The 72,089-nt window shown below is 45.3% G+C and overlaps 1 protein-coding gene across 1 annotated transcript; it reads left to right on the top strand.

The window, feature by feature from the left end:
- The first annotated feature begins 2,505 nt into the window (after positions 1 to 2,505).
- On the top strand, positions 2,506 to 57,862 carry LOC147463070 (uncharacterized). Its single transcript, XM_086528005.1, has 4 exons — positions 2,506 to 2,746; positions 35,485 to 36,424; positions 36,508 to 36,674; positions 57,516 to 57,862. Exons 1-4 carry the CDS (start codon positions 2,571 to 2,573, stop codon positions 57,730 to 57,732), a joined length of 1,500 nt encoding a protein of 499 aa, XP_086384131.1. The 5' UTR covers positions 2,506 to 2,570; the 3' UTR covers positions 57,733 to 57,862.
- Positions 57,863 to 72,089: the final 14,227 nt, after the last annotated feature.

A 72,089-nucleotide genomic window follows, 5' to 3' on the forward strand; every position in this document is an offset into this window, starting at 1 on the left:
AAGAAGAGGTGATACACCCCGAAGCTATCCTTCGGTATGAAAACAAGGTACTACGACATGGTAAGATTATCCGATGGTATCTTATTAAGTTGAAAAATTATCCTAGATGGATGTAAGAAATAAAACTTAAGGATAGTATGAACCTTGTCAATGCTTACTATGCCACATTAGAGTAAACAAATGTACAAATTTCTTTTAAATGACCAATGTTTTTGTCTTATAAGACTAATTCTCTTTTTATTGTGCACAAATTTAAATATTATGCATGCTTAGAATCATGTTTGTGATGACGATGTCTCTCAAACACCAAGTAGAATTTGTCACTCTACTTGGGAGAATGAGATGCACTAAAGAGCAAACATGCTTGCGGCAACTATGTCCCACAAGCACCAAATGGATTAGTCATCCATCTTGGAAAGATGTCATAGGGTAAAAAGGGATCCTCTACCCGCTAAGCAAGATTGACTAATGACTAAGGCTTTATCTCTTCTACCTCATAGTCAAGAACAACTATAATTTCAAGAGAGAGGTAATGTCATAAAAACTAATATCTAACCAACCCAAATGATTTTCTCATATTAAACTGATCATTAATGTGGGAGAATAAACGAGAAGAAGGGTTAGACATGTGCTTTCAGATCTATCTCAACACTGGGCCAAGGTAAAGGGGTCCAAATGAGAGATGGTCTGTCAAATAGCAAGGCTAGCTAATGGAGCTTAAAGACCTTAGGGTTAGCTTCATTAAAGACCTCCAAAGGTTAGTGTTAAAAAGTCCTTTGACCTTAGGTAAGCTAGGGCTGAGCTTGAGGTGGTGGGAACCCGACCCAAGCTTGAGGTGATTGTCATGCTTGATGACTAAAATTGCTTGAGGAAAGTTGAGGTGCTTGTCGTGCTTGACGACTAAGATGCTTGAGGTGCTTGTCGTGCTTGCCGACTAGGGAGCCTAAGGTGCTTGTGGAAACACTACCCAGGCTTCAGGTGCTTTGTCATGCTTGCTGAGTAAGGTGCTTGGAAATAAGGTGTGCAAAAGTCAACAATGATTCCTACAAGGAGGGGGCGAGCCCTACAAGAGGGGGGATGAGAGAGAACACACACACCCTCACACAAGGCAAGCTTAGTACAAAGAAAGCAAAAGAGACACTTGTCAAGTTCCTCCTCATGTTGCCCTCATGGTGTGCCTAAAGCCTCTTGGTTGGCCACCCAAGGGGTCCAATGATAAATTAGTTAATTTAATTAATTATTTTAGCATTTATCAAGTCCTCTCTCTCAAAAGGAAAAGGGGGACACTTGTCCTAAGACTAGCATGCTTGCTTGGTATAACTCTTACTTGTGATTGGCTAGGCCTGAGGGGTCCAATGGGGGTCAACCAAAGCAAGTAGGAGGCATGCTTGAGGGGTATACTCTCCCACACACATTCTCATTGTGTGAAGTGCAAAGTGCAAAGTGCATGAACTCCATCTCCTTCTCCAAGCTAGTAGAGAAGTCGAGAGCCTACACCAACACTCTTGGCTATGGAATGCAAATCCAACCAAGAGCCATGCTTCAATGCTTAAGCTTGCCATCTTCTCCATCTTCATTACTATGTTATTATGTATGCTAGCAAGAGGAATGATGATGAGTGAGGAAGTAATTCTTTCTCCTATGAAATGTTTCTTCTTCCTCTTCCCTACCCTCATTCCCTACTAGCTCTCTCCACCTTCGAAGGTGTTTGAGGTCTTCGGACTGAGGCTTGGGATAGTTAATGCTTTCCACAAAGTTTATGTTATGCTCGTGATACATGAAGCTTTCCATCTTCATTGCATTACCTAGGTCACAAGGAACACAAAGATTGTATTGTAACAAGTCTTTCTTGATGGTAAAAACTAAAATACAAATGCCTATTGGAGGGGGGACTGGCTCCACATAAACCTGGTCCTCAACTGTTGTCACGTTCTCTAAATTCTCTCTCTTGCAAAAGTATTGTTCATGCCAAGTTAACTAAATGTTGTGTTTATGTTGCTACCATCAATTAAGTTCACCCGTTATGCTCACAAAGTAATTTCCTAAAAAGTACTTCTCTAATTTCCGCTACTCTCAAAGTTAATAGGCCATTTCCATTACAAGAAGCATGGCAGACCTGTTAGGAATGCAAATCCGCCCTTCTTAGACAAACCACAAATGGTACATAAACTTGTTGATGGTGAGAGAATTGTTGCAGGAGAGATGCCTTGGAGCCTCACCCTCTTGCAATTGATCATTCTTACCACAAAAGCATACATTCAATGCCTCTTGCCAAGTTCTCTTCTTCAATAAGCGCCATGGCGCTCTCCCTCCCAAGCTCAAACGAAATGCTCGATGTCGCTGATGATCACCTCAGCATCTCAGACACATTGCGCCTCCTAATAATCTTCCCCAAAACGTCTTACTATTTTCACTAAAGGTAAACTGCTTGCATTTTCACGTTCTAAATGTAAGCGTATGTTTTGTTCACGCTTTGCCACTGCCTGGTGTTCAAATATGCAATTAGCAGTACCAAAAAAGCCATAAGGCTATCAAAGACGAGAGGTCACACGTGACACGACGTAAGTGCCATGGTTGCATGCGAGGAGAGCGTTGAGGGCTACAAGGTCCGCGCAACGAACCTTCTTTCTCGACTGCACTCACTTCCTGCACACAAGCTCAGCCCCTCCGCTCTGTCCCGTCTTTCTAAACTTGTCAACTCCGAGCTTCGCTTTCTAAACAGCCACCCTCTGCCAACTCTTAACAGGTAAACACAACCCCCCCCCCCCCCCCCCCCCCCCCCCAGTTTCTCTCTCTCTCTCACACACACACACACATGCGCACACAACGTTTTTTTTGTGTAAAAATTTTCAAGTAGAAACCTCGTAGTGAGGAGAGCCCACAGTAAAGAAGGTCAAAAGAAGGAGCATTGCAATGCTCCTAAAGCTAGAAACAATCAAAGAAAATCCTATAGGCTTCAAGAGAGATGTCTCCCACATCATAAGCATACTGTAGGGCTTGTCCAAGTGAAAACTTGAAGGAAGGGAAAGGGTCACTTTCTAATGCATGTAATTACATTGATACCATATGGTCCACATAACCCAAAATTTGACCCAACTGAAAGACCTCAACTGTGACGATTGGAGAACTCCAAAAATTCAAAACTCTTTGTGAAAGATTCCATATGGAAAGCGAAGGCGTAGAGCAAAGGATACTTGCATGATGAAAGTCCGAGAGTAGCCGCATCCTAAAGCAAATGCGTAACAAATTCGTGAGTCCCATGACACCAGACACAACGAGAGGAGACAATATGTCGTACATGTAACAAAGTACCAACTGGTAGAGCACCCACCATGCATCGCCATAAGAAAATGCGTTTCTTGAGGGGTAAGTGATTCTTTCAAATGCGAGATAGTGTTCTTCGCCATCACTACTGAGAGTTGGAGAGGGAACACAATTGATTTCCATGAGCCACAATTCATGCATCAGACTGTAGCAAAGCATAAACTGACCTACCCATCCTAGTATGGACGAGATGCCAATTGGAAAGCAGAGAGTCTGCAAGTAATGGAGGCATTGGTGAAACATCCGCAAGTAACTACTGAATTTGCTGCCACAAATGTCGATAATGAGGTTCCAACTCATAACGAAAAGCGGCAACTAAAAAAGAAAGAACCTGTTCCGAGTCATCCACCACTTGATCAACCTGGCAAATCCCTTTTTGCAAAAGAAAGTATGCTTGTCGAGGAGATCGCTGAACCAAGGGAAGAGAGAATGCTTTACTCAAATGGATGCTCTCCAGACGAAGTTAGTTTTCTTGAGGGATTCACGACCATGCCAGGATAAGTGCGAGGTAACAGTCTACCTGTTACCATATACATGTGGTAGTGATGTGTGTGAACACACTAGGACCGCCGGGATATTTTTTTCCTCTTTATTTTTCCCTCTTTAGGAGGTTTTTTCCCCTGAGCATTGTATATACGCCCATCACTCTAGGGCTATTTATCTTTCCATTGTACACTAAGTAACATACTCTCTATTGTGTGCCTTGAGCTTCCTTCGTCTTCTCCAAGCTGTGTACGTTTCTCTGCAACCCTAATTCCAACAATTGGTATCAGAGCAGGTTGCGTCTTCCCGGGCTTAGTCGCCAGCTGCTTCAGCACACACCTGCTCACTTTCTGCGATTTCAGTGAGCTTTGGCAAGCGTTTGCAGGTCGACAAAAATTTCGTGTAAGCTCGTAGAGCTTAGTCTGCTCAGATTCTTGTTCGGGCTCATTTCGGCCTCCGTTCCCTCTACAGACAGGTCTGCACAGGCAATTTCGTCATTTTGTGTAGAAATTTTGTCAATGCCGTTTTCTGCATAACAGGTGCCTTATAGTCTTCTACGGTTTGTGCTATATAGCACTTGTTGTTCCCGTTCCGTTTCTCCTATTTTCGGGCAGTTTTCACATTAGGTGCAGTATTTACTATGCATGGCTGACAACAACAACATAGATGTGTTTAAGATGTTTGCTGCTGAGGACAGGCTGGATGGGATAATTACCCTATGTGGGCTTATATGATGCAACATGTTCTTGTGTCAAAGGGTGTCTGGAATATTGTGCAGAGCATTGATGTACGTCCTGGTTCTGAGGATGTAGGCGATGTTGAGGATGTTGCAGGTCTTGCTGCAAGGATTGTTGCTATTAGAGTTGTTTTGCCTACGACAGAACAAGCTCATTGGGATGTAAAGGATGCGCAGGCTCATGCATTGATTGCGTTGTCTGTGAAGCGCACCATTGTTCCTCACATTCGTTCAACAAAATTTGCAAAACAGGCTTAGGATATTCTAGCAGGTCTTTATGCAAGCCGCAATGAGACTAAAATTGCTTTGCTGCGTAAAGATCTGGAGTCGAAGATTATGCATGAGGAAGATGATATGGACACTTTCCTTGCTAGTGTCAAGGATATCAATGAGCAGCTTATTTTTGCAGGTGAAGTCATTTCAGACAGTTCCCTTGTGCAGACTGTTCTTGATGCCTTACCAGATTCTTACCAGACTTTTGCTAGTACTTGGAGACTTATGACCCAAGGAAATTCAGAAGTTGTCAAGTTTGATGCATTATGCACATTGCTGTTGCAAGAGTAACTTTCCAGAAAAAACAGGACTAGACAGCGTGCAATTGAACATGCTTTTATTGCCTCTCAAAGAAAGGGTGGTAACAGCAATGCAGCCACTTCTTATGGTTGTGCTGCGAGTGGTAAAACTTATGTTCCTAATGCTTCTGCTGGCAACACTTTGTCTGGCAATTCTGGTGATAAGGACAAAAAGAAGATGCGTTGTCATTATTGTAAAGCTAATGATCACTTGATCAAGTCATGTCCTAAGTTGAAGGCCAAAGAGGCTAAGAAGAAAGAGGGTGGTTCCATTGCAAATGCTGGTTCCACTACAAATGCAGACATTGTTGAGTCTTCTGTGAAAGGAGACTGTGTTGCTGATGTTGATGCAGAATGGGCTTTTAGCGTAGAGTGCACTTACAATCCTGCTGTCCATGATGCACGCTTGTCGATTGCTGCGGATTCACATGTGTGGTATTTCGATAGTGGTGCTACGAAGCACATTACCTTACATCGTGAATTGTTTACCTCTCTCGAGTCTGTCCCTCATGGGAATTCAGTCACTTGTGCCAACAATGCCTCGTATCCGGTTCAGGGAGTTGGAAAGATTGTGCTTACTGCTGCAAATGGCAGTTCCTTCACACTTGTTGATGCACTCTATGTACCTGGGATCAAGAAGAATCTCTTGTTTGCATCCGCACTTGCTAGACTTGGACTTGTAGTCAAATTTGTGGATGACAGATGTACAGTTCTCATGATCTCAGTTTTGGTGATGAAATTGTTGCATCTGGGCTTTTGTGCCGTGGGCTGTCTAAGCTCACTTTGTTTGACAAGTGTGGACAAAATTTTGCAAATGCTGTTGCAGATTCAAGGGCTATTTCAGATGCAAAACTTTGGCATGCACGTCTTGGTCATTGAATTTTTCCAGTTTGCTGCGTTTGCAGAAATCTGATATGGTTGCTTCTTTGCCGCCTCTTGAAGCACCTGTCAAACATGTTTGTGAAGGCTGTATTTTGGGTAAGATGCAGCGTTCTAAGTTTCCAAAGGATGGTTCAGTTCGGGCCACATGCAGGTTGCAGCTTGTGCATAGTGATGTTTGTGGGCTCATGCAAACTCCGTCCTTGGGCAATTACCTGTACTTCGTGACTTTCATTGATGATTACTCCAGGCATGCATGGGTATTTCCGCTTAAAGCAAAGTCCGAAGTTTTTATGTGCTTCAAACAATTTCTGGCTATGACTAAAAATGTCTCGAAATGTACTATGGGCACCCTCCGTTCCGATCGAGGGGGGGAGTATATGTCTCATGATTTCAATGCATTTCTGGCTAGTCGTGGGATAAAACACCAATGTACAGTGCCTTATACACCTCAGCAAAATGGTGTTACTGAGAGCAAAAACAGGTCACTGACGGAAATGGCACGATGTATGGTCAAAAGTCAAGCTTTGCCGCATTCTTTTTGGCTTGAGGCCATTATGTGTGCCACTTATGTACTTAACAGGTGTCCTAGGAAAGCTTTGCAGTCTATTACTCCATATGAAGCATGGCATGATAGAAAGCCTTCTATTGAGCACATGCGTGTTTTTGGCTGTTTGGCATATGCTTTGGTGCCACGAGTGCAACGCAGAAAATTGGATGATAAGGCTGTCAAATGTATTTTTGTTGGTTATAGTGCTGAAAGCAAAGGTTACAGGTTGTATCATCCGCAAACAAAACGTATTTTGGTTTCACTGGATGTAGTGTTTGTGGAAGATTCTGTTCAGCCCTTGCTGTCATGTACTACAGACAGTAATGTAAGCTCACAGGACATTTATGACACTTTGTTGCCTCTTTTCAGTGGTGGAAATACAAATGTAAGTTCCAATGAGGCAAATGTACAGCCTATGGGGGTTTCTGAAAATGTTATAGATCAGCCTATTACTGATGCAGATGTACATGATGTACTTGATTAGTAAAGAGCTTAAAATGAGCAGGCTAGAGGTATGCCAAAATGGCTGGTGGTAGGTACACACTTTGCGTGACAGTAAATTGGATGCACCTTTGTCTAGTCGTACTCGTTCAGGCTCTCGCCATGCATCTTATGCATCAGATTGTTATGCTTTGGTTGTGTCTAGCTTACATGATGTTGAGGAGCCTCTGTCTTTTGATGAAGCACAGAATTCAGAAAATTGGATGGCTGCCATGCAATCAGAATATGATGCACTTATAGAAAATGACACATGGACTTTATGTGATTTGTCTCTTGGCAAAAGGCCATTGGTACGAAGTGGGTTTACAAGTTGAAACGCAAGCCGGATGGTGAGATCGATTGCCATAAGGCTCGACTTGTTGCAAAGGGTTATGCACAGCAAAAAGGCATAGATTATGAAGAGACTTTTGCTCCCACTTGTCGTATGACTACTGTGCGTTTTCTATGTGCATTGTCAGCTCATTTTGGTTGGGATGTAATGCAGACATTGTTACCGCTTTCTTGAATGGTGACATATTTGAGGAAGTTTATGTAATGCAGCCTCGCGGTTTTGTCATAAAAGAACAAGAGGACAAAGTGTGCAGATGTAAGAAGGCTTTGTATGGGTTGAAGCAATCTCCTCGTGCTTGGTATGAGAAAGCTGACACTCATTTGGTCAAACGAGGCTTTCGTAATAGTCCAACAGAAAGCACATTGTATGTAAAGCGTGAGGGTGATGTACTTCTCATTGTGGTTCTTTATGTCGATGATTTGCCGATCACTGGACCAAATGAGAGACATATTGCTGAATTTAAGGCTGATTTGAATGCTACTTTCAAGATGAAAGATTTGGGGCTGTTGCATCATTACTTGGGTATACAGTTTAAGCAGTGTGATGGTGGTATTGCCTTGTGTCAGAAAAGTTACATAGAGACATTGCTATGTAAGTTTGGACTTGAGGATTGCACACCTATTGCTACTCTCATGGAAACAGGTTTGAAGTTGAGTCTACATGATGCTGGCGATCCTGTTGATGTCGCTCTTTACCAAACTGCTGTTGGCTGCCTCATTTATGTATGCAACACGAGGCCAGATATTCAGTTTGCAGTCTCACAGGTCAGTAGATTTAAATAGCCCAGGGTCTAAGCATTGGCAGGCTGTCAAGAGGATTTTCTGATACCTTAGTGGCACTTTACATCTTGGCTTGAAGGGGGGATCATTGCTGCCAGATTTACATGCTTTTTCGGACTCAGATTGGGTTGGTTGTTTTGACACACGAGTGTCCACAAGTGGTTTTTGTTTCATGCTTGGCAGTTCATGTATATCATGGTTGAGCAAGAAGCAACCTACTATGGCCACTTCGAGTTGTGAGGCTGAGTAGAGGGCAGTCTTCACATCTACGGTTGAGTGTGTATGGCTCAGGTGCCTTATGGTTGATTTGGGTGTTGGACAGGACACTGCCAACACTATCTACACTGACATTCAGAGCGCATTGGTAGTTGCGAGGAACCCAGTTTTTCATGCTCGCACAAAGCACATCGAGGTGCATTACCACTATGTCAGGGAGAGGCTCTCAGCAAGAGAGATCAGCTTGGCTTATGTGCCAACACAAGACAACCTTGCAGATCTTTTCACAAAGGCATTGTCTCGTGAGAAGCTTGAAGCTTTCCGCAACGCTTTGGGCTTACTCCCCTTTGTGGACTGATCATGTCCTCAGGGCATGGCACTTCCCTTTACTCATGTGCCAGCTCTCGTTCACCCGCATCCCTCCAGGGGGGATTTATTACCATATACATGTGGTAGTGATGTGTGTGAACACACTAGGACTGCCGGGGCATTTTTTCCCTCTCTAGGAGTTTTTTTCCCCCGAGCATTGTATATACGCCCATCACTCTAGGGCTATCTATCTTTCCATTGCACACTAAGTAACATCTCTCTATTGTGTGCCTTGAGCTTCCTTCGTCTTCTCCAAGCTGTGTGCGTTTCTCTGCAACCCTAATTCCAACACTTCCAATCCGCAACAAGAGACAAAGTGAAGGGACATCTGGGAATATGGCCATCTAGCTGCCCAAAAATAACATACCAATATGAAGGATGCCAACGACCAAAAGATTGTGTGACAATACCATCATATAAATGTGAAACCATGAGCGTCCAAGGCTGCCATTGATCCACTAGAGCAATAGCTTTCCGGGCCAAAACATGCCGACGTAAGTCCAAAATGTTAATACCTCCCAATCGCTTTGGCGTACATAACTTATCCATAGAGAAAAACCACAAGCCCTTCTTGTGAGAGGATGTATGCTAGAAATGTTCCAACATACATGACATAAGAGATCCAAGGCGCCCCGTTGAGGCCAGCATAAAAGTGGTAAATAGAGCTGCACATAAGCCATCATGATGCATTGGACAATTCTGAGTCGCACACGCAATGGCCACGTTGATAATTTCCAATAGCTGAGCTTTAAGTCTAATCTTTGGAGCATCTAGTTAAGTTTCTGCGCATTCCAACCGATCGGATGTTCTAGGTCGCGTACTATGGCTTGAAGAAAACAACCTCCCATGGCCATAGAAGCTTGTGCCAATGGAATTCATTTAGAGGCAGCAACTTGGTTTTACAAAAATTAACATGCAGACCAATTGCCAAGCTGAGTGTATTTCGCATATTCCATCTATGATGACATTCGCCAAATTGTTAGTAATGTGCCGGTGAGGTATGAAACCATACTGGGATTGATGAAGTCCTTCATGGAGTTAACCTTAATACAATTGACTATCATTTTGGCTATCAATTTGTAAACCACCGGCATAAGGGTGATAGGCCGCTAGTGGGAAAACTGATCACAAAAGACATGCTTTGGCAATAGCTTGAGCAACCCTTCCTTCCAAGAAAGAGGGACATCCTACTTTTCCCAAGCCATATTTATCATCACCAATAATGGTTCCTTAAGGTAGTCCCAAAAGGACAGGAAGAATTCAACAATAAGCCCGTCCCAACCATGAGATTTCCATCTACCTAGGTCTCTTAAACGTGCATGCAACTCTGCCTCAGTGAACGCAACTTCCAAATCTTGTGCTTGCTGTACAGAGATGATGGGAGTAACATGTGATAGAAAAAGATTGCGGGCTTCTTGGGTAAGAGGGCGATGCTTGAAAGATCTTTCCATAGTGAGCACCTAAAGCCTCTGCCAACTACTACCGGGAAGATGTCCATTCCCTAGAGGGAAGCTCGACTCTTTTGATGTCTTGAGATTGACGAGAATGATGCAAATGCTTGAAAAACTGCTTGGAAGCACATCCTTTGTCAGCAAAAGCGTGTTGCCTTGCACGCGTCTACCAGTTAGCCAATTTCTGCTCATCATTATGCCGTATAGTAGTACGAGCTGAAATTAATGCATTAAGTTCAACCTCCGAAAGCGAGGAGGAATTAGCAATATGCATCAATCATTGACAAGTATCCCTTGCATGCTGAACATTGCCTCGCAACTCAGACATATAAAACACAATCACCAACAACACACTGGACACACGTAACAAAGCGGAACCACGCAACATCCATATCTATGTGCAGATGGGAAATCAAAGGTGGAATTATATCCACAATCATGTTAGGAAAACCTTCATGCTTCAGATATGCATTGTTGACATGTAAAAGCCATTTCTTGGGCAAAGAAGCAACATCTGTAGTCGGGCCAAAGTGTAAGGTCAAACATAATCCGAAAGGCATAAAGTGTAGTCAATTCTCATATCACACACAAAGGCATCATACCGATGTTGCTTGTGAAAAAGATACCAGCGGTCAAGATGAGTGTGGTAAGAGGATCAAACATTGTGTTGGAAAGTAAATTGTAACAGACTTGGACACTCCAAGTCAAGAATCAATCACGACAACACCAAATAACCACTTCAAAACAATTCACAAATCACAATAGACTTGCACTGGCCCGACGGAGTTCCGTGCCTAGAGATATTGGCCCCAAAGACTGGCGCCCTTTTCGGTATTTCTTTATGTATTAATCAATGTCAAAGTACAAGAGAGCGGTTAGGGTTTCACTCTAAAACTCTGCGTCTAGATGCTCTGCAGAGTGTGTGCCCAAACCACTTATTTAAAGTTTACAAGGGATGCCAAAAGCAGAGCCCCAAAAGCTTCAGATCAAAAGCCTAAAAATAAAAGCAAAAGGTCTTCTCTCTCAATCTCTCTCTTGAGTTGTAAAATAAAGCAATGAGTTCTCTCTTTATCTCTCCTTGCACATTGCGTCAAGAAAAGCAAACTTTGCGCAGCCCTTAATCTGCGTTGCAAAATCTGGAAAGCATGTGTACGGTGCCACGTCAGCATGCTAGCGCTTTTCACGGGTTTTCAGCCTGTTGCCCTTTTAGGGTTAGGGTTTTCTGCTGTTTTAGGGTTTCTGGCAGATTTTAGGGTTTGCAAGTTTTAGGGTTACGGTTTCCAGAATAAGGGTTTTCAGCAGCAGTCCGGGTTAGGGTTTTTGGGTAGACACGCATCACTTTGTGACATACCCCCCTCTTGAAAGCATTGTAATCGCCCTCGATTACGCCTGCAAAACAGAGAGAGGCCATAAACCGTCTTAGCAGACACTGACTGTTAGTACCTACGTACTAGGAACACACATCTAGCACACGTACCAATCGACAGTCACATCACACGACATTGCAGGACATCACTAGACATCAGAGGACATCACATGACATTCAACATTCATTCGGATCTTAGACCATGATTTATCAGCAATGTAGCTAGCAATCGCATCTAGATCCAATCGGGATCTCATCGATGTCCGATTGACTAACCCCTATTGCAACCATGTCTATTCGAGATCAATCAGACCAAAATGTTGCAAATCAGTATCATAATCAGGAATTCCATTTCATAAAGTCATCCAACAGAATAATGTCAGCTCTCAGTATCCGTGAAGCTCAAAGAGACATCAGTGACTTTAGTATCAAAATCAAGGCATCTGTTGACAAAGGAGCGGAGTGACTCCCCTCTTGTGCATCCCACTGCACTAGATCTTCGGCCAAGCTGAATTCTGGGTTCCATTTGGAGTAGACTATGCTAAACCAAAAGCATAGAGGTAAAGTTTCACAATCCGAGGAGTATCTGCTAGGTCCTCCTCCTCCATCCACTTCGCATCAAATGCAGGATAGTTCTTGAACTTAACCAAGAACCGCCTTCGGACTTTACCTTTCTTCGTATCCTTATGTGCCAAAATCTGTTCAGGAACAAGGATCTCCTTGTTTTCTTTCACTTTGGGTTGCTCATCAGGCTCCCCATCATCAGGCACATCACCTTTAAAAGGTTTCAAGAGACTCACATGAAATGCATTGTGAATCCTCCAAGTATCAGGCAGTTTCAGTCAGAAGGAGACATCATTTATCTTTTCAGTGATCTGGAAAGGTTTGTAGTATCGCATACTAATCTTTGGAAAAAGCCTCTCCTTTCCCTTTTTCTTTCTCAAGCGTGCCTTCACAAAACGTAAGAGCACCCAATCATCCTCCTTCAATTTCAAGTCGCGACGATGGCGATTCGCTGCCTTTTTCTATCGTTCTTGAGACTTCTGCAAAGTCTCGCGAACCTTGGCAAAAGCCGTATCTAAGTCTCGCGTATATTCATCCACTTCAAAAATCTTATCTTTCGTGCTTAGGAAGGGTGGAACCTTCGTAGCACTACAATCTCAAATGGCGCCTTCCCCGTCGAAGAGTGTATCGTGTTATTGTAGGCAAATTCCACCCAAGGTAAGTACTTTTCCCATTGAGTCTTCTGATCCGAGATACAAGACTTCAATAAATCTAAAACCACTGAATTGGCAATCTCAGATTGCCCGTCAGCCTGCAGGTGGAACGATGACGAGAACTGCAACCGCGTGCCAATGCTCTCCCAAATTGCCTTCCAAAACAAACTCGTAAATCTGGGGTCCCTGTCGGAGACAATCGTCTCAGGCATGCCATGTAATCGGAAAATCATCGTGACCCGTCTGTGTTCTCGGGAGATCAAAAATGAAATCCATTGCAATACTTTCCCAGGGGCGGGTGGGTATGGGTAAAGGATGTAACAATCCTTGTGCTTTATGCCTGTCAAACTTGACCTTCTGGCATACTAAGCAACTGCACACAAACTCTTCCACATCCTTTTTTGAGTCTCGGCCAAACGAAGTATCTCTCTACCCCTTTCATGGTGATAGCAATGCCGCAAGGACCCGTAAAAGGTGGACAGTGGCATTCAGTCATAACCTTTTCCCTCAACGGCTGTGTAACGCACAACATGGTTTTTCTCATCAAGTAGCCTTCCCGAATGGAGTAACCTGCTACTGTCTCCCCATCCCATATTCGTGTGAAAACGTCTGCAAAATCTGTATCTGTGGCATACTGGTCGACCATATCCTCGAAGCTCCTATGATGTATCGCGGAAATAGCCAGAACCAACGGCTTCCGAGACAAAGCATCTGCCACCACATTCTTCTGTCCTTGAACATGGACAATCTGGAAGTGAAACTGTGACAAGATGTTCACCCACCGCATCTGCTTTTCTGAAAGCTGCTTCTGTGACAAGAAGTAGCGCAAACTCTGATGGTCTGTAAAGACAGCAAAATCCGCTCCGAGTAGGTAATGCCGCCACTGAGTAAGAGCATGGATAACCGCCAAAAGCTCTTTCTCTTAAATCCGTGCTGTCATTTCCGGCCTTGAGAACAATCAGCTCTCGTAAGCAATGACATGGCTTTCTTGCATTAAGACCGCACCCAGACTACGACCACAAGCATCACAATATACTTCAAATGACTTCTGCAAGTCCGGCAAAGTCAAAATTGGTCTCGTAGTCAATCTCTCTTTCAATGTCTGAAAGGCAGTCACCTTTGTGGATCTCCACGAGAAAGGGACTCCTTTTTGTGTCAAGATATGCAAAAGGGAAGCAACCTCTGCAAACTTTCGAATGAACCGCCTGTAGTACGAACACAATCCCAAGAAGCTTCTAACTTCATGGACATTCTTCAAATTGGGCCAATCACGTATAGTCTCTATCTTGGCCGGATCCATTTGCACTCTTGTTGTGATCTTGTAATGCCTGAAAGACCTGAAGCAGATGATCTCTGTGTTCTGCCTCATTCTTGGAGAAAACAATGATATTGTCAAAGAAAGTGCCAACAAATAGCCTGTACTCTCGAAAAATCCTGTCTATCATTCGGTTAAATGTCGCAGGAGCATTGGTTAAGCCAAAAGGCATCACAAAAAACTCAAATAACCCAAAAGTCGTCCGGAAAGTTGTCTTGTAGACGTCTCCCCGCGTGATTCTGATCTGATGATATCCACTCTTCAGATCAATCTTGCTAAAGCACGAGGATCCCTGTAATCTGTCGAGTAGATCATCGATCCTATGAATCGGAATCTGTCCTTGATGGTGATTTTGTTGAGAGCTCTAAAATCGATGCACATTCTCCAAGATCCATCTTTCTTCAAAAACCAACAACACTAGAGAGCAATACGGTGAAATACTAGGCTGGACAAGACCCTTTTCCAAGAGGTCTTTCACTTGGTTCATAATCTCTTCATTCTGTGCTCGGCTCACACGGTAAGGTGGCCGGTTCGCTGGTGTGCTTCCAGGTATCAGATCAATGGTATGATCTTCAGGCCCTCTAAAAAGCAATCGGCATGAGTGTGGAGAATCTTGGCATTCTTTTGTTCAGGTCAAAACGTATTCGACGTTTATCCATAGTTCAGTTCTCTCCCAAAAGAATGAGTAAAGAAACTGAAGTTCATCAAGTACAATCTCTGAGTCCTTCATTCGTCAAAGTCGCTTTCTCGGCCGGGTAGTCAACCACGGCGTAGTTCTTGTGGTACCAAGGGATTCCGAGTAGAACGTCACTCGCGTGCCCTGAACACCCTTGTCATTGCAAACGAAGTTTGCCAATGCTCGGTGTAATGGTAACATCCCGTATCCGGGTGCCAGTCGACTACCTCCGCCTGTGGCGTCAGTCTGTGGGGCGTAATTTCAAATTGAGCCGCCAATTTCAAGTGAAAAGAAGTTGGCCTTGGCTCCTTCAAAAGAGCTTCTTGATCCTTCACTTTGCCCTAAAAGCGGCAAAGTTTGTACTTTCATTCATTTGATTCGGTGCTGGTCCCGTGCCATGTGGTACCAGTTCTGCTTTTTATCTGCCTTTTCTGCCATGTCTCTCAGCTGCTTTTGAACTTTCTGGCCTTTCTTCATCTTGTCCATTCTGTGCCTTTTTAGGGCACTTCGCGGGATATGTCCATGCTCCTCGCATCCAAAGCACTTCCCCTCCCTGATGAAGCAAGCTCTCTCTCCTCAGGAGTAAGCTTGGGTCGTGCATCATTCTTTTTTGGGTTACTCTTTCTCTTTCTACTTTCATTCGCTGAAGTCTATTCGGCTCGTGGTGTCATGACCTCATCGGTGGGGTAGGTCAGATTGCCAGAGTGAATGGCAAAGCCCCGTTTTGCATGACTGATCAACTCTTGAATAGAAGCTGATGTCTGTTCCAAGCAGTGATCTCGGATCTCTGTAGGTAGACCCATGGTAAACCGCTCAATCTGTTCTTTGAACGAGATCTTCTTGAATGAAGAGGCGGGTAGAAAAGAGCTCCAGATTCTCTTGCAATAAGCATCCACTGTATCTCTCTTGGTCATTCGAAGATGGTTCCAAGCGGCTCGTATATCACGTAAAAGTTTCCGTCATTGGAGTCTGAACTGTCTGTAGACGAGTCCTCTGTAGAACTGTCAGTCACTGGGCGAGATTTAGGCTTCTTTGCCTTTTTCTTGCCCTTTCCGAAGCGTTGTTTCTTGCTTCGCTTTTTGCGTTTTCTATCTTCTTCGCTCGAATTTGAAGAGCTAGAAGAACTGTCAGAAGAAGAAGAAGAAGAAGAAGAAGAACTGGGTACTCCTTCAAATTGAACACGCTTCTTCTGTTTCTTTGCCTTGTCAAATGTCGACTGACGACCCAAATAACCCGGGAAGTCAGTGCCTTTCTTCTGCTTTTTGCCGTGCTTTTTAGCTTTCTTCTGCGCGTCAAAAAGCTGAGCAATCTGTGCATCAACCACCTCTTCTAATTCCTTCTCTGAATATTTCTTTTGATCAGAAGGTTTCTTGAGAGCGGGTTTCGGGGGTGGTGTTGTGGTTTTCTACCACTGCGTATGCACTTCCTGAAAAGAAGTCTCGCTCATATATTTTGCCAATTTCGGATCCTTCGCAAAACTGAGTATCATCTTTGTTGCATCGCCGATCAATTGACGACGCTTCATCTCTCTTTGCTCCGACTGAGTAGGCAGAGGCGGGCCATACTCTCTGCCAAAATCTTCGTTGTGATCCCTGTCCGCATCTCCGGATGCAGAGGGAGTCGATTGATCCTTGCGTGAAGCCATAGGTGCCGCGGAAAAAAAAATTTGGGATCGGATTTCCCGTAGAAGAGAAATCGGCCGTGCTCTGATACCACTGTAACAGACTTGGACACTCCAAGTCAAGAATCAATCACGACAACACCAAATAACCACTTCAAAACAATTCATAGCTCACAATAGGCTTGCACTGGCGTGGCGGAGGTCCGTGCCTAGAGATATTGGCCCCAAAGACTAGCGCCCCTTTCGGTATTTCTGTATGTATTAATCAATGTCAAAGTACAAGAGAGCAGTTAGGGTTTCACTCTCAGACTCTGCGTCCAGATGCTCTGCAGAGTGTGTCCAAACCACTTATTTAAAGTTTACAAGGGATGCCAAAAGCAGAGCCCCAAAAGCTTCAGATGAAAAGTCTAAAAATAAAAGCAAAAGCTCTTCTCTCTCAAGCTCTCTCTTGAGTTGTAAAATAAAGCAATGAGTTCTCTCTTTCTCTCTCCTTGCACATTGCGTCAAGAAAAGCAAACTTTGCCGCAGCCCTTAATCTGCGTTGCAAAATCCGGAAAGCATGTGTACGGTGCCACGTCAGCATGCCAGCGCTTTTCACGGGTTTTCAGCCTGCTGCCCTTTTAGGGTTAGGGTTAGGGTTAGGGTTTTCTGCTGTTTTTAGGGTTTTTGGCAGATTTTAGGGTTTGCAGGTTTTAGGGTTAGGGTTTCCAGAATTAGGGTTTTCAGCTGCAGTCCGGGTTAGGGTTTCCCGCATGCTCTCGGGCAGACACTTCTTCACTTTGTGACATAAATCGTGCATCTCCATCATGTGAAGGTGGCCACAAGTCCAATGCATAACAGGAACGCATCAGATGATCCCACGCCTGACCTTCCATACCCAACATGTGTGACTACTAGCTAGTAGTATTGTCTGCAGTGGTTGGCGCACTATTAAAATCTCCACATTGAAATGCATCATAACGCCAATAGTACAAGGAGATATCACTACATAATCTTGCACGATCATCAGAAGCTGTGAAAGCATATACCCTGCCAAATTCAAAGACCTTCCTATTAATAGTACATTGAATGTAACAAACTTGGACACTGTCGCGACACAACAGAGATTCACTTCAAAACACTTCACAAATTTAAGATTCGACACGGCCTGGCGTAGTTCCGTGCCAAGAGAGATAGGCCCCAAAGACTGGCGCCCCTTTTAGTATTTTTTTTATATTAATATTTGAGCAAAGTACAACTGCTCGCGGGTGCTCGCTCTCAGACTCTGCGTCCAGATGTTCTATAGAGTGAGCCCCTTGGGTCCAATATAAAGGTTACAAGGGATGCTAAAAGTAGAGCCCCAAATGCATTAAACTCAAAAGCAATCAGGCCCCAAAAGCACTTGGTTAAAAATCTGCCACAAAAAACAGCAGTGTAATCTGTGGAAATCCGTACAGCCAGGCCACGTCAGCACCATCGTAAAAGGCTGAGTTCCATACATTTTGCCACGTTGGCAGGCCAGCGTGAATGGTGGGATTCCGTATAGCTGCCACGTCAGCCAGTTAGCGTGAAATGCGGGCGTCCGTACAGCTAGCCACATCATCACTTTGTGGGTGTGTGTCTGGGTTGCTCTGCCACGTCATCAATTTGTGACATACCCCCCTCTTGAAAGAATTGTAATTGCCCTCGATTACGCCTGGAAAAAAAACAGAGGCCATAAACTGTCTTAGTAGACACTAACTGTTAGTACCGACGCACTAGACTCAACACATCTAGCACTTGTACAAAGACGACAGTCACGTCACAGGTCATCACATGACAAATCACAAAAAAATTCATTCCAAATCTCAGACCGTGACTGCCAGCAACGTATTTAGTAATCGCATCTAGATCCATTCAGGACCTCACTGATGCCCAATTAGCCAATCCTTATTGCGATCATGTCTATAGAGATTTATGAGACTGAAATACTGTAGTCATTTTGTCTTTTAGTTCCTGCACTCAAACAAGTCAAGTGAGAGAGTACAAATCAATCATCTTCAATTTCGGGAATTCCGTTTCATAAAGTCATACAACAGAATACTGGTTAGCCAATTAGTATCCCTGAAACCCAAAGGGGACATCAGTGACCTTATTCAAAATCGAGGTAATCTATTGACAAAGGAGCAGAGTGACTCCCCTCTTGTGCAAACCCGCTGCACTAGATTCACCCTTGCTGAGTTTGGGGTTCTACCGGAGTAGACTATGCTAAACTGAATGCTTCAAGGTAAAGTTCCAAAATCTGAGGAGTATCTACTAGGTCCTCCTCCTCCTCCATCCACTTCGAATCCAATGCCGGATAGTTCTTGAATTTAACCAAGAACCGCCGAATCACTTTACCTTTCATCTTTCTTTCCTTGTGTTCCAAAATCTATTCAGGAACGAGTATCTCCTCGCTTTCTTCCACTTCGGGTTGCTCATCAGGCTCCCTATCAACTGGCACATCACCTTTAAAAGGTTTCAAGAGACTCACATGGAATGCATTGTGAATCTTTCAAGTATCGGGCAGCTTGAGTCGAAAGGACATCATTTATCTTTTCTTTAATGTGGAAAGGGCCATAATATTTCATGCTAAGCTTTGGAAAAAGCCGCTCCTTTCCCTTTCGTTTTCTTAGGCGTGCCTTCTCAAAACGTAAGAGCACCCAATCGTCTTCCTTTAATTTCACATCTCGTCGATGTTGATCTGTTGCCTTCTTATGTCGTTCTTGAGATTTTTTTAAAGCCTCCCGGACCTTGGCAAAAGCAGTGTCCAAGTCCCGCGTGTACTGGTCGGCTTCAAAAGTCTTGTCTTTAGTCCTGAGAAAGGGTGAAACCTTCGGAGCACCTTCCATTATCTCAAATGGCGCCTTCCCGTCGAAGAGTGAACCGTGTTGTTGTAAGCAAATTCCACCAAAGGCAAAAAAATTTCCCATTGAGTCTTTTGAACAGAGATGTAAGACTTCAATAAATCCAGAACAACTGAATTTGCAATCTCAGATTGTCTATCTGTCCTGCGGGTGGAACGATGACGAGAATTGTAACTGTGTGCCAATGTTCTCCCAAATAGCCCTTCAAAACAAACTCGTGAATCGAGGATCTCTGTCGGAGACTATTGTCTCAGGCATGCCATGTAATCGAAAAATTTGTGCAATGGACAGTCTCGCTAAATGGTCTGGCTTGACTTTGTTCTTCACTGGAATGAAGTGAGCTTGCTTGCTAAATCTGTCAATGACAGTCCAAATGCCATCATGTCCACTCTGTGTCTTTGGAAGATCAAAGATGAAATCCATTGCAATACTTTCCCAGGGATGAGTGGGAATGGGTAAAGGCTGTAGTAATCCCTGTGCCTTATGCCTGTGAAACTTGACCTTGTGGCATACTAAACAACTGCGAACAAAGTCGTCCACATCCTTCTCGAGTCTTGGCCAAAAGAAATAACTCTCCACACCTTTCAAGTTGGTGTCGATGCCACGGTGACCCGTAAAAGGTGGACAATGACACTCAGTCAAAACCTTTTCCCTCAACGGCTGTGTAACACACAACATCGTTTTCTTCATCAAGTAGCCATTCCGTATGGAATATCCTGGAGTGAAAACATCGGAAAAATCTAGATCGGTGGCATATTGATCAACCATATCGTCGAAGCTTCTATGATGCATTTGCCACCAAGTTTTTCTGTCCTTGAATGGACAATCTCGAAGTGAAATTGTGACAAGATGTTAGCTCACCGTACCTGCTTTTCCAAAAGCTGCTTCTGTGACAACTCTGATGATCAGTAAAGACCTTGAAATCAGCTCCGAGTAGGTAATGTCGCCACTGAGTAAGAGCATGGATCACTGCCAATAGCTCTTTCTCATAAATGTGTGCTGTCAATTCTTGTCTTGAAAACAATCTGCTTTCATAGGCAATCACATGGCCTTCTTGCATTAAGACTGCTCCCGGACTACGACCACAAGCATCACAATAAACTTCAAATGGATTTTGCAAGTCTGGCAAAGCCAACATTGGTCCCGTAGTCATTTTTTCCTTAAGTGTTTGAAAGGCAGTCACTGTCGGTCCTCACGAGAAAGGGACTCCTTTTCGAGTCAAAATGTGTAAAGGGAAAGCTACCTCTACAAACTTCCAAATGAATCGCCTGTAGTAAGAACACAAGCCCAAGAAGCTTCTAACTTCATGAACATTCTTCACGTCTTGCCAATGGCGGATAGTCTCAATCTTGGCCGGGTCCATTTGTACTCCTGTTGCTGAGACGATGTGTCCTAGAAAGTGTATCTCCGGCAAGAAAAATTTACTCTTTTTGGCATTGATAACTAATCTGTGATCACACAATGCCTGAAAGACCTGTAGCAGATGGTGTTGATGTTCTGCTTCATCCTTGGAGAAAACTATAATATCATCAAAGAAAGTGCCCACAAATGATCAATGCTCTCGAAAAATCCTATTTATCATTCGGTTGAAAGTCACTGGAGCATTGGTAAGTCCAAAAGGCATCACCAAAAATTCATATAAACCAAGTCCGAAAGGTTGTCTTGTAGACATCTCCCGGAGCGATTCTGATATGATGATGTCCGCTTTTCAAATAAATCTTGTTGAAACAGGAGGATCGCTGAAGTCAGTCAAGAATATCATCGATCCTTTGAATCGGGAATCTGTCCTTGATAGTAATTTTATTGAGAGCTCTATAGTGGATGCACATTCTCCAAGATCCGTCTTTCTTTAATACCAACAAAACCGGAGAGTAGCAGGGTGAAGTACTCGGCAGGATAAGACCCTTTTCAAGGTGGTCTTTCACTTGGTTCATGATTTCTTCATTCTGGGCTCGGTTAACACGATAAGGTGTCCGGTTCGGTGGTGTGCTTCCAGAAATCAGATCAATAGTATGATCCTCAGGACGAGATGAGGGTAACTCACCTGGCAAGCCTTCAGAGAAACAATCAGCATGTGTGTGGAGAAAATCTTGGCGTTCTTTGTCTAGTTCAGACATGTTCGTTCGATGTTCATCATTCAACTCTTTCAAATAGTTCAAGTAAACAAAAAGACCGGATTTCATTAATTTTGAAATGGCCGAAGCCAATACAATAGGGACGGACTCGCCCTTCAATTTTACATTTAGTACAATTTTTCTGCCCTTTTCATTTGTCAAAGTTGCTTTCTTGGCTTGATAGTCGACCACGGCGTTGTTCTTATGGTACCAAGGGACTCCTAGGAGGACGTCACACCCTTCCAAAGGCTTGATGTAAAGTCCTCGTGCCATAAATACCCCCGACAATGCAAACGAAGTTTGCCAATGACAGGCGTAATGGCTACATCCCGTCCGGGCGCCACTAGAACTGCCTCTGCCAGTGGCCCCATCCTGTTGGGCGTAATCTCGAGCCGTGCCACCGATTCAGGTGAAATGATGTTGGCCTTGGCTTCTCCATCGAAAAAGATAAGGGCTTCCTGATCTTTCACTTTGCCCCAAGCTCGGCATAGTTCTGTACTTTCATCTATCTGGCTTGAGTCGGTTCCCATGCAATCCGGTACCAGTCCTGCTTTCATCTTGCCTTTTCTGCCACGTTCCTTTGCTGCTCTAGAACTCTCTCGCTTGTCTTCAGTCTGTTCTTGTTGTGCCTTTTTGGGGGCACTTTGCGGAGATGTGCCCTTGTTCCCCGCAACCAAAACACTTCCCCTCTTTGAGATAGTTAGTCCTTTCTCTAAGAATTAGTAGGGGTCGTGTATCTTTCTTTTCATGGGGACTCTTTTTTCTTTCTGTTTTCATTGTTCAAAGTCTGTCTGGTCCTTTGAACGAGTCAAAATTTCATCAGTGGGGTAAGTCAAATTCCCCGAATGTATCGAGAACCCCCGTTTCGCATGACCCATTGATTCTTGAATAGAGTCCGACTTTTGTTCAAGGCAGTAATCTTGGATCTCTGTAGGGAGTCCGCAACAAAACTGTTCAATCTGTTCCTTAAAGGTGACCTTCTTAAACGAAGAGGTCGGTAGAAAAGAGTCCCAAAACCTCTCGCAATATGCGTCCAAAGAATCTCCCTTGGTCATCTGAAGATGGTTCCAAGCGGTTCTTACATCCCGTTCGTACTTCCGGGTCAACAAAGAAGAAATAAAGAGCCGTTTGAATTTCAACCACTTGACTGGGGCTTCTTTCCTCAGAAGAAGAGTGGACCACCATGTTCGAGCATTTTCTTTTAGAAAAGATGCAGCTCTCCTGATCTTGGAGTGCTGTAACAAACTGCTGACGTGTCGACCTACTGAAGAACGGAGCTACCGGCCGAGGGGCCTAAACCCTAAGAAGAACAAGCAACAGAAGAAGTGTCGCAGAGTGATGACGTGGCTGTCCGAGTGCAGTAAACCCTAACCCTAAATTTTGCCAGAAACCCTAATTGCTGAAACCCTAATTTTGGAAACCCTAACTGTTGAAACCCTAATTCCAAAAACCCTAATCCCTAATTTCAGAAACCCTAACTGCTGAAACCCTAATTTTGAAAACCTTAACCCTAAAACTTGCAAACCCTAATTCTGGAAACCCTAACCCTAAAATTGCAACAGCGTGGCTGATTTCCGAAAATTGCACTGGCATGATGACGTGGCAGGCTGTACAGATTTCCGTGATTTACGCTGGCAGCTTTTGGCATTGCTTTTTGGACCAGAAGCTTTTGAGTTTGAAAGCTTTTCATGTAAACTGCCTTTTGGGCCAGAAGCTTTTTTTTTGAAAGCTTTTCATGTAAACTGCTTTTTAGGCCAAGGGCCTTTAAATATGAGGCTAGGGCTCATTCTTTGGCATGCTTCCTGGAGAAGGTGTAGAGTCTGGAGTACCGGCTTGTACTTTGATGATACAATATAAAGAAATACCGAAAGGGGCGCCAAGGTTTGAGGCCAATACTCTCTGGGGTGGAATTCCGCCACTCCGTGTCGCGTGTCGTCTCTCTTTCAATTCATTTGTTATTGAAGTGCTAAAAGTCTCTTCAGTCTGTTCTTTTCTATTGGCACGTGGTGCCCCTCCCGCCTTGTGACAGTGGTATCAGAGCATCAGGCGTGTGCTTTTCTGAAAGCATACCGGTCCTACAAAAGAGCAGACAAAGCTTTTGGAATTTTATTTGAGGGATCTTCGCCCTCCAACCCAGACTTATTAGCCACTCCCACCCTTACTTCATTGCGCATCGGGCGCGCTCCCGTCTTCACCGCAGTGTCTTACAAGGCATAAGCCAATTAAGATCACTTGCAAGAGAAGAATCCAGATTTGTTTCAAGTCACTGTTTTTTTTCTCAGAAGCAGTGCCATGCAGATGTTGATGTCTACAGCTACCAAGCAGCATACTCCAAGTACTTGGCAAGCTTTCAAGAAAATTTTTGCCCGAAGTTATATGGTTTCTGACATCTTCCTTCGGAGTGCAACTTCTGGCAGAGTGGGGTATCCTGAAATGCTTGCCATTGGAAACCCTAGCATATTATAACTTGAAGTTTCTCGACATCTCCCAGTAGATGTATCTTCACGATCAAATGACCTTGGAGGTTTGGTGTGATTGCTATCTCTTGGGACTACCATCGCCGCTAAAGAAACAATGTTTGTCCAAGAGCTGATGGACCATGTTGTGCTCGGCTACGACCTCATGGAAGGAACCTAACCCTAATTTTTGGTGCAGGTTTCAAGATGGAAAGTCAGTCAACTTTTCGAGCTCGACTGATGTTGAGATTGCTTTTTAAGTTTGAGTTCTGTTTGATCTTGTTTGGTGATCCTGTTTGGAATTTGTTTGAAATGGATGGTATCTGTTTTGAACGTGTTTTGGTGCCGATTTGAACTGTTTGACTCTGGTTTGATACTGGTTTCAGTGATTGGTGATTTTACTCCCGAGTGGAAATACTGTTTTGGTATTGTTTGAACCTCGGAACGACGCAGGCCGATGCCTGGGGAGTGTTTCGTTGTATGCTTGTAAAATAATTGTTGTTGTGACTCCCGGCCCGGACTTGGATGGTTATGCGGGAGGAGTATTAAGAAGTCTGAGCAATGGTTACTCTCAGCATCTCCAAACGATGCAGGCTGCGGTGTAGGGGGCGTTTGGTTGTAAAAGGCCTCTATATCTCCCGGCCCGGACCTTTTTAGGTTATGTGGGAGGAGTGATGAGGGAGTCGTTGAATATCTCCCGGCCCGGACCTTGTTAGGTTATGTGGGAGGAGTGTTCATGGGCGGCTTTATGTTTCTATGTCTTGTAACATGCATATGTAAGCATTTGTGTTGCATTGTGATGTGCCAACTACTGAATATTCCTAATTGGATGAGATTGCTTGGGTATGTAATTTTAGTGCATCAAGACACCCGTGGAAGATCAGTACGGTCTGGGTGTGATGGCTAATTTTACTACGCCGGAATATCAAGAGTTCCGATCTGGACGAAAGGAGAAGCTAACTTCTTGATCAAAACAGCCGAAAGGAGAAGCTAACTCCTTGATCAAAAGAGCAGAAAGGAGAAGCTAACTCCTTAATAAAAAGAGCAAATTGATTGTCCCTCGGAATGACCCTCGGAAATTTTTGAACTAACTTGAGTTGTTTTGCAGATATGCTGTAATCGCGGACGATTACTCTCTTTCAAGAAGGGGAGATGTAACAAACTGCTGACGTGTCGACCTACTGAAGAACGGAGCTACCGGCCGAGGGGCCTAAACCGTAAGAAGAACAAGCAACAGAAGAAGTGTCGCAGAGTGATGACATGGTTGTCCGAGTGCAGAAAACCCTAACCCTAATTTCTGCCAGAAACCCAAATTGCTGAAACCCTAATTTTGGAAACCCTAACTGTTGAAACCCTAATTCCAAAAACCCTAATCCCTAATTTCAGAAACCCTAACTGCTGAAACCCTAATTTTGAAAACCTTAACCCTAAAACTTGCAAACCCTAATTTTGGAAACCCTAACCCTAAAATTGCAACAGCGTGGCTGATTTCCGAAAATTGCACTGGCATGATGACGTGGCAGGCTGTATGGATTTCCGTGATTTACTCTGGCAGCTTTTGGCATTGCTTTTTGGACCAGAAGCTTTTGAGTTTGAAAGCTTTTCATGTAAACTGCTTTTTGGGCCAGAAGCTTTTTTTTTGAAAGCTTTTCATGTAAACTGCTTTTTAGGCCAAGGGCCTTTAAATATGAGGCTAGGGCTCATTCTTTGGCATGCTTCCTGAAGAAGGTGGAGTCTGGAGTACCGGCTTGTACTTTGATGATACAATATAAAGAAATACCGAAAGGGGCGCCAAGGTTTGAGGCCAATACTCTCTGGGTGGAATTCCGCCACTCCGTGTCGCGTGTAACTAAGTCAGACTTTTGTAATAATTAATTTATTTACGAGAACAGAATCATCTAATTAGTTGTGTGTACACCAGAATAGACCTAGCTGTTCTAAGGCCTTAGGTGAGCCTAAATGTAGGCCACAACACCTCAGAGGGACCTTAGCAGAAATTACCCTGAAGCCCTAGTGATTGGGAAATTGGGTCTTCAGAAAGGGGTAAGTAGTAGCCTCAGATTTTAGGCTCAGGAAAAATACGCGCGTCAGTACAAGCACATGAATGAGATGGGGTCCTTAGAACAGTGACCCTAAGGCTAATAAAGCTAATAAAGCCTTAGGGTAAGTTTCGTTAAATTAAATTTAACGGTCCGTGCTCGGGCAGGCGGCCGGACAAGTGTGAACAGGTAAAGGCGGTGCAGTGCCAGTGCGACATTGCGCCGGCAGACCTTTGGTGTTCTCATAAAAGAATCATTGGTAGCATTTGTTAGTTAGTTGCACATTTTTAACTAATGAGCTAGAAGTTTTTAAAGTCAAAAGTTGAATGGTTTTTAAGTTTTTAAAGTAAGTGTGCCAAGTGGCACACTTACCAATGCAAACTAACTCTCTCACTCTCACTCTCACCCTCTCTCTCTTCCTAGCGTCCCCTCTCCCTGATGGCTATTTAGGAGCCCCCCCTCCCCCATTTTCAGGGCTGGCAATGCACCTACCCCCCGCAAATGTGAGCGTGCTCTACGCGGTGGAGCCCTCCATTGAAGCTTGAGAACAGCCCCTTGCGACATATGTGGTAGCCTTGTGCTCCCATTGTCAAGAACAAGGGATCTCACAGTCATAGACACCTTCTGGTGAAGTTTCATCGCGAGAAGCTGCCGTAGACGCTCTCTTAGGAGAGTGCGGCTGCTGTAATTCTCTGTTTTCAGCCCCTAATCACCTCGATTAGGGCTGTTTTCAGCAGATCAGCCATAGAAATTCTCTTCTCTCTCCTTATCCTAAGTCTACATCAAGTTTGGCGCGATTCCATCGCGAAGAAGACCTCTGTTTCGGCGTAGGGGTGTGCACAGGCAAGAATTTCAGGTTATGTGCAGAAAATTACAGCAAGCATGTGCGTGTGCATTTTGCTTGTTTCTCTTTTGTGTTCGATGCATGAATGAATGAGCATGAAGGCAACACATAACGGAAGATGGACTCTCCTCTGTGAGAGCTTCCGATGAGCTGTTTGGGAAGATAGACTCTCTTTTTGAGAGCTTCCAACCAGTCTCGCAGAAGAGGGGAAATCCCCTAAGTAGAAAGAAAGTGGAAACACTTTCTCAGTCAGTAGTCAGAACAGAACAGAAGAAAGAATAGAGGACGGACGTATGCCCCGTTCCTGTGCTTGTAAAGATTCTCCCTTAGTAATAAAGATATTCTCTTTATGGGGGGGGACCAACCCATCTTCTGGTCCCCAATGGAGTGTCAAGTTTTCTCTCTCCCTCTAATTCTCTTGAGTATTTGAAGTGCAATTAAACGTTAGTTTACGCTTTCGTATTTTTTTTGTGACAGTGGTATCAGAGCAAGGTCCTCTCTCTCTTCGTGAAGGGATTGACGACTCTTGGCAGACTGCAGAAATGGGAGGACGCGAGATAGAGCTCTCTCTCCTTCAACAGCAGGTGGAAGAGTTACAGAAAGCTCTCTCCCATCCAGAAGTCCAAAAGATTCTCCATACTCTTGAAAAAGGGAAGGAGAAAATGCCGATGGGGTCGGGAGAAATCCTGCAGAACCCAAAGGCGCCACAACCAAGGAAAGATCCTTTGATTGGAACCTCCCGCATACACGAGAGGCAAAAGAAACCTCCAGAACGTCATGTGCGGTTTAATCCAAAAGTTCAAGAGCAGGATCCCCCCGATTCCCCTCAGTTCTCTTTCATGAAGGATCTGGATGACATAGTTGCTCCGGAAGATATGTTTCTCGACGATCCGTCGCAGCAAGAAGTGCATTCAAGGGAAAGGACTCCTGTCCACAAGGAGTCTAAGCATAGAAAGAAGGAGCACCATAAGAAGAAACACCATAGGCAGAAAACATTCAAGTCGGGAGATAAAGATGTGAAATTCGACACCTAGAATGGACGGCGTGATAATGACAAAGCTTTGGCTTTCATCCGCCAATTTGAAGTTGCATTTGCAGAAGGGAATTTCAAGGAAAGATCCAAGCTTCGCCATGTCAGTTTGTACCTGAAAGGCACCACCAGCAATTGGTGGTTAATCCTTATCCTGGAAGATCGCAAACCCCAAGATTGGACTGTCTTCAAGAAGGAGTTCTACGCACAGTTCCTTCCTCCAGACTATGAGGAAGAGGTAAAGAAAGAATGGGATCGACTTTCACAGTCAGAGAACGAAACTGTTCCACGTTATGTGGATAGGTTTTGGGACGTTCTCTTGAAAGTCACTCCTTTCAAGAAGATTGACGATTCGGAGAAGATGTGCAAGTTTGAAGCAGGTTTGCATGAAGCCTTGCAAAAGGCTATGAAGCTTTACCCTCGAGGTAACTTGCAGATACTTATGGAATCAGCCCGCATAGCTGATGGAATACATGACAAGGGTACTCCCAGGAAGATGGAGCAAAGCACTTACCAGTTGGTCATATGAAGGGTGACTGTCCAACCAAACCTCCACAACCACCCTCTTCCAATGCAGTCCCAGATGTACAGGGAAATACAACCAAGGATGGAAAAGAAAGAGCTCTTCTCAAAGCATGGGGTAGTATCAACAACCAGCGGGCTCTTATTTTGTTTGACCCTGGTAGTACAGACAACTTCATCTCTACCAAGCTAGCTGACGACCTGAACTTGCAGCCCAATCGTTTTGGAGTCTCTATTCAAGCGCAATCTGCTTTCAAAGGGCAGAACTCAAACTCTACTCCAATCATAGGGAAGTTGAATCTAAAGGTCGACGACTACAAGGATCAAGAGTCTTTCTTACTAGCTTCACTTGAAGGATGCGATGTTATCTTGGGAATGCCTTGGCACTACAAGATGCATCCCATTCCTGACTATGTTCAGAAAACCTTATCTTTTGCTCATAAAGGAAAGGAGTATCTTGTACTTGCAGATGCAGGTGATTGGCGTATTCCTATTGCCAATCACATTGCCATCAAGAAAGAAATGAAAAAGTGTGTTTCAGCGTACTTGATTTTTGCAAGAGAGAGAGATGTGTCTGTTTCACAACTTTCTTCCTCTTTAGAGCAAAAAAGACTTAAGTTAATAGAAAGATATAAAGATTGTTTTGCAGATGAACTTCCAAATGAACTCCCACCTTCGCGACCTGAGGATCATACAATTGATTTGATCCCAGGAAGTTCTCCTCCAAATCAGCCCCCTTATCGAGTTAGTCTAATGCAGCAAGAGGAAATTCTCAAGCAGGTTAACGAACTTTTGGAGAAGGGCTTAATAAGGCCTAGTACTTCTCCATATTGTTCACCTGTCTTGCTAGTACAGAAAAAGGATGGCACATTCCGCATGTGCATAGACTATAGATCTCTAAACAAGATCACAATCAAGAATCGATTTCCAATCCCTCGGATTGACGACATTCTTGATAAGTTACAAGAAGCCAGTGTCTTTAGTCGTATAGACTTGAAGAGCGGTTATCATCAAATCCGCATAGCTCCTCAGGATGTGCATAAGACTTCATTTAGAACAACCTTAGGGTTGTATGAATTTCTAGTGATGCCTTTTGGGCTCACTAATGCACCAACTACATTCAACAGAATGATGGATAGAATCTTCCACTCATACAGAAGCTTTACAGGCGTTTTCTTTGATGACGTCTTAATCTTCTCAGAGACGGAAGATGAACACTATAAGCATCTCGCCTTAGTGTTTGAAGAATTACGCAAACACAAATTATTTGTGAATGCTAAGAAGAGTGAGTTCTTTCTAAAAGAAATCCACTATTTGGGCTATATAGTATCTCACAACCAGGTGAGAATGGACCCTGATAAGATTCAAGCAGTTGTAGAATGGCCTACGCCAACTACAGTACATGATGTACAAAGTTTCCTTGGCCTTTGTTCTTATTATCGGCGTTTCATTCGAGCTTTTGCCGCGATAGCAGGTCCCCTCCATGACCTGACAAAGAAGCGGATTCCATTCCATTGGGGGTCTGGACAAAAACAAGCTTTCGAAAAGCTTAAGTATCTACTCAGTCACGGACCTGTTCTCATTGTCCCTGATCTTCGCAAACCTTTCAAGGTATACTGCGTGCATCTAGAGATTGTGTAGGAGCAGTTTTGAACCAAGAGGGTCACGCGATAGCCTATGAAAGTCGGCGCCTTAAAGATGCAGAGTTGCATGCCTCCATATACGAAAAAGAGCTAATGGCAGTAATTCATGCTCTTTCCATTTGGAAACACTATCTATTAGGAGCTGATTTTATTATCAAGACAGATCATCAAAGTCTTCGCTACTTTCTCACACAGAGAAAGTTATCAGAAAAGCAGATGAGATGGGCCAACTTTCTTTCAATGTTTCATTTTTATATTTTACACACTTCTGGAACAAAGAATGCAGTTGCAGATGCTCTCTCCAGGCGTCCAAAGATCAATGCACTAACAACAATTTATCATGAGGAACTAGAATCTCTCAGCGAGATGTATCCTCAAGATCCAGACTTCGCCACAATTTGGGCAGATCTTCAAGCTGGTCACTCAAAGCCACCTTATTCTATCAGGGATAATACACTCTATCGTCAACAAGCAATATGCATAGCTCAGCCCTTACGACAAAAGGTGATGGATGAAGCACATAATTCTCCTTATGCCGGGCATCGGGGAATTGCTTCCACCACTAGTGCCCTCGAAAGGTATTTCTTTGGCCAACACTCCGTGCGGACATTGAAAAACATGTACGTGAGTGTTTAGTCTGCCAAAAGGTAAAATATGACAGACATAAAGTTTATGGCAAGCTTCAGCCGCTCCCTGTGCCTAACACGCCATGGGAAAGTATTGCCATGGATTTTATTACGGATCTTCCTCGATCCAAGAATGGAAATGATGCAATCTGGACTATAGTAGACAGATTCATTAAGCAAGCCCATTTTCTTCCAGTAAAGAAGACGATCAAAGCTGATCACATGGCTAGAATATTTCTAGCTCAGATTTTTAAACACCATGGATTGCCAAAGACTATTGTGAGCGACAGAGATCCCCGCATGACTAGTCTATTTTGGCAGGCATTGTTCGAAAACTTGGGAACTAAGCTTGATTTTTCATCAGCTTATCATCCTCAAACAGATGGTCAAAGCGAAATCGCTAATGCCACTGTTTTAGATCTCCTCAAGTGCTATGTTTCGGAACGACAATCCGAATGGGAACAGTACTTACCAATAGTTGAGTTTGCGTATAATAATACCATACATTCCTCAACTGGTAAAGCCCCTTTCGAAATTATTTATGGGAAGCCACTCTTACTTCCTATTATGGTGACCAAAGAAAACATCTTCGCCGCAGATGAATTTGTGCGCAATATTGATATTGCCCATCAACAAGTAAAGCAAGCGAATCTCAATCTTGAAAAAGGACAATATGTCTTGCTTCGGTTTAAGAAAGCTAGATTGAAAAAGCGGGTCGACAAAGGGAAAGTTGTCAAACTTTCCCATAGATTTTACGGCCCTTTCAAAATTACAGATAAAGTCAATGATGTGACTTTCAGATTGGATTTGCCTTCTAACTGGCGCATCCACAATGCTTTTCATGTCAGTCTCCTCCGACCATATGTTGGACCTCCTCTAGTGGCGCCCGTACAAGAAGATCCTCCAGAAGTCGAAGAGACTGAGGAAATCCTTCAACCTGAACAGATAATACACCACTCGGAGAGACAACTCAAGTCGGGGAGTCTACATCGAAAGTATTTAGTCAAGTTCAAGAATTACACTCCTTTAGATGCAAAGTGGATGACCGAGTCCGATCTTAAGGACTACCCTGACATCTTGCACAGTTATGTTGACGCTCTACAGTTGAGGTCAACTGTTTAGAACCAAGAGGGATGTAACTAAGTCAGACTTTGTAAATAATTAATTTATTTACGAGAACAGAATCATCTAATTAGTTGTGTGTACACCAGAATAGGCCTAGCAGTTCTAAGGCCTCAGGTGAGCCTAAATGCGGGCCACAACACCTCAGAGGGACCTTAGCAGAAATTACCCTGAAGCCCTAGTGATTGGGAAATCGGGTCTTCAGAAAGGGGTAAGCAGTAGCCTCAGATTTTAGGCTCAGGAAAAATGCGCGCGTCAATACAAGCACATGAATGAGATGGGGTCCTTAGAACAGTGACCCTAAGGCTAATAAAGCTAATAAAGCCTTAGGGTAAGTTTCGTTAAATTAAATTTAACGGTCCGTGCCCGGGCAGGCGGCCGGACAAGTGTGAACAGGTAAAGGCGGTGCAGTGCCAGTGCGGCATTGCACCGGCAGACCTTTGGTGTTCTCATAAAAGAATCATTGGTAGCATTTGTTAGTTAGTTGCACATTTTTAATTAATGAGCTAGAAGTTTTTAAAGTCAAAAGTTGAATGGTTTTTAAGTTTTTAAAGTAAGTGTGCCAAGTGGCACACTTACCAATGCAAACTAACTCTCTCTCACTCTCACTCTCACCCTCTCTCTCTTCCTAGCGTCCCCTCTCCCTGATGGCTATTTAGGAGCCCCCCCTCCCCCATTTTCAGGGCTGGCAGTGCACCTACCCCCCCCCCCCCCCAAATGTGAGCGTGCTCTACGCGGTGGAGCTCTCCATTGAAGCTTGAGAACAGCCCCTTGCGACATATGTGGTAGCCTTGTGCTCCCATTGCCAAGAACAAGGGATCTCACAGTCATAGACACCTTCTGGTGAAGTTTCATCTCGAGAAGCTGCCGTGGACGCTCTCTTAGCAGAGTGCGGCTGCTGTAATTCTCTGTTTTCAGCCCCTAATCACCTTGATTAGGGCTGTTTTCAGCAGATCAGCCATAGAAATTCTCTTCTCTCTCCTTATCCTAAGTCTACATCAAGTTTGGCGCGATTCCATCGCGAAGAAGACCTCTGTTTCGGCGTAGGGGTGTGCACAGACAAGAATTTCAGGTTATGTGCAGAAAATTACAGCAAGCATGTGCGTGTGCATTTTGCTTGTTTCTCTTTTGTGTTCGATGCATGAATGAATGAGCATGAAGGCAACACATAACGGAAGATGGACTCTCCTCTGTGAGAGCTTCCGATGAGCTGTTTTGGAAGATACTCTCTTTTCGAGAGCTTCCAACCAGTCTCGCAGAAGAGGGGAAATCCCCTAAGTAGAAAGAAAGTGGAAACACTTTCTCAGTCAGTAGTCAGAACAGAACAGAAGAAAGAATAGAGGACGGGCGTATTCCACGTTCCTGTGCTTGTAAAGATTCTCCCTTAGTAATAAAGATATTCTCTTTATGGGGGGGGACCAGCCCATCTTTTGGTCCCCAATGGAGTGTCAAGTTTTCTCTCTTCCTCTAATTCTCTTGAGTATTTGAAGTGCAATTAAACGTCAGTTTACGCTTCCGTATTTTTTTTGTGACATCGCGTGTCGTCTCTCTCTTTCAGTTCAGTTGTTATTGAAGTGCTAAAAGTCTCTTCAGTCTGTTCTTTTCTATTGGCACGTGGTGCCCCACCCGCCTTGTTACAAGTGCTCTGTGTATTGCCCTTCAGAGAAGGCTATGTCAAACTGTTGGATGAAGGCCAAAGCCCTCGAAACATCTCGGAATCCAAAAAAGGATTCAAATTTTATTGACTGTCCACCCTCTTTGGATTCCTAGTCTTCTTGCTCTTATCTTCGAGGAAGTCGTATTGGTTGGCTCTGTAGAAGTGCTGCTTCTTCGCATAAAACATGTGGTTGTCGGAGTCCGAACTATCAGAGGATGACTCCTCCGTAGAGCTATCAGAAACTGGTCGGAATCTGAGTTTCTTTGCCTTTTTCTTGTTCTTTCCGAAGCTTTGCTTTTTTCTTCGCTTCTTGCCCTTTCTGTCCTCCTCACTCGAGTTGGAAGAGCTAGAAGAAGAGGAAGAAGAACTGGGAAGGCCTTCAAAATGGACGCGCTTCTTCTGCTTTCTTGGAGATGCAAAAGAAGATTGACGGTCCAAGTAACCAGGGTAGTCAGTCCCCTTCTTGCGCTTCTTCAATTGCTTTTTTGATTGATTCTTCGTGTCCAAAAGCTGACTGATATGGGTCTAAACCACCTCTTGAAGTTCTTCTTCTGTAAACATCCTCGGAGTAGGAGGTTTCTTGATTGGTGGGTTGGTGGCTTTCTGCCCACTGAGTATGCACTTCAGCCATGGATTGCTGAGTCAAAAATTTTGCAAACTGGAGATCTTTAGCGAACTGAAGCATCTGCTTTGTGCACTTGTCAACCTGTTGTCGACCATCATCATAGTGATTATGAGGCATGAACAAGGAGTCATCTGCATAGGCTTGGCCAACAAAATGCTGCCCAGAAGGAAGAACGAGGCCATGGAAGTCAAGAAATCCAAATACATAAGCAAGGGGTGACACCCTTGCCTTACCGAGCGTCCCAAAGGCCAAGGGTCTGTGAGAAATCCATTCAACCATCCCATAGAAGAGTTATGCGCATACAAGAAAAACACCACGTGGGATAGCTTAGGCCCAATTCCCAATTGCTTCATAGTGTCTGCAATGTAGTCCCAAAGAACTGTATCAAAAGCCTTTTCAATGTCATGTGCATGACCAATACATCCCGTTGAGAGTATTTCGCGTATTCCATGCCGATGATGACATTCGCCAAGTTATCAGTAATTTGACAGTGCGGAATGAAGCCATATTGAGATTGATGTAGGCCTTCATGCAGAAAGCCCTTCAGGCGATTGACAAGCATTTTAGCCATCAATTTATATACCATAGGCATGAGTGTAATTGGTCTCCAATCAGAGAACTCTTCACATAGTGCTTGCTTGGGTGTCAACTTGAGTAAGCCTTCTTTCCAAGAGGAGGGCAACTACTATGGCTCCCAGGCCGTACTCATCATTACCAACAATGGCACCTTCAAGTCATCCCAGAAAGACATGAAGAATTCCGCAGTAAGACCATCCCAACCACGAGCTTTCCAACGACCCAAATCAAGCAAGCTGGCATACAATTCCGACTCAGTAAAAATAACTTCCAAGTCCTGAGCCCGGTGCATTGAAACAATGGGAGTAACTTGTGATAGAAACAGGCGACGTGCATGGCAAGCTTCTTGCGTAGGAGGTAAAGGAGCCTCAAATATCTTGCCATAATGAGAATGCAGAGCCTGAGCAAGCTTGGGCAAGGAGGAAGTCCACCCCCCCGATGAAAGTTTAATTCTCTTGATAGCCCGAGACTGCCTAGAATGACGCAGATGCTTGAAAAACTGCTTAGAAGCGCCACCTTTATCTGCAAAAGCCTGTTGGCAAGCTCATCTGCCATTTAGCCAATTTCCTCTCATCATTATGCTGCAACATAGAGCAAGTAGACAGTAGTGCACGCGCGCACACACACATAGAGAGGCGTGCATGCGCAATCTACAACCTTTTCTTGGCCTTGTGCCATTGTATGGAATCCTGTCTTGATGTGATCTTTGGGGAATCATCATTTGATAAATGCAATTTTTGTCTCTTAAGTGAATCGGTAGCACACGACTCGTCAAGGCCCATGTTGTATCTTCTTTGCAGACCTTCCGATCATGCAGAAATGCAAGTCTTATCTTTTGAACAGATGAAGTGCACAAAGTCTCTCAGATAGCTGAATTCTACCATAACTTGAATTGGGCATCGTAAAACCTCATGGGGTTGGTCTTAAGTGCTGTTGTACTGTAATGTCTTTAATGAAGCTGACATCACCTTCTTCTGCAGCACAAATCTAGGATACCTTGAGGCAGTTGTGCAAGTCTTGCAGCACCCTCATATTGATGCTGTGTCCGCTGTCTTACACACATTCAGGGTGACATCTTCTGGAAGAACAATAGAAGCTCATGTAGATGTAGTCTGCACTTTCCATGTAAAGCCGGTCTGGATCGTAGTATCGGACAGAAATCCCAAGTATTTATATTGGTCTGTTGAAAGCAGTCAAGTGAAAAGCTGGAATTTTCGAGTACAGCAACTTGCTACTGTAGCTCAGTTACTTAATGTGTTGCGACCATCAGCGGTGTTGTTTTGCTTTGCAAGAGGTGTACCAGGAAACGTACTAGAAGGCTTTGAAGGAGCTATTGGTGCTTCGCGTATTTATTTGTTCGAGGAGCCAAATTTGAACCATGCCAATGCCTTTGAAGACTCCCACTTAAAATTTAGAAGCAGGTTAATTGAGGAAGATGATGGGGACTGGGTATGCATACACGTGTCTGCGGAGCGGGCTTATTTGGATAGCTGTATCACGTTTCAGGTTGACATTAATAGTCAATTGGATGAACCTGTATTGTCACAACGTGGAGGCTTTGGTGTGCAAAATTCAATTTCAATAGTTGAGAGCCAAGGAGATACATTTCCTGCAGTCAACGAGCAGCATGAGGGCATTCATCAGCATGAAGGCATCGATTCCCATAGTGGAGCATGTGATAACTTGTTTTGCTCTTGCTTGGCAATAATATGCAGACACTCTCAATTTTTTGATCAAAAGCAAGCTCCTTTTCCAACTCCCTCTTTTGTTCCAATGCAAAATATTGTGAATTTGGATACAACAGCGCTTATAGCATTGGTCTCTGAAGTTAGCAATGGTGCTGCTTCTACCGTGGTCAATATGAGCAGTGAAGATCTGGTACTCAAGTTCAAGAGCACAGCCCACTTTATGAAGGATCAGGTTTTTTTCAGCATTATTGCAGAAAAATTGGTATTTTCTTATTTATGACATAATCCTGAGCCGCAGAGTGCTACCTGTTGTAGGCAATAGAAGAGCTTAAACGCCCTTTGATGAAGGAGATGACAATTTTATTTGAGAATCGAAGGCCTTTCATGTCAGAAACTGTCTGCAAAAAGTTCAAATCATTGGTTTCACTATGTGGAAGCTTCAAAGAGAAGATCCGGGCAGAGGAGCTGCTGCAAGTTATACCGTAAGTTGCATTTTATACACTGCTTGTTAGCAATCTCTTCAAACTTGTGTAGGTGGTTGCATTTTCCATATGGCAACCATACTGGGAAGCATTTTTGTAGGAAAGCATGGCTACTTTAGGTGAACACAATCTTGAGAAGTTAGGTGCACTGTGTGAGACATCTATCTCAGACTTTGTTTTCTTGGTGCACAAACGCTTATGACGAAGCTGATTGTTATATTGTTGTGTGGATGACTACCATGAATCTATAACTTGCACTTGCCTTTAGAGATGAATCTGTTAGGGTGGATTAGAGAGATGGTCATTGTGTGTGTGTGTGAGAGAGAGAGAAGCGAATCTGCTCTGCGCGACTGAGTCCCCTGCAAGAGCCTCTTCCCTGTGCGCCTTGTTACCCCTGCACGCTCGTTTGCTCTGGTGGTCGCCTGCCCTGTGCTCTCGCCCTCTGCAGCATTGGGCAGTAAGCAGGTCTGCATGTGTGCGTGTAGCGATTCTCTGTTCTCTGCTGCTGGGCAGCTTTGGTGTGTGTGTGTGTGTGTGTGAGTGCTGTACAGATTACCTGCGAGCCTCTTCCCTTGCTCTGAAGCGTCTCTGTCAGGTGATTAGATTCGTGTGCCAGATTTCAGTCACTAAGACTTCAAGTTAGCCTGCTAAGGTTTTTACAGTGTTTGCTTTTAGTTTGCTAGCATTTGTACAGAAAGGGGATTTCTACTGCAGAACTGTGGCAGGTGTACAAAGCTTGATTTGTTTGAGTTTTTACAGTAAATTGGTATATAGTAGTGTGTGAGTATATAATCGCAAGGTTCTCAGTGCATGTCAGATTCCAATACACTGTTTATCAGCTCCTACAAACGCAGGACACAGATGGCACCTGAGTCTTTGAAAATGGGTGAAATTCGAGCCTATTTATTAGAGGATTTTGAAGGTGCGCAGAATGCTTGGGAGGGGCACGAACCCACCACCGAAGTGCTCATTCTTTTTTTTTCCGAGAAAAAGATCCTTCTATTAGCTAATGAAACTGCTCACAGGGCTACAACCACCTCTTCGAGAGAGGGCTACAACAACCATGAAGGGGAGACTCTCCCAATGAAAAAACAGCATATGTACAATGGGGCTAAATCAAGAAATGGGAGGAGGGAAAAGCCACACAGGTGGACGGTAGTGCCATCTGAGTACTCCTTGGACCATGGTGAAAAAAGGCCCAGGACGCCAGAGCCGAAGGAAGGCCTCTCTACGCTCCCGCATGCGGTCGGAACTGCCCTGGAGTCTCTCTAGCTGTCCTCTAAGAGTGTGGATCAGCTCTAGCCAAAGATCGCGAACAGTCTCTGCTGGTGGTACAGGGCGAACCTCAAAGATGCGGAAACAGCGGGCCTGCCAGATGAACCAGAGTGTCAGGCCACTGATGAGCTCCCAACACTCCTCTCTCTCACTGCACCACTTCTGTGGAGTAAGCTCTGTGGTGGCAGGCTGGAGTGTAGGCAGTCCCCCCTGCATCACTATCATCCTGCTGGTGGAAGATAGCTCAAACTGAAGTGCCGGGCCCGTGAGAGTGGACCAAGCCGCTTCCCCCCAAGTGTACTGCCGAGCCGTGGAAAGAGCAGGCATCAGCCGAAGAACACGAAGCCACACCTGCTGTGCCAAAGGGAAGTCCCAAAGACAATGACGCTGACTCTCTACAAGGTGGCCACAAGCTGTACATGCGGCCGAGAGACCACTATGCACGAGCCAACTCCCAACTGCTGTAGCTCTGTGTGCGACCAGCCACTGAAACAAAGTGACTCGCCTCGGCTATCTGGAGTCCCATAACCTCTCCCAAAAAGCTGCCAAAAACTCAGCTGTGAGACCCTCCTCTTGCCAATGAGGTGCTGCAGCGGGGCGAGCCTCTCTCTGTGCTGCCAGTATGTGACGTCCCAGTCGAACAGTGTATTGAAAGAAAGGGACACCTGGGTGGTCTGCAAAAGAGAAAGGGTCCCTCCAGAGCCACTCACCAGGGTCCCATTGTACTCGTGCCAGTGGACAACACTCCCGAGTCCCAGGCCCACAACCTCCAATGTCGAGTCTCAAGAGCTGCTGGGTCAGGATCGATGATACAAGTCCTCCCATAGATGCCCACCACTCGGATCCTCTGAAAGCAGCACTCTGCCACCTGTGGGGCCTCTACTGCAACTCGCTGTAAGCATCCCTCTCCCTGTAGCTCGAAAAACAGGGAGGGAACAGACTCTGAGCAAGCCCGAACAGAGATGAGAACCTCCAGTCGTGTGAAGGCTCCCATCCATCTGGGCGTTGCTGACTCGAGAGGCGTGAGCCACTCAGCCGGTACTGCCTCTGAAATGTCCTGACACATGCTTTGCATCCTTCTCATGCCCTGCAGCAGCTGAAAGCCCTGTAGCTCCTCTAACAAGCCTGAAAACTGTAACCAGTCACCTAAAGAGCGTGTTGGACCCCGCCATGGAACCCCAGGAAACATGAGGCCGACTACCAACTAAGTGCCCTCTCTGAGTGCTAACCATGGGGTTCCAAACAAGTGGTTGTCGTAGGCGCTCCTCCGTGCAAGTAGGCTGGCGCTGCTCCAGGCCTCGCTGCAAGTGCTCCCCACAGCAAAGCGATCCTCCAGTCTCCTGCTCAAACGAACTCGATGCATCTGTGTGAAGATCCATCTGGTCGAAGGTTGCCAGGGGCCTCCTGCCTGAGGCACCCTAGCACAAAGCCGCTGTAACAAGAGCTCCTTCCAGGGCTCCTCGCCTGGAAGAAGACCTCGGACGATGAACTTCCCAAGAAGGGCTCTGCTGTGCTGTGCTGGGTCAATGATCCCAAGCCCTCCCTGTGAACAAGGAAGAGTGATGACCTGCCAAGCCACTTTGGCTCGGGCAGTCAAAGTGTCTCGCCCTGACCAAAGGAAATTCCTGATCAGCCGCTCTACTTGGCTGATACAAGAACTCGAGAAGATCCAGCAAGAAGTGATGTACCAGCCAACAACACCTGGTTGGCCACTACAACTCTGCCAGCCAAAGACAGACGTGCTGAGCTCCAATGTAACAACTTCCCCCTGATGGACAGGAGGAGGGGAGCAATCTGCTGCTCGGGAGACAAGTCCAAACCAACCTGACAACCCAAGTACCGAACTGCAGTCCCTGGGGGAATCCACCTGAAACCCTCACCTGGCGTCTAGTCGGGAACATGAGCACTACCAACCGAGAAAGCCCCAGTCTTTCTCCAGTTGATCAGTGCACGATGCACAACAAAAGGTCTCAAGAGCCTGCTCACACCTGTGAAGGTTGGTCTCCTGGCCATCTAAGTACAAGGCTGAGTTGTCAGCAAACTCAGCATCCATTAGCTCATCTCCCCGAATAGGGAGTGCTAAGCCCCGTAGACCAACCTGCTGCAACACCAAAAACCTGCTCATCGCCTCAACATAGAATAGAAAGAGGAAGGGGGCAAGAGGACAGCCCTGTCTGACCGAACGTGTGAGCATGAACCGATCAGCTCTGCCTCCTGCCAAGAGAACCTGACTGTGTGCCTCTCTGTACAAAGCTGACACCCCTTTGATCCAAGCATCTGAGAAGCCCATCCTGCGTAGAGTGCCCTCTAGAAAGTCCCAGTCAACTCTGTCGTATGCCTTCTCAAAATCGAGAAGAAGAATCACCAAGTCCTCACTATGGAGCCGTGCTAGGGCTAAAGCCTCCCAAAAAGTAAAGATGTTGTCAAGGATACTGCGCTCCTTGACAAAATCTGTCTAAGTCTCATGTATAAGGCTCTCTAGAAGTGGCTAGATCCTCAAACTCAGAGCCTTGGTAAGAATTTTGTAGGTTGAGTTGAGGATAGTGATGGGGCACCACTGTCGAATCTCATCCAAGGAGCCACCCTACTTGGGAATGAGGTAAATTAGACCCTCACTCATGCTGTCAGGCATCACTCTTGTGTGCAAGATGTACTGAAAAGCACTACAGAGATCTGGGCCAAGCAAGTCCGAGTACTCCAAGAAAAACTTGGGAGTCAATCCATCCTCTCCTGAACAGCTACCACGGGGGAGTGCACTAAGAGCCGTGTGCAGCTCCTCAAGCTGAAGTGGCAGCTCAAGCCTTTGACACATGATGATGCATCTCCTCAGTCAGAAGGCAAGGCATCTGTGCCCACACCTGCTCCCTGCAAGCATCCTGACGCTCTGACTGAGGCTCTGCAGACAATAACTCACGGTAAAAGTCAGTAGCAACTGCACGCATGTCCTCTGGCTCAGAAGCAACTGACTCATCGGGCCTCCTCAACTGACTGACCTTGGCATGCGAATGCCGAGGTCCCACTGCCTCGAAGAAAGCACCAGTCACTCACGGTAAAAGTCAGTAGCAACTGCACGCATGTCCTCTGGCTCAGAAGCAACTGACTCATCGGGCCTCCTCAACTGACTGACCTTGGCATGCGAATGCCGAGGTCCCACTACCTCGAAGAAAGCACCAGTCACTCTGTCGCCCACCTATGTCTACTGAGATGCTTGTCGATGGAAAGCAAACTCATGTCGCCGCTCCTCTGTGCTAACAAGCGAGCCTGCTGTAGCTGCTCCTCCAACCAAGGACTGTCTGGATGCTGCTCCTGCATCCTCTGCAGCGAAGCAATGCCCCGTCTAAGACGCTGCTCCTCCTCTCTCACTGCAGCCAGGCGAGCCAAAGACTCTTGGAGAAAGAAACGACTAATCTGAGCTAGTCCTGAGGCCACTCTGTCAGCAGGAGACTCCTGCATGTCTAAGCTCTTTGTCGAGAGAGTCTCAACTCTCTCTCTGAGTGTAGAGTCCTGACTCCAGCAAGACCCTCTCTCGGATGCGAAGCATCGTGCTCCCCCTCCTCTGCCTGTCTGCCACTGTGAGGATCACTGGTGCATGGTCCGAGAAGGAAGTCCCTGCCAGAATGCCAATTGTCCCACCCAAGTCACTGAAATGGTCACTAGTGTAGAAGCGATCCATCCGAGATAGATTCACTCCTCCCACTCTGCGGTCCGAACGAGAGAAGGCTAGGCTGTCTGGGGGCCTCACAAAATTAAAGTGCTGCCACACATCCGATACCCTCAGAGTCATACAAAACCTCTCCCAAGCTGCCAGCTCAACTCCATGCACAATAGCATGGCTACCACCAATCCTGTCAAAAGGGTCCTCCAACATGTTGAAGTCCCCCCCTATGCACCAGTGTTCTGCCTGCGGCTGAGACTCAACTATCTGTGACCAAAACTCTGCTCGTGCACTTGCCACATTGGACGCATAGATGTTGAGGAAGCCCACAAGGCAACCCTGAACCTGCATAGTGATCCACTGAGCCCTGCCTGGCACAATAATCCCTCTGCCCACAATGGCCTGCTGCAAAGAGTCCGCAATAGTCATACATACCCCACTCTGGATGCCCTCACACAGATGGTGCTCCTATAGCATAAGGAAATCAATCTCTCCTCCCACAAGGCAGCGCTGAAGCTCTTGACGCAGTTGGCCCTGCCGATGCTAAAATTGGGGCCCAGCAAGTCCCTGTACGTTCCATGAGACGATCCTCATGGGGAGCGAGAGAGAACAGATGTTGCCGCAGCAGCTAAACGGGCTATCTTCGAGGCTCGCTTGGAACGAGTGCCTGGCCCGAGCCCAAGTAGAGTGATCCGTACGTAAAGCAACCTCCTCTGTCCAGGAGTCCTCATGAATGTGTACATAGCATGGCAAGCACTGTGTATCGGCAAAGAAGTAAACCACAATGTGTCTACATCCTACTGTATCTGGAGGGGTCACCGCAAACTTGGCCAATGGCCACAAAGTCTGAAGCATGTCTGTAACTCCTAGTTCTCCCATTTGGTGAGAGAACTCTAGGACCTGTGTGTGCAACCACCCCAACACTGAGGCGAGAGTCCACTCAGTCTGGTCCCTACCGCAGAGGGGAAAAGAGAAGCCAACCGCTGAGTCCAAGGCCTCTATCCCCCTAGCTACAAGGAAAAGAACATGGACCCTGAAGCAGGCTGCCTCATGGTATGCTGAGGAGTCGCCGAGAAAATGAGTAAAGTCGTAGTCGAAGAAGTCCCATCGGCGCCGGATGTCGATGCTCGTCAGACCACGAGGGATAGCTGCAAAGGGAGACGTCTAGAGGGAGTCGCAAGAAAGGTTGTCCCTCTCTCGTCAAGCGACTCGTGGCAAATTCGTTGCCAAGAGATCTCCTAGCAACCAGAGATGGCCCTGCCCCCCTGGGTCGACTGTGGAAGTGGAGCGGGAGGGGGGGGGGGGAGTAGGAGCAGGGGGAAGAGGTGGAGAAGAAGGGCGGGGGGGAGGATGATGAGGAGGGGGGGAACTCTGGGGGGGGAGGGGTTGTCGACGGTGAAGCTGAGGTGGAGGCTGGAGCAGGGACCTCATCTTGATCAAGAGGACCGAAACGGTTCCCCGTGGGAACCCACTGCTGCTGGGCAGGCGCCGGAGGACCACTTTGAGTGCCAGGCTGTCGCTGTGGCCCCTGCCGTCGTCGACCACGGACCTGCTGCCATCCCTCCTCCGTTGGAGCCCCAGGCTCAGAGGGTGGCTCTGCATGTGTGCGTCGTGTCTCTGTATGTGGCTGCTGGCCAGCCCTTGCAGGCTGGGGCTGAGTCTGTGGTGTAGGTCGAGGCCTCCTCCGTGGACAGGCCTTCGCAAGATGGCCCATCTGTCGACAAATGAAGCATTGGTTCGGGAGGCCCGAATACTCCACGCTCTGTCTAAACCAACCCCCACTCACCCGAGGCAGAAGAATGACCTTCGGGAGCGTGTGAGTGTCCCTAACCAGAACGCGAACTGAGGGAATGCTAGCCGCCTTGGCAGCTACTGAGGCTGCCGTGCGAGGTGTCTCCAGGACAGTCCCAATTGCTGAGCCTATCCTGGACAAAAGTGGTAGGTACTCCCTTCGCAAACCAGGAAAGCAGACGGAGATGGGATGTCTGCCTCCTCTACCAGAACATCTGAAGCAGGGTCAAAACCATGTCTCCACTATCGAAAGTGGGCTCGAGCTGCTTTGATGGTCAATGGACTCATGGCGATGACCTTGGACGCCATCTTGGAGGTCTCAAACTTGACTTGATAGTAGCCTCGTCCGAGTATCTGTACGTCTAAGATCTTGCCCACCTCTGCAAGAAGGCGGGCCTGGAGAAGGTCACGTAGCTCTCCTTTGCTGGGTCGGGTGTCGAGAATCTTGCAGATGACAGAAGTCGCCTGCAAGCGCTCTACCTTTGCGGCTAGGCTCGCTAGCTCTGTCGGTGAAAGAGCAAGTCGAATGGTAGGCTCAGCGGGGTCGGGCGAGGGGGCTTCGGATGAGTCCCTCTGTGGCGGAGCTGGAGCCTCCATCTGTGTCTGCTGCTGTGACGGAGAAGAAACGGAAAAGAGTCGGAAAGAGTAGTTTCTCTGCAACAAACCCTGATGAGCACTGCCTAGAAAACCAGCACTGTCTGAGCGAATCGAAAGAAAACCCTCGGGGAGAGAAAGGCTGAAAGCGAAATGAGTGGCGCGGGGGGGGGGGGGGGGCTGGCTGAAAAAAGCAGCTGAAAAAAGCAGCGGGTGAGGGCAGCGGGCGGGCGGGGGCGCATTGGCTGAGCGGGCGCGCTGGCTGAAAACTGCTGCTACAAGCAGCAAGAAGCGCGCGGCAGCAACAACCCACGCGCAGCAGGGGAGGGGGTGAGAAGGCAGCAGCGAAAGGGGGGGGCGCGAATGCAGCAGGCGAAGGGGGGGGGGGCGCGTAGGCAGCAGCGAGCGCAAGCAGGTTTCAGGATCTGAAGTGCTCATTCTTGTTCAAGGTCTCATGGACCCAATGGTGCAATACGCTTTAAATGCAGTTCTTTTGTTCTTTCCGGGCAAGATGCCTACTGCGCAGGATGTTGGTCAGTGGGCAGACTTCCTTCTTAAGCGCCAGGCAGTTTGAGGCGTTTACTTTGGTGCCAAGGGATTCTATGAATGTGATGCCCGTAATATGTTGCTGGAGTTATCTCCTTTGTTTTTTGGTGCTCAGATGACACATGTATTGCCATGGGCTCTTACCAAGGACTATCAAAGCCTCATCCGTCATAAGTGCCCTGTATGGGTGGAAATTGTTGACTTTCCACATACCTGACGACACTTTCTTCCTATGCTTGCCTCTCTTTTGGGGAAAGTGATTTGTCCTCCCAAGCTTGATGCAAATACAAATCACTTTTGTGTGCTTTGGGATACAGATGTTCCCACCCCTGAAGGTATCACTGTCAACTCGGGGGACCCGCTCATTGGAAAGCGCCCTTTTAAGCTCAAACGGGGAAATTTTCAAATTCATGTTTTCGTTGTGGAATATTTGGACATATGCGATTTGAATGTCCTTAGCCTATTTTGCAACCTCCTCCTTCGGGTGTCCTTCAGCTTGTGGTTTCTAATGAGAAAGAAGCCCCTAATCCTAGATCCACCACTACTGCAGCCTCTACGTTGCCTGATGCTCCACTTTGGATAAGGCAAGGTCAAACTTGCTGCCTCCCCAAATCTTCCGGGTAAAGGAAAGTCTGTATCTGCTCATGACACCAAGAATAAGGGGAAAAATGTGGATTTGGGGGAAGGATCTCCTTGGGTGACCTCCAAGAAGACTCGCAACTCTCTTCTTGCAATTATGTGCCTCCTGAAGTGAAATCTGCAAGGCAAAAACTTCTTCGTTGTAATGATAATCACACTCTTGCAGATGCATGGAATAAGGTGGTGCACTCTTACAGAGATGCAATGGTTCATGGGACCTCTCCAACACCTGTAGGCTTTGCTTCCTTGGAGACAGGCCTGCAGAATGCTGTAGTTGAGTCGCGGGCTGCTGATGTTGATGTGCTTATGGGCATATCGAGTCCCTTCCTTCCTTTGTCTCTGTACATATCTCTTGAATGCATAGTTGTGTTAAATGCATTTCATATAATGTGCACGGGTTATGTAACCCTAATAAGTGGAGATTAACTTGGCACTATGTACATTAGCATATGCTGGTTTTAGGTATTTTGATTATGGTTAGGCATGAATTGTAGCCAATTCTGGCCTATAATGATCCAGCCAGTCGCTAGATGGTGGTTCAATGTACGATCAATGAACAAATTTATGAATTTGGTGGGGTCTATGCGCATACGGCCTTGGGACAGCGAGCTATTTTGTGACATGAGATGTCTTCTTATCCATGGCTTTCAAAAGCGTTGCTTTGTGGTGATTTTAACAATGCACCTGCTATATCAGATAATACCACAGGACATTCGCACATGCTGAGTATGGAATTACAGGCATGGACAGATCTTGTTGCACGCACACAGATGTTGGACTTGTGGACTCTTTTGCATCTCAATGTTTCGGGGTACACATTTCAGCATAATGCTCATTTGGCTTATCGTGCAAGACTAGATTGGTGGTATGTTCTCAACTTGGAACAATTTGATGAATTTATATGCGAAATGAGAATTGACCATTCTTTGCTCTTATTTGATCATGCTCCTTTTGTGATGTTGTTGCGCTTTGGGCAACTACACTATGATCCGCCTCTTGCTAAGAAACGTCTACTTCATACCAACAATGCATATCTTTCGCATGAAGCATTCAGTGAGATGATTTACGATGTTATTCCCCCTTTGGTCGCCCAAATGCATCATGATCCTGATATTGCTTGGGTTCGTTTTGTTGCACGTGTGCAGACTATAATTCAGGATTATAGCAAGCATTACATGTTTCGATTACGTGGTAATGTTGAGGATGCCAAGCATGTGTATCAACAGCTCCAACTTTTAGCTGACACTCTTCTATTGTCTGAAAGTGAATCGATAGCTCTTTGTCAGGCCCGGGTGTGTTTGCAACATGATGATCAACGGGAATTGGACAAATGGAAGACTCGTGCTCGCCGTCAAGCGTTTGTGGATAAGGGATGTGTCTCAAAACAGTTGTTTTAAACACTTGCATTCAAAGGCTCCTCAAACTTTCAAGCGAGTTATGATCCAACCAAGCGATTGGACAGCCTCAAAACGTGAGCTTGCGGATGCCATGGTTTCCCATTTTAGGAATGTTTTTGCCGCTCCCCCCGCGACATCTGCTGAGGTTCTTCATGCACGCCAACTCTTGTTATCTACAGTGCATTCAATTATCTTACCTCAGGATGCTTTAGCCATGGAGGTTGATTTTACTGAAAATGAATTGCACACGACATTGCTTGCTCTTGGACGATGGTGTTTGCTTGGTTGGGATGGTCTCACTGTGGAATTTTTTCTCTCCTTTTCGGAGCCTCTCAAAGAACCATTACTCTACATGATGAACGTTGCGTGGGCAAAACAGAATTTGCCGATATTCTGGAAAGAGGGTTTGTTGAAGTTGTTGCCTAAAAAAGCGCTTTTATGAGCTGCTCTCGGATTGGTAGCCGATTACTCTTATGCCGGTTATATATAAACTCTTGGCTAAAATGATTGTGAATTGTGTCAAGGAACCTCTGATGACAGGTATCCATTCTACGCAGTATGGCTTAAATCCTTGTCGCCAAATTTTGGATAATCTGGCTAATGTACTGATTGGAATGGAATATGCCAAGTATACACAACAGGATGTTCTCGTAATGCAGGTAGACATTGAAAAGGCGTTTGATACGGTACAATGGGATTTCATTGCCGCTACAATGCAAGCCCTTGGATTTGGTCCAAAGTTGGCTAATGTTGTATACTTCTTACATGCTCACAGTACTTCTTCAGGCGCTTTGTTAGACAGGGTTGTCCACTTAGCGCTTTGTTATATGTCATTGCCACTCGCCCCTTGTTACTGTATGTGGATCACTTGACTTCGCTTGGTCGTCTTCACGAGTTGAAATTACCCAATGGCAATGACTTTATAGGGCAGGCCTATGTTGATGATTCGTTGTTCATGCCTTGCAGTAATCAGGATGATGTGCGAGAGATTATGCAGGCAATGGATATTTTTGGTCTGCCAGCGGGGCTTAGGGTTAACTTTTGGAAATCCAAACTCTTGCCTCTTGGTGTTTGTAACTGGTATCATCTTTTGGATCCGCATGTGGTGGTCAGACATTTGGGATATCCTATTGACCGGCAGGTAACTGATACCCAACAAATCGACTTGGTCATGCAACGATTGAATGTCAAATTGCACGATTGAAAACTGTCTACATGACCGTTACATGTTCGACTTTGTATTGTCCAAAGTATCATGATGGCATATGTTCAGTTTTACTTGCTGTTGTTGCACTGGCCTCGCTCTCGCCTCTCGTTGCTTATGTCAGATATTGTGCGCACTAGTTCATACAAAAGGCCTCCATATGTTAGCAATGGAGAAACTTTGCACTCCCAAGCGTTTTGTGGGTTGAATATTTTGGACCTCCGTCGTCACGCATTGGCAAGGAAGGCTATGCTATTGCCTACTTTTGCACAATAGTCTCAACCGTGGACAATTATGGTCGTAGATCTATGTTAGCATGTTATCACTCCCACCTTTGGTCATTGGCAGACTTCCCTTTGGGAGATTGTGTTTGGCAAGATGGTCGGTCATATTCCTTGTTGCTCGATCACCTCTAGTTTGCTTTTCTGCTTGGAAAGTTGTCACGGATCATCTCTCTTGGCATGGCAGGCAGCAAAAGAATGGAAATTCTCTGCGTTTGCAAAGTATTCACTCGAGTAGGGTGTTCTCTTTTACTCTGGTTGATCCGTCGCTTCGCCAAGCTTACTTCCTCTCTGGCCGGGGCATACGTATGGTGGATGGTGTGGTGGATTCAATTGGGAATTTGCTCACTTTCTCTCAGGCAGCAACACGCTTTGGGTTGGGCCTACATTATCAACAGATTTGGAGTGTGGTGGAGCATATACTGGCTCTTTTTCTCCCCATTCCACCGTTGGCTAGTGGATGCCAAATGCAGGATTGGAATTTATGGGACATTCATTTTGATGCGATTTCTGCCTGCATTATCTATACTTCCCTTATGCAGGACTCTTGGCTGGCTGATCACTGTAATGTGCTTTGGTCTTTACACAAATCTGATGAATGGTGGAGAAAGGCTCTTACTGCAATTTGGAAGTCCCACTTGCCGTCTCTTTCTTTGGCGCTGTTTGCTAGGAGTTCTTCCGGTTGGCACCCTCGCGGCGCGTCACATTAGTTCCTCTCATTGTGTCAGTTGCTCGGCTGGTGATGAGACTTTCAAGCATCTGCTTCGGGATTGTCACTTCACCAGGGCTTTCTTGGAGTGCGTCTCTGCTTGTATGCACCTTCGTTTTCCCTCAGTAGTTCTCCACAAACGATTCTGGGTTTTTGGCATTCTTTCGCATTCCCTTCAACGATTTGCGATCTTCGTCACATGGGTCAGGTTCTGGTCGCTATGGTCTTTGTGGCGCCAATGCAATTTGCACATGTTTCATCGGCATGAGGCGGATCCTTTTCCCTCATTCAAGATTTCGCTGAGGCAATCATTACATATTGCCTTTGGCATTGGGGACATATCCTTGGAAATCTTGCAACTCTTCTATGTTTGCTTTTAGCACTTTCATATCACAGAACACTTTTGTGTTCCTCTGTTTGTATTTGATCTTTTTCGTGGGTTTTCCTCGCTTTGAGGTTTCCCACTTGTAATTTAATCAAAGCAGATTTACAAAAAAAGAGTGTGTGTGTGTGTGTGTAATCAAAGAGAGAAGGAGAGGCATAATGTAGACTCGCTCTAATGGAACTGTAGATTATGCATTATGAAATGAGATTACATGTAGGTTCTGTGGTGGGTGAAAGAGAGAGAGAAAGGAGACTAACACCAAACCCCCCTCCAAGGGCTCCCCTCTCTAGTAATAGAGAGGTATTTGCTTTAGATTGCACAAACGCTAATACAATGGATCTAGATGTTGAGAAGCTGATGGGGATCTTGCGGTAGATGCTTGGATCTGCTGAAAATGCAAAGCAGTAGTGGAACTGATGGGATCAGCAACAACTGCCTGATCTGCTATGGCTGATGTTGAGGGTGTTGATGACACGATGGAAATGGGCTGAAAACTGCTGGCGCTAGGCTGATCTGGTACTTGGGCTGAAAAACGCTAGGCTTATGTGCTGATTCTTGGCGTTGAGGTTTATGAGGCAAAATGCTAGTGCTTGGTGTTGCTCGATGGAAACATTGGGTACTTGTGCTGCTACCCCCACGGGGGTACTGACTGACCTCTTGGCTGACTGCCTTATATAGGGTTTTATGTTGGGTCGAGTAGTGCTTCCTTGAACCCCAGGACTTGGCTAATTTAATAATGTTGATGTCACTTATTAATAAATGGATCCTTATTAATAAAGGTGCTTCGCATGCTATACTACCTAGGCCGGGGTATGGAAACACTCCCCAGTGCCTCAAATTGGGCATGCCACGTCACAAACTTGTTATGTACCCCCCTCTTGAAAGAATTTTCCTCAATTACGCCTGCAAAAGAGACAAAGGCCAAAAACTTTCTTCAGTAGACACTGACTCTATGTACCCATGCACTAGACTGCACACATCCAACACTTGCACAAAGACATCAGTCATTGATCAATCACATTTCCGTCGAGGGTCCCATATATAAATCATGATCATTGTAATCTATTTAGCAATCACATCCCGACAGTGCTGATCTCTACCCGGATGTCCTGTTCTACTAAATCTTATCACTATTAGATTCATATCCTTTTTCACATGTCAAGCAAACCATGTCCATGACAATCTCCACAAGACAATACATTCACAGAGCATGCATTTCACAAATCACACACTTAGTTCACACTGAACACCGTGTTCCAATCATTCAATCTAGCCATCTTATCTACTCTAGAACTCTTGATGCACCTAGATCCTTGTGTAGCCATCTCATCCTTTCAGATGTCACGTACACATGGCTCTGTGTTCCACGTGGACATACTTCATCAACTTCCAGAGCCATTTTTGCACCTATCCCTAGATAGGAGTGTCTAGAATCCTAGGAGGATTAGTATTGGCAATTTTGTGTGCCTGCTTGCAAGAATTGAGTCCATTAGATTAGGTTTTCCAGTTTTGGAACCCTCTTGCATAAATGGATTGTACAAGCATTTTATTACAGATTAGAGGAAGAGGAACATGTCGGTCTAGTCCGTTTGTCGAATGGGTCACAAAACGGTGAGTTATCGCCAGAAGGCGAGCGTTTTGCAGAACAGCAGCGTGACGTTTTTGCTTCCATTATAGAGCCATCAGCACGGAGCAACCATTCAGCCTAGCGTTTTCACTTTTCAGTCCATCTTCTCACTGGGATCGTGGTGGATCTTATAATGCTACCTCCTCAGCTAGAGCCCAATACTTCGGCAGCCCATTGAGCCGGCCATTCCTTCCCTCGCCGCATCAAGTGCTCCCATTGGTGTCCATCATTGGCATCATCATCATCTGCATTTTCAGCCTTGCTTTGCGCGACAGATCTACTGCGTTTTTGTGTGCCAGATTTGCGTTTTTGCAGCCAGATTTCAGCCCTTGGTTCCTCTCACGTCAGGAGTGCAAATCAGCCCCAGATCTACCTCTTGGTGGCCATGAGCAACCCCTCATTGAGACATATCCAAGGTGCATCAAATCAGCCTCAGAGGTGCTTCATCTTCGATCAATAGACTACCCTGGCTACTTGGGTCACATGTCTACTTTTGCAAATGCACGGAAAACAAAGAAGCGTGTACACTTCGAGGGTGTGTTCAATTTGTCCTCATTCTCTTCTGATTCCAACGATGAGGATAGAAAGGGCAAGAAACGAAGAAAGATCCAAAGACACGGAAAGAACAAGAGGAAGGCCAAGAAAAGCAGATCCCACCGAAGATCTCATAATTATTTAGATAGCTTGAAGGAGATTCCATCCTCTTTTGAGAGGTCGGACTTCGATGAACCGATGTTTTATCCTAAGAGGAAGCATTTTTAGGGAGCCAACCAATATGACTTTCTTGAGGACGAGAGCAAGAAAACCAAAGATTTTAAGGAGGGTGGACAAGCTCTAAAGTTGGATACTTTTTCAGGTTTCAGGTTTCTGAGATACCCACAAAGCCCTCTCCTTCATTCAACATTTTGACATGGCTTATTCAGGAGGGCCCTATTCAGAGCACTCCAAGGTTCGGAGGGCAGCATCTTATTTAAAAGGAAATGCACAGACTTGGTGGTCCACCCTCTATGAAAGGAAGCATCGACAAAGTGGCTACAATTCAAACGGCTTTTCACTTCCTCTTGGCTCACTCAGGAGTACGAACGTGATGTGGTTACTGCTTGAATCATCTTCGGATGACCAAGGGAGATATTTTGGATACTTATTGCCAAAGATTTTGGGATACTTTCCTACCAGCCTTTTCTTTTAAAAAGATCAATTTTAAGGAACAGATAGAGCGATTTTGCTGTGGTCTACCCAAAGAGATACGAGATTACTGCTTACTGCAGGAGTTCGAGTCCATACAACAATTGATGGAACATGCTAAGAAAGGATTTGCTATGCATTCGGGTACTCTTACGTACCCAACTGATCAACCTTTGACGACAAGGACCGGACAAAATTCGAATGATGGTAACAGAACAAGAAGGAAATTTTAGAAAAACAACGATTCACGCCCCTGACTGACTGAGGAACAGCGAGCCGAGTTTCTCAAAACGGGGAAGTGCTTTGAATGTGGAGAATATGGACGTGTGTCAGCACGGTGCCTCAAAAAGGCACCCAGAGAACAATTATAAGACATGCCAGAGAGTTCCAGAGCACCCGAAGAGCGCGGGAGAAAAGGAAAGATCGGCTTTGGCCGTTTCCAAATTAATGAATCCAGTCTTTTTGTTTACTTGATTTTGTTGAAAGAACTGGATGAACAAAGGACAAATATGTCTGATCTAGAAAAGGAACGACAAGAATTTCTGCATGCGCAGACTGACTATTTCTCTAAAGGCCTACCAGGTGAGTTACTACCCCCACATCTTGAAGACCATACGATTGATTTGATTCCTGGTAGTACACCACCAAACCGGCCACCTTACCGAGTTAGCCGAGCCCAAAATGAAGAAATAATGAACAAAGCCATTTTGCCTCACAAATGCTCCAAGGACCGTGCCATTTGGCCTCACGAATGCTCTAGCGACATTCAATCGTATGGTGGATAGGATTTTTAGAGAGTATTGATTGTTTGTTGGCACTTTCTTTGATGACATCATCGTCTTCTCCAAGAATGAGGCAGAACATAGACACCACCTGTTGCAGGTTTTCTTGGCACTGCGGAAGCATAAGTTGATTCTAAATGCGAAAAAGAGCGAGTTTTCCTTGCTTGAGATACACTTCTTGGGACACATCGTCTCAACAGAAGGGGTAAAAATGGACCCGGCCAAAATTGAGACTAGTCGTGATTGGCTTGATTCGAAGAATGTTCATGAAGTTCAAAGTTTTCTGGGCTTGTGCTCATATTATAGGCGGTTCATTCTGAAATTTGCAGAGATAGATTCTCTTTTGCATATGCTGACTCAGAAAGGAGCTCCCTTTACTTGGGGGCAGACAAAGATTGCAACCTTTCAAACTCTCAAGGAAACGTTGACAACAGGACCAATTTTGGCCTTGCCAGACTTGCAAAAGCCAAGAAGGCCATGTCATTGCTTACGAGAGCAGGATGTTTTCACGTCCTGAATTGGTTGCACAGATTTACGAGAAAGAGTTGTTGGCCGTTATCCATGCTCTTACATAGTGGCGACATTTTCTTCTCGGAGCTGATTTTACTGTCTTCACGAACCATCAGAGTTTACGCTACTTTTTGTCGTAGAAGTAGCTTTCGGAAAAGTAGATGAGATGGACTAACATTCTGTCATAGTTTCATTTCTAGATAGTCCATGTTCAGGGACAAAAGAATTTAGTGGCAGATACGTTGTCTCGCAAGCCCTTGGTTCTGGCTATTTCCGCGGTACATCATCGAAGCTTTGAAGATATGATTGATCAATATGCAACTGATGCTGATTTTGCATATATCTTTCACCGGATAGAGAGTGGGGAGCTAGTTGCAGGTTATTCCATATGGAACGGCTATTTGATGCAGAAAACGATGTTGTGTGTTACACAACCTTTGAGGGAAAAGGTTTTGATAGAGTGCCATTGTCCACCTTTTTTAGGCCACCCGCAGTATTGATACCACCTTGAAGGGTGTTGAGCGTTACTTTTACTGGCTGAGGCTCAAAAAGGATGTGGACGAGTTTGTTCGTAGTTGTTTGGTATGCCAAAAGGTCAAGTTTGACAGGCATAAGGCACCATGACTCCTACTGCCTTTACCTATACCCTCCCGTCCCTGGGAAAGCATTGCCATCGATTATCTGGGAGAACATTGGCACATGGTAACAGTTCTCGTCCTCTTTCCACCCATAGACAGATGGGCAGTCTGAGATAGCCAATTCAGTGGCTTTGGATTATAAAAAGAAATACAGAAAGGGGCGCGAGTCTTTTGGGCCAATACCTCTGGGCACGGAACTACGCCGGGCCGTGTCATCTTTGTGAACTGTTTTGAAGTGAATCTCTGTTATGTCGCAGTAGAATCTTGACTTGGGGTGTCCAAGTTTGTTATAGTGGTATTAGAGCGCGGCCGATTTTCTCTTCTACCGGGAAATTTGATCCTTTTCTTGTGGCACTTATGGATTCCAACAAGAAACAATCGACTTCTTCTGCATCTGCGAATGCGGGAGGAGATCACGAAGAAGATTCTTATGATCAAACAAAGGAAGAGTATGGCCCACCTCGGCCTACTCAGTTCGAGATTGAAGAGATGGAACGTCGAAGAAAAGATAAATGATGTCTCCTTTAGATTGAAGCTGCCGGATACTTGGAAGATTCACAATGCATTTCAGTGAGAGTGTATTGAAGCCTTTTAAAGGCGATGTGTTTGATGATGGGGAGCCAGATGAGCAACCCGAAGTGAAGGAAAGTGAGGAGATACTTGTTCCAGAACAGATATTGGCACATAAAGATAGAAAGATTAAAGGTAAAGTGATTAAGCGGTTCTTGGTTAAATTCAAGAACTATCCTGCATTGGATGCGAAGTGGATGGAGGAGGAGGACCTAGCAGATACTCCTTAGATTTTGGAACTTTACCTTGAAGCATTCGGTTTAGCATAGTCTACTCCGATAGAACCCCGATTTCAACATGGGTGAATCTAGTGCAGCGGGCTTGCACAAGCTGGGAGTCGCTCCGCTCCTTTGTCAACAAATTACCCCGATTTTTGATATAGAGTCACTGATGTCCCTTTGGGTTTCAGGGATACTGCTGGGCTGACAGTATTCTGCTGTATGACTTTATTAACTGGAATTCCCGAAAATGAAAATGATACTGATTGATTTGTAATTGACTTGTTTTAGTGCAGGAAATGAAAGACGAAATGACTGCAGCATTTCGGTCTCATAAATCTGTATAGACCTGATTGCAATATGGATTAGTTAATCGGGCATCTGTGAGGTCCCGACTGGATCTAGATGCGATTACTAAATACGTTGCGGACTAATCATGGTCTGAGATTTGGAATGAATTTGAATGTGATTTATCATGTGATGTCTTGTGATGTCAAGTGATTTCCTGTGATGTGACTGTCAATTTGTACAAGTGCTAGATGTGTTGTGTCTAGTGCGTCGATACTAACAGTCAGTGTCTACTAAGACAGTTTATGGCCTCTGTTTGTTTTGTAGGCATAATCGAGGGCGATTACAATTCTTTCAAGAGGGGGGTATGTCACAAACTGATGACGTGGCAGCATGCAGGATTCCAGAGATGCGCCAACTGGCTGACCCCCGAAAAATGCACCGCAATTTGCGTTGACACTGACACGTAGCAGCTGTACGAACGCCGCAAATCATGCTGCTGACGTGGCAGAATTGTACGGATTTTCGTAAACTGCGCTTGTTGCTTTTTGGCAGTTTTTGGAGCCAGTTGCTTTATGGGGATTATTATTTTTAGCAATAAAGCATTTGGGGCTTAATGCTTTTGAGAGAGAAGCTTTTAAGTTAATGAATTTGGGGCTCTGCTTTTGGGCATCCCTTGTACCAATAAATAAGTTGGTTGGGCCTCACTTCTCAGGGCATCTGGACGCAGTCTGAGAGTGAGCACCCGCCGACTCTCTTGTACTTTGAACACAAATTAATATAAAAAGAAATACCGAAAGGGGCGCCAGTCTTTGGGGCCAATACCTCTGGGCACGGAACTATGCCGGGCAGTGTCATCTTTGTGAACCATTTTGAGGTGAATCTCTGTTGTGTCGCGGTAGAATCTTGACTTGGGGTGTCCAAGTTTGTTACACAACACTTCATTGACAGGATGAGGGTCTCACAACTGAGTTCTTGTCAGGCTTTTGAGAGTGGTTGTGGGACTCTAGACAGCCGAGGTGAGTCACTTTGTTCCAGTGGCTAGTTGCACACAGAGCTACAACAGTGAGGAGTTGGCCAGTACATAGTGGCCTTTCGGCAGCTTGTGCAGCTTGCGACCATACTTTGGCCAATCAGCATCACTGTCTGTGGGACTGCCCCATGGCACAACAGGTTTGGCTTCAGATTCTTCGGCTGATGCCAGCTCTTTCCACAATGTGAGAGTACACTTGGGGTGCTGCTGCTTGGTCCACCCTCACGGGCCCTGCGCTCCAGTTTGAGCTATCTTCCACCAGCAGGATGATAGTGATCTAGGGGGGTCGACCTACACTTCAGCCTGCTATGGAGCTTACGCCCAGGGGTAGTGCAGTGAGAGAGAGGTGTGTTGGGAGCTCGTTTGCGGCCTGACACTCTGGTTTATTTGACGGGCCCGTTGCTTCTGCATCTTCGAGGCTCGCCCTGTCCCACCGGCAGAGACTGTTCATGACTTTTGGTTGGTGTTGATTCATACTCTCAAGGGTCAGTTTGAGAGACTTCATGGCAGCTCCGATCGCATGCGGAAGCGCAGAGAGGCTTTCATGCGAATCTGGCGCTCGGGGCCCTTCTTCGCCATGGTCCAAGGTGTGCCCATATGGCACTATCGGCCACCTGTGTGGCTCTTTCCTCCTCCTATTTTGTGATTTAGCCTCATTGTACATATTTTGTTTACTCACTATTGTAGCCGTATGGGCAGTTTTATTAACTAATGGAAGGATCTTTTTTTCGGGAAAAAAAAAAAGTACATGTTGGAGTAATGTTTGTGGGCATGGCTTTGGAGGATCTGGTAAAGGATATACCTAAATCTGCACCCACTATTCAGCACCGATGACATTAATGGGGATGTCATGGTGTTTTGTCAATACTATACATGATGGAGCTCATGGTTATATGACTACCATGAGTCTATACCTTGCAGTTTCCTTTAAAGTGAATCTGGGCTTGTCCTAGATTCATCTAGGTATATATATAGATAGAGACTTGAGAAATAGCTATGCTAGTTTGTGCAGAGGGAGTTAGTGCATGAGGAAGTGCGACTTGCATTCCATCATTCATGACTGGTCTGTATCTAGATGTTAATGATGGAGCTCATGGTTGTGTGGACTACCATGGTCTATACCCTTGCAGTTTCTTTAAAGGTGAATTGGGTTGTTAGATTCATCTAGGTATATATATAGATAGAGACTTGAGAAATAGCTATGCTAGTTTGTGCAGAGGGAGTTAGTGCATGAGGAAGTGCGACTTGCATTCCATCATTCATGACTGGTCTGTATCTAGATGTTCGAATGTGCAGATTTGCAGGTTCAATTTCTCTCTCTCGATAAAAAGTTTAATTTCACTAAGTGAAATTCTCTTTTCTGAAAATACAAGCCCAATTACTAGTCGCTTGTTCAATGCCAATCCTGTTTGGGTAATCATGCTGAAGGAAATGTACTCCCTCAGTGCTAGTTTTGTGCAATTTGATTATGCCATAGCTTGTTGGTTGCTGAAGGTAGGGTTATTGTTTTGCAGAGTGGTCGCAGACGCAGTGTCTACTCGAGTAAGGAGTTTGTCTGAAACAGGAAAGATCAAGGAGAAAAATAAGGTGATCTTTGGAACAGGTGATTTCTGGCAGGCACCCACTCTAACTGCCAACTTATCTTTCGTTCGAGCTGTAAGGCAGACTGGTATGGCTTTATCCATACTCCAACATCAGCCTCGTGCATTAGTTGGTGAAAAATGTTCCTGATAGTCCGTTTATATTGAACTATTTTGTATCATATGCTGCACAATCAGGATTCCAAAGTAGATCTTGTCCTCTTTTTCCTGTACAGAAACTGGTTGTGATGGGCTATATGAAGTACAAAACCTCTTTGGCTTGTTCATCTTAGAGAGAGAGTTGACTATTTGCAGGGATTTCTCTTGCTAGAAGCGACAGTGGGTTGGCATAGTATACAAACCGGGGCTCCACTTTATAATCATGTTAATATACCATGTGAGTTCACTAGGAGGGGTTTTTTATTTTTGAAAATTTTATTAAGATACATTAACAAGAGGGTGTTTTTTAGTCCTTTTTGGCATTAATTCATCAAAAAAGAGGGGTCAATCTATTCATGTCCACATTTTACCAGAAGGGTTTTTAAGTACCCTGTGGACGCATGTTACATAGAGGGGTTCTTGAGTTGGAAACCCCCCCCCCCCCCCCCCCCCGATGTTTGTAGGTGTCACGGTTAGAATTTCTTTGAACATGCCACGTCTCGTCCACACTTTTTGGACTTCCTTAAAGCTGCCTTTCTTATGTCACCTATTCCCAGGCTTGTGATTGTCTCTCCTTTGGGGAGAGGTTGCTACAAGGTTCAGTTTGACAAATAGGACGAGGCTAGTCGAGCATTGGCACAGAGTAACAGAGCTTATTGTTATTTGTAAAGATGACAGTAGGGGATGGATCTAGCTAGCCTCAGCGAGGGTAGCACTTACTGTCAGATTTCCAGGATTATAGCCAAAGTTATAGCCGCACATTATAGAGATTGGAGTAGTTTGGGTGTTGTTTTGAGTGATGGTTGTGCACCGTCCGGTGGTGTATACATCCCACCCTTAGTTGATTATTTAACCCCTCTTTCTTGAAGAGTCCTCCTGGATTTATCTCTCCCTACTATCCATGGGGGTGACATGCAACAAAGAGTATTTTCCATCGGGTTTACCAAGACATTGTTTTGTTTGTGGTAAAGCAAGACATATGGCTGCTGGATACAATAGAAGGATAGAGCATCCAAAGCAGAGACAACACACAATGTCTCAAGAGGGGACAAACAGATGTATCACATACTATTAGGAGGTCAGAGGCAAAGAGAGCTAGGAGAAGAGAGAGAAAGAAGAGGATGAGAGTGACAAAGGCAAACAGAGGTTCCTCCGGTCATACAAGTATACAAGTGCAAGGGTCCACCTCTTCTGACAAGCTCTTCTTTATCGGAGATACCACCTATTCCTCCTGACCCCCATTACGGTCCAACTATATCTTCATGCAATTCATACATAGATGATGTTCCTCTTGCTGTACTGATGACACAGGATGACATTCCTCTTGCTGTACTCACGACACACGATGAGGAAATTTTCCCCCCTCTTGGATTAAGAGACTTTCTTTGTATTTATTGTAGTGTGGGGGATCAGACATATATGGTGATCGGCTTTGTACATTTATTTTGAGACTATGCCCTTGAGGTGTTATATCTGAGAGAGAGAGAGAAATGAAATGAAATGAATGTTATATTAACGTCTTCTAAAGGCCCAAATGACCTTTGAGACCGAACTGTTACAAAATTGTGAATCTGATACCATGTCTGGGTACAAAAAGACTAGAACAAACTTACTACTACTACTAGAATCCATCCTCATCTCATTGCATCTCGCCTTGGAGCTTGGGCCACAAAAAGGATTGCAAAAATTGAAGGGGGCATCCTCTCTCTCTCTCTCTCTCTCTCTCTCTCTCTCTCTCTAAATATTGAACAAAGAGGTGAATCTTTCACTTGTGCATTTCTTAAAGTATATGTATACACAAATGGTTTTTGGACTGCATAAGATCATAGTACAGGGTTTCATTTTGGGTGCAATTGTGGACCATTGGATAAAGCTTGTTGATTAGTGCCACATGGCAACAAACTTTCTTTTCTACTATTTCTTGTAGACCATTGTGGTTTACATTTGTGTACCTCTCTCTTTGAAGAGGGACATTGAGTATTGGGTCTCACACAATCTTTCTCACCCTTTTTCAACTTTTTTTTTTTCAATTTGTTACTATGCTTCCAAGTGTTTTTTCAATCATTATTTTGTATGCTTTTGGAGTATATTGTAATCGAAATAGTTCATTGTTACACTTCTTTTTAAAAAAACATAATATTTTATTGTGATAATAGTTGTTTTAAAATATAAATGTCATTTTCTAGTTTTCTCTCTCACAAAGAAGCAATTTTTTATTAAATTCCTCTCGATAGCCTTATGTAAACCATAGAGAACTTTCACCTTCTTGATCCATGAGAAGATTATACATTTTCAGTCACGAAGAAGACTTGAAGTAAATAAGAGAGGTGAATTCTCCACTTTGTAGAGTGGTGGTGTTCAGCCACACAGTTTTTGTGAGAATTTATGCAAATATTGTGCTATATGATATATGATAACCCACCTCATCTTGAGGGTAAAGTATGAAGTGATTGGATCCAATGGTGTACCTTTGTGGGGTATATTTCAAAATCAAAACCCACATTGGCCCTTGAGGTTGACATCCTACTGGAATGTGATGTGATTGAATTTTAGTTATGTTGCAAATGAAAATGAACTATAGCATTGGACACTGAAGTTGCACAAGCATGAAAACATCACCTCCTAAAAGACTACATCTACCTCGCGTTCCTTAAAATAAAATCAATAGTACGCAAGATTTCTGTCTCCCCTACATCTACCTCAGCACCACCCTATCGAGGACCTACCTACGACTCGGGAAGGAGGTGAGAGCATAAGCATGCCCTACCCCAAGAGATTCCTCCACTCCATAATTTTTCAAAAACGGGAATCAGGATATTGTGCACGCCATTTTTTTATTTTTTTTTTAACAATGTAAGGCGAGAATAAATTAGAAGAAAAACCAAATAATTACATCTGTTCGCTCAAGGAGTGAGCTTGTGATTACATCAAGAGAGCCGTTCAAGGTTTAGACCAACACTAGAATTCAGGATCCTTTCACCGGAGAGCATCGAGTTCTGTTCTAATTTGAACCAGCAGGCCAGGGATTGATTTCAGAGCTCTTCCAAGAACATCTTCATTGAGTTCTTCTTTAAGCTGATCTCTGACATAGCAGTCCTCGCCTTCAATCTCAGCGGCTTGAAAGAGTTTGCCAGCGAGGTCCAGCAACTTGGTCTTCTTTCTATAGAATCGGCACTGGGAAATGTGCAATTTCTCCTCCTGTAAGGATATTTCATCTAAGAAGAATTTTGGGTTAGGCACCTGTGAGGTATCTTCAAAACAAAAAAAGTTCCTCTACATCTAGATAGCCCAGACAAACTCTGCACGGATGTGATTCCAAATTAAAGAGGGGAGGCCTACACTGTCCCCCAGCAACACCTGTTTCCAAAATAAGGACTTTTGGAGAATTCTGGACACTAGATCCCAAAAGGGTTTATTGAAGGGTCAGTTCAAGAACAAGTGGGCCAGATCTTCAGTGCCCCCCTTGCATTCGGGGCATCTTCCATCTGTGATACCATTATCTTTAAGCTTCGTCCCAGACCATACTGCTTTGTGAAGGATGAGCTAGAGCAGAGCTGATTTTTTGGGGGAGGAAGATTTGGGCCAGAGAGATTTGAATTTGAACGCCCACTGCTTTCTGTCCAGGGACACCTTCCAATGCTCGTTAAGGGAGTGTGGAGAGGGGGAGAGAGGGGAGAAGAGAGGAGCTTGGGGTGAGAAAGCTTGAAGCCTCCTCGTCAGGTGACCCCGCGGAGGGAGAACTCCGGACTACAATTGAGGAGCCAATGCCAGGAGACGGCATGTCACGTGACACATCCCAACCCTATGTGTCCGTGGACAAGCTACACCACAGCAGGGTTCAGTCAGTTCAGTTAAGTTTAGATTAGCAGTGATCTGGCACTTTTGTGAGTCTATTCGTAGACCGTGCATGCCTAGTCACTCAGTGTAGATGCATATCCTCTGGTTGCACACCGCATAAGCATAAGCATTCCCATCAGAATCCATTAACATCAGTTAGGGGAATTTTCCAGTGCATTTAGCCTATTTTCCTATTTATTGGGATTTTCACTTATTATTTTTAAGTGACTTTCCAACAAAAGTAGGTAGGGCAATTTTGCTAAGTTAATATATAAGCAAACCCAAGTTAGCACTAAATGGTAGAAGAGGTAGCAGGAGCTTCCCCCTCAACAGGCAACTTCTCAGCAGTACCCCCCCTCATGACCCCGCATTGCCATACCTCCCACTCCTCTTGGCGTTTTTGTCCAGAATCAGCCATCGTCAGATCAGCCCATTACTTGGCGTTTTTCTCCCCTTCCAACATACCTCAGCCCAACGTTTTTCATTGCAGAATCGCCATATCTTCAGCAGCGTTTTCCTTCACAAAAACGCTAGCAGACTTCAACCCCTTCCAGCGTTTTCAATAGCAGTCACTAACGCTAGGGAAGTCCAGCAAAATCTCAGCATATTGCTAGCGTTTTTGCAGCAGATCAGCGTTTTTGTTTTCAGTCCCAATCTACCGCAGATACAAAGCGTTTTCAGCCTATGACACAATAGAAGATCACCCCGTAGTTGGTTGCAGATGTTCCCTCATTTTCAGCCATAAAAACGCAGCCAAAACAGTCATTTTCAGCCACCGAAAGTCTGTCCTAGCTTACAGCGATTCAGAAGATCCCAGTTCATCTTCTCGTTTCGTCTCGTCATTTCCGTCATGCATCGTCCATTTCCATCACTCATTGCCATTGCAACTCTTCTTAACCAATTTGCAATCAAAAAAACCGACGACTCGCCGCAGACGGATTGGGGTTTTTACTAAACCTCTCTTCCTCTCTCCTCCTCATTCCATCTCCACTCACACATATCCACGCACAATATCCACTTTGTTCATTTAACTCCTATAATAACCACCTCTCTCCCCTTCCTAAGAAGTAATGGAACCTTGAGCAAATAAAGATCACTAAGGACAAGAACCACAATACATTTTTTTTGCTGGTTCGATTGCCGAACCCAAGATTACTTGGCGCGTGCGATTTAATGTGTTTTGTTGAAGGTGACAGGAATCCCAGAAAAGGAAGGGCTTGCTCCAGCCTCCCTTGTGTCTCTTTTCACTCATTGAGAGCGGACCGTGCACTTAGCAGCCGGCCAATCGACGTGAGGTGAGAAAAAGCAACCTTGGTGTGAGCGCAAGGCCGCCAAGGGGTGCGCCCGCAGAAAAGGGTAGAACTCGGGTGAAGAGAAGATCCTTCTCCAACGCGATTTGCAAGCGAAAGAAAACCTCAAGAACCTCAAGAACCCAATACCCTCAAGACTCAAGAACCTCAAGAACCCAAGATTCTCACGAATCAAGGACCTCAAGAACCTCAAGACCCTCAAGAACCCCAGTTCCTCGCGAGCTTAAGACCCCAAGATCATAGTGCATGGTCGTCACCCGAAGCGGCATATATACTTCGCATTCAGGTGATGAGCATGAGAGAGGCGACGAAGGATTCTCCCCACCAGGAGATTTTTCCAACCCTCCCCCTTCGCCATCTACGCCAGACCCTATGGAGGCAATGATGAAGCAAATGATGGCCATGATGGATAAACAGGAAGACAAGCGCCTTGCTTTGGAACGCGAGCGCGACGAAAGAAACGCAAGATTGGCCACACAATAAGAAGAAAATCGGCTTGCTCTCGAACGCGAGCGCGCTGAACGAAAAGAACGCAAAGCAAAAAGGGACGCCGAGCGTGAAGCTCAAAGGGAGCTTCGCAATCAAGAATTTATTGCCAAAGTCCTAACCTCGAAGACCAAACCACCCAAAGATCTCGGGAGTTCGTCAAGTGGCACAAGCCACGATGCGGATTCCAACCATCAAATCACAGAAAAGTTGATTTTAAGTAAGTATGACGGTAAGATGGATGCTACAGTTATTCATTCTTGGTTGCATCAATTTAATGTTTATTTTGCGACAACTAAGAAGACAAGCAATAGCAAAGTTTTGACGGCAGCTATGTACCTTGCCGGTGATGCCATTAATTGGTACCACGCATGGCAAGAGGCACAGCTAGCTGCGCACCTAGAGGCAGCCGACGATTTCACGCCCCTCTCTTTTAGTTGGGCTGATTTCCAAGACAAGCTCAAGGCGCGGTTTATGCCACCTCAGTACCTCGCACGGTTGAAGGACGATTGGCGCGCTCTTAAGCAAAATGGTATGTCGGTTATCTCTTTTTCTAATCGTGTTTTGCAGCTAGGTACCCAATTACACATGTCGGATGAAGAGCGAAAAGAGGCTTTTCTCTTTGGATTGGACGAGTATATCAAGTACGATGTCGAGGTATTCGATCCAATCGATCTCAGCAAGGCGGTAGCGGTTGCTCTCGCACAGGAGATGAAACACAACAAGGAAAAGCCTAAGGAGAACAAGACTTCCACAAGTACCTCGCAAACTCCTTAGAACGGTAAGAACGGTAAGAATGATAACTCTTCTAACCAATCTACCAACAGTATCTCATCAATGAATTCTTCCAATGAATCTAAGGATAAGGCTAACACAACTGCTAAACCTAAGCTTACTCCAGATGAAAAGGTAGCACAAGGAATTGTAGGAGGATATATCACTTCGGAAGAACAAAGCACTTCTTTTAAGGAAGATTGTTGTTTTCATTGTCACATTAAGGGTCACATTAAAAGAACATGTCCTAAGCTTGAATCGAATGAATCTAAAGAACCCACAGCACCCACTATATCTGTCAATGCAATGAATGATAACAGGATTGTGCCCAAAGTTTCTCAGGACCCTCCCATTGATGATTCTTTCATTAAATGTTATGGTCGCACGTCGGGGCACCGTTTTGTCATATTGTTTGACCCAGGTAGTATGCATGATGTGATGAGTTCCTCTCTTGTGGAGAGAGCCCGCCTCGAAGTTAGTTCGAGATCTCCTATCGAGGTCTCTGGCTTTCGTCCCGGTATGGACGCTCTCATCACCGAGGAATGCCTTGATATGTTGTTTGCAATTCAACAGACTGCCTTCACTAGAAGATTTGTTGTTTCTCCTCTCTCAGGATGTGATATAATTTTAGGCATTAAGTGGTTTCGTGAAACTGATGCTTTCATCAATTTTACGGCTGACACTATAACTCTCAATGCCGACAGTGATTCTCCAACACTCTTTCATGGAGTGGATACTTCTCCTTCTCCATCTCTCATTGCTAATATGCAGGACAAGATTGAAAGGATTCGGGATAAGGAGATTCTCTCAGTCTCTCTTTCTCCACAGCATGACACACAGGATTTGCATGATTGTGTGAAGCATGATGATGATTTGATTGACCATGATTTGCATGATGATTTGGATGATAAAGACAAGCATGATAAATTGCATGAACAAGATGTGATTGTTCAGAAGGATGATGTGCTAGTTGATGCTTTTTCTAGCGAAGCTAACCTCGTTGTAGATTCGATCAATCACCAAGAATTGATCTTGGCTTTCGAGTCAAGGTCCATAGATCCTCCACAAGAAGATTCGATAGACCCAGAAGAACCGATCTTGGCTCTCGAGCCTTGGTCCAAAGAACCATCACAAGAAGTATTATGTGTTCGCCTAATTGATATGCACGCATTGTTCGAGTGTTTCATTCGTGAAGGTTTCCTCTATTTTAGTCAGCATTGTTATGTGATCCCTTTTCCTAGGCATGACATATTGTATGTTGAGCACGTTTCTCTCACGGATGAGCACGAATGTATGCGGATTGTTCATGAAAAGTTGAAAAGTTTGTATGTAAGGAAGTCGCATTCCATGTCTCTTCCTTGGCATGACACAGTTTCCAAAAGAGCACATGATAGTATGAGCACCAAACATGGACATTTCCATTGTGATTTGCCACAGTTGATTAAATTCGATCAAACAGAAAAGATTCGACCTCATTGTTTGCATGTGTTTGATGAACGGGTTGTCACTCCGTCTCTATGTTCATCTACATTTTGCATACACAGTCTTTAGAGAAGACAAGATTTTTTTCCTTCACTTTACATGGAATGGATATGTTCATGGTTTTGTGTTGGAAGTGGTTTCAGGAATTTTCAGCCATGGAGATTCTTGAAGAGGAAAGAAGCAGGACTCTAAACGAAGTTGAAGCAAGAAAGGAGATTCAGAAGACTTTGTGTCGCTTTCGTGCCCAAAGAAGCAAGCGTTGCAGACCTTTATGAAGTTCAAGTACCGCTCGATCCACACATCAGAGTGGGCCGGCGAAGAGTCCCTTCCAGGATTCCGGATGCTATTGGCGATCTCCCTCGACGCCATACAGTTCGGTACCAGTACCTCACTTTAAAAAGGAGGGGATGTCGTGTGACACATCCCAACCCTATGTGTCCGTGGACAAGCTACACCACAGCAGGGTTCAATCAGTTCAGTCAAGTTTAGATTAGCAGTGACTTGGCACTTTGTGAGTCTATTCGTAGACCGTGCATGTCCAGTCACTCAGTGTAGATGCATATCCTCTGGTTGCACACCGCATAAGCATAAGCATTCCCATCAGAATCCATTAGCATCAGTTAGGGGAATTTTCCAGCGCATTTAGCCTATTTTTCTATTTATTGGGATTTTCACTTATTGTTTTTAAGTGACTTTCCAACAAAAGTAGGTAGGGCAATTTTGCTAAGTTAATATATAAGCAAACCCAAGTTAGCACTAAATGGCAGAAGAGGCAGCAGGAGCTTCCCTCTCAACAGGCAACTTCTCAACAGTTCCCCCCCTCATGACCCCCCATCGCCATACCTCCCACTCCTCTTGGCGTTTTTGTCCAGAATCAGCCATCGCCAGATCAGCCCATTACCTATTACCTGGCGTTTTTCTCCCCTTCCAGCATACCTCAGCCCAGCGTTTTTCATTGCAGAATCGCCATATCTTCAGTAGCGTTTTCCTTCACAAAAACGCTAGCAGACTTCAGCCCCTTTCAGCGTTTTCTGTAGCAGTCACTAACGCTAGGGAAGGCCAGCAAAATCTCAGCATATTGCTAGCGTTTTTGCAGCAGATCGGCGATTTTGTTTTCAGCCCTAATCTACCTCATATACACAGCGTTTTCAGCCTATGACACAGTAGAAGATCAACCCCAAGTTGGTTGCAGATGTTCCCTCATTTTCAGCCATAAAAACGCAGCCAAAACAGTCATTTTCAGCCACCAAAACAGTCCTGAAATTCAGCGATTAGAAGATCCCAGATTTCAGCCATCAAGTCGTTCTCGTCATCACCGTCGTCGTCATCAGCATAGTCCCATTGCATACGCATTGTACACCTTTGTGCAATCAAAGTAGACCACTCTCGCCGACGAGAGTGGGGCCTTCGGAGGAGGGTTTTACAACCTCTCCGATGTCGTATCTCCTCTCTCTCCTTCTCTCAATCTCATTCACTTGCATGCACAATATCCACTCACTTTGTTCGTGATCATAGCACTCTCCATAAAACGGAAGGCTCTCTCCTTCCCTAAGAAGTAAAAGGAACCTTGAGCAAATAAAGATCACTAATCTTGAGAAAATACAACATTCATTCCGCTGCACCTAACACAGCAAGGAGCTCCAGCCTCCTTCAGAGGAAGGTGATTTCCCACGGTCTGAGATGAAACTTAAGTGACAGATCCTAATCGGATAGCCAGTTGTGAAGAGTGAAGAGTTGGGGACCAAACATCAGACCAACATATGACTCCTTTTTTGGTGAGGGCGATGGCGCTTCTGAAATGTTCTGGCGGGACCTGACTGCCAGGTACCCAAGGCCACCAGATAGAGTCATTCAGAAGCAGAGACTGGCTATGGTTGGATTGCCAGTTAGGGACCAAGTTTACCCTATGTCGATTCCAGGCATCCACAGAGTTCAAAGAAGGTCAGAACCTCTGGAGAGTGACGGGTAGGGACTGAAGAACAGGGGGAGAGGCGGCATGTTGTTCCAACTAGAGTGGCTAGTGATGCTGAACCAGTGCAGGTTCCTGAAGAAGAGGAGAGCCCATTCTGCCTGACTATTTTGGAGGGCTCACGAGAGGGTCTTGAGAGCTAGTTTGTCAGCCAGCTGGGAAATGTTGATGATTCCAAGACCCCCTTTGTCTTTGGGAAGACAACACCTTGGCCTTTTTGTGGGGACTGAAGTCTCCAGCCCAGAGGAAACTTCGGCAAACCTTAACTATGTCCTTCAGATGGCCTTCAAGGGGTCTCCAGCAAGTCAGGAAGAACATGACGTAAGCCATAAGAAAGTGGTTTATCACCATGACCGTTCCCATTATTGAGCATTGGAATCCTTTCCATCTTTCCAGTTTAGCTTGGAAACGATCTACAACCCAATTCCATCGGTCCTTTAGAGAGAGCCCAAAGCCCATAGGGATTCCCAGCAACCTGAAGGGCTGATGCTCTTTCAGTAATTTACAATCAGTAGCCAGCAGCCACCGGGGAGCGGAGAGTTACCTTGCCTGACTCCAGTTTTGGAGTGGGTGATTTTAGACCCAGAAGCATCACATAATTTATGAAGACACTGCCAGAATTCCTAGAGGGACTCCTCTTCGTTAGTCAGTAGCATGTTAGTGTCGTCTACGAACTGAGATAGGCATTACCGGCGTTGAGTGCCAGGGATCTGAATACCCTTGATTTTTCCTTCCTGACGCCTAGCTTTGACCAAACAATTGAGACCATCCGCAGCTATGGCAAAGAGGAGGGGGGCCAGGGGGCAGCCCTGTCTTACTAACCGGTTGAGCGTAAAGAAATTGGAGAGAAGACCATTGAAATTGATTCTTGCCCTTGCATGCCCAAAGAGGTTCTTGACGAACCTTAGAATCATTGGCCCGAATCCCATCCATTCCATACTGAGAAGAACGAAGGACCATTCCAAACGATAATAGGCTTTGTCGAAGTCAATGTTGACGAAGACAAAATCTTGAGCAGATTCTTGGGCATGCTCTATTCCTTCCCATAGGGCGACGACTGCTTCCATGATGTTCCTTCCTCTCATGAATCCCTTCTGCTCAACAGAAATCCATCTCATGAGATGAGCAGTGATCCTGTTAGCGACTGCTTTGGCGAAGATCTTGTACACAGTGTTGAGCATAGTGAGAGGGTGCCAGTTGGACAAGAGCTCTCTCGGCCCCCTTTTGTGAAGGAGTTTGATTACTCCCGTGTTGACGGCATAGGGCAAAGCTTCGTGAAAGACTGACTCCTCCCAAACTTTCAGAATGAAAGGAGAAAGCAGTTCTTTGAAAGCCTGAAAAAATTCCGAACGAAGCCCGTCAAGTCCAGGGGTTTTCCTAGGTTTTAGGGCTTCAATAGCAATGTGTATTTCAGCAAGAGAAAGAGGGACTTCCAGGAGCCGGGAGGCCTCAAGAGAGATAACCTTGGTTCGAGCTTGCTGGACAAGGACTCTACTAGCCTCGACAGTAGGAGAGAAGAGTTCCTTGGGGCTGAAGAGGGCTTCAAAGTGAGACCTTGCATATTCTAGGTTATCCTCATCATTAGTGATGGAATGAGAAGGGTCAGAGAAGAGCGGAGCCAACTCCCTAGCATTCTTCCTCCGAAGCGCTTTGAACATTGCTTTCGATGGTCTATCAACCTGATCGGCCCATCACTCTTTGAAAAAAAGTGTTGCATGCTTCAGAGTGAGCTCTTCTTCCATCTTGATTTGCACTCGAAGTTGTGAGATCTGGGACTGCTGAAGCAAGTCAAGCTGGTTACTTTCAAGATTGACCAACTCAGAGTAGATGGCTTCTTTCCTCTTCTTCCTGATTATTGTCACCTCTTTCCGAGTTTGAATGAGCATCTTTTGAGTTTTACGGACAGCATCTGACCAAGCCTTTACCGGGGACGAGGAGTTGAAGCAATCTGTCCAGAGGCTGACAATTTGATTTTGAACAACCTGGAGCTTGAATAGTTCAGGGTCACTATGAAACCAATGGTTCCTGACTTTCTGAGCTTTGTCATCTAAGGTGATGGCAGAGGGGATAGTGGTCAGACAGACAGCTTGTGAAGGATGGCTTGGCCTTGATTCTATCAAACATATTTGCCAGTGGGAGACTAAGATAGCATCTGTCAAATCGTGCTTTCTTGGCCAGCTCGCCCCTGCTGTAGTTTTGCCAAGTAAATTCCCCAGGAGAACCTGTGTCCCATAGCTGCAGATGATCTTTCAGAGGGACCCAAGAATCCTTTTCTTTTCCTGAGATGAGATCCCTTTGTTAAGATACCTGTCCTCAATGGTTTCAATCATGTTGAAATCTCCTACGAGCAGAGCGAGTCCATTGAACGTTGTGAGTTCTTCCTAAAGGGCAGTACGATCAGGAGTAGAGACTCCAGCATAAATGGAGATGATCCAAAAATTCAGGGGGGAGGGGTGGCGGATGGCACACCAGTATTTCCCAGTACGCTCCGAAGAAGATGGCCAGTGTGTGGGGACCCCTAGAGCGGTACCACCTGAACCATGCGTGTGGGAGGAGATGATCCATCTGTGCTCATTAGAGACTTCAGAGAGTCTCCTGGCTGAGTCCTCCCCAGTGACTTCAATCTTCTGGAGGGCAAGGACATCCAATCTTTTGTCGTGAATCCAGTTTGCAACTTTTTTTGACTTGTTGGGGTCAGAGAGCCCCTTTACATTCCAAGAGAGCACTTTCATCTATGACCTCATCGGGGGCGTTTTCCTGTGCTGGTTGCCCTAGGTGGGGTTTGGGAGACGTTGGTATGACCTCTCTTGTTGTCCTTTAAAATCTCCATGGGAGTAGGGCTAGCAACCGGGACTAGAGCAGTTGAGGATCCTACACACGATGCAGAGTCTTTGTTCATATCAATCTTGGAGGCCTGGTCGAGGGCGTTGACTTGTTGTTCAAGGGCAGAGGGAGGATCCTTGGGGGTGGGGAGGATGCACTCCTCCTTCTCAGAATCCGAGGAGTTCGCATAATCAGTGAGAGCGGATAGAACAACGAAGCGGTTAGGTCTAGGAGCGGACCGGACTTCAGCCTTTCGGGGGTACGGGGCAGATTTACCTTTAGGTGCTACGGGTTCAGAGCACGGGGGGGAGGTCGTAGGGGGGGGAAGCGGACTGGGGAGAAGCGGTGTTGATAGGGGGGGAGGGGGAAGGGACGGGAGGATTCTTGTTGGGACAGTTCCTAACGAAATGTCCCTGAACCCCACACAAGAAGCAAGCTTGATGGAGGTATTTGAATTCCAAGGGTTGTTTGAACCCTGCACCGTCGTCAGTGAAGATATCAATGGCAAGGGGAAGCGGGGGCGGAAATGGCCATTTCGACCAAAACTTGGGGGTGCCAAGAAGGATTGAACTCTCTCCTAGGCCGGCCTCCAAGGACTTTACCAAGCTGTGAGGCAATCGCCTTGAGGTGTTGATGATAGTGCAGCGGCAGGTTTGGAAGTTCTACCCAAACAGGGTAGTGTTTCTGGGCGGAAACTTCCGGGTTGAAGTGTTTATTCCATCTAGAGAGAAGTAGTGGGGAACTTCTCAGCATCCATGGTCCCATACTGATGATATCAAAGGCAATCTCCGCTGTTTGGAAGACAAACAAATAATGATTCTTGGGAAGAGCTTGGATGGTCTCAAGGACTACTCCTCTACTGCCCCACTGGTTTTTAATCCAACCCTTGAGAGTCTCTGCCGGGGGCCTTGGACCAGCCAGTAGACCAATGACAGCTCTTGCCTCCAAATCTTTTTCAAGCTTGGCAATCTGAGAAGCTGGGAGAGTAGCAGAGAGTTTACCTTCCTTTCTGCTACCTGAGGCATTCGGAGGACCTCCCCAGGGTTAGAGGAAAAGGGGGAAACCCTAATCTAGCAGGTTTCTATCTCTCAGACTTCAAGGAGATTGCAAAAGAAGATTACTTCAAGGAGATTAAAGTCTTGCCTTCCCACTGAGGTTTTAAAAACCGTGACTTCAATTAGACTCTCGTACGCGGAGGTTTAAAGGCTCAAGGCACCTCAAGGTTTGTTGACCCAGGCATAACAAGAGCTCCATCCGAAAGGACACCCGTTGTAATAAGCTTGTGGACTCTGGAGCTAAAAGAGCGCTCCAGGGCACCCTAACACAAGGTGGATACGGGCCTCTTAAGAGGTCGTTCAAGAAACCAAACGCATCAAAAAACCACCATGAGTAGTCTTGCTTGGTGGGCCTTGCTATATAACATCTATAGAATATATGCAAATTGACATTTAGTATTTAGCACTAAAGGGAACAAGAGCATGACTAATTTGGCAAGGGTGGCACTGCGTGAAAGGGATCTACATTTGAAAAATGTTGTAAAGTCGAAGTTAAGTGCATCAATTATTAGAGATTATAGGGATGGTTACAATTGAGATTATATCCAAGTGAGGCTGTCTACTAATGAATGTTTTCTCTAGTATACGTGCTAAACTCTTGCAAACGGAAAGT

Source organism: Adiantum capillus-veneris, chromosome 2 (genome assembly GCF_014529385.1).
Source record: "Adiantum capillus-veneris isolate H3 chromosome 2, ASM1452938v2, whole genome shotgun sequence".
NCBI lineage: Eukaryota > Viridiplantae > Streptophyta > Polypodiopsida > Polypodiales > Pteridaceae > Adiantum > Adiantum capillus-veneris.

Bases quoted from the DNA above. Each gene is read 5' to 3' on its own strand.
- LOC147463070 (XM_086528005.1), top strand. From the start codon at position 2,571: ATGGTTGCATGCGAGGAGAGCGTTGAGGGCTACAAGGTCCGCGCAACG. The intron at 2,747-35,484 runs GTAAACACAACC...CTTCTTCTGCAG, and splicing joins CCTCTGCCAACTCTTAACAG to CACAAATCTAGGATACCTTG. The intron at 36,675-57,515 runs GTAAGTTGCATT...ATTGTTTTGCAG, and splicing joins GAGCTGCTGCAAGTTATACC to AGTGGTCGCAGACGCAGTGT.